The following is a 71,208-nucleotide window of genomic DNA, read 5'->3' as shown; positions in this document are numbered from 1 at the left end:
TGAAGTGAAACGTGGCTCAAGTTTTCCTTTCAGAATGAAGCTGGTTTGAGGGAAAACACGTCAAACAGCAATATTTCTTTTTTAAAAAACAAACACACCCTTACAAGACGGTGCTGCGTTGTGAATTATGCTACACGCAGGATGATTCAAAAGCCAGCAGTGGGAGCACACTGGTAATGTGTACTCACTCATGACATTTTCCTTTTGATCCAGCTGAATAGCAACTAAAGAGCAACTTTCAATGAATTTATTACAGTTGCCACAGTAGATATATTATAAGCCCTTCGAAAGTAAGTCCACAACGGCACAGGCCTGGGAGAAGGGTGTGATGAATATTTGATGAATTATTGTATTTTAATATTTTGCTGGAAGCCGCCCAGAGTGGCTGGGGAAACCCAGCCAGATGGGCGGGGTATAAATAATAAATTATTACCATTATTATTATAATTATCCACCTATTCCACAGAAGGTCTCAGTGCGGGTCACTTACAGCCCAATCCTATACATATCTAGTCAAAAAGAAGTCCCATTCATTAAACTGGGCTTACTCCCAGCTGTTTTATGTTTTAAAGCTGCAATCCTATACATAAAGTCTCTGTCACAGCATCCTGATAGGGAGAAAGGACAGGGGTTTCAAATTAAAGGCAAGGGTCTCCCCTGAAAATTCAACTCGCCGGTTAACAGAAATGCAACTGAATAGCCCCCAGCGTACACACATTTCCCATGCCTGAAAATGCTTTGTTTGTATAATACATTTGTAGAAGCAAATGCCCTTTCTAAAACGAAGCAGAAGGTTTGCCAATACAAGCACACACTCTTTGATGGAAACAGGATACCTACAACAGGCCTGAGGTGGCTTTTCTTCATTATACTAATAGCCTAATAAATAAGTAAGTGGGAGCTTTCGTGTTCACAGCAGCAAGCTAGCAAGAAAACCCAACCCCCCCCCCAATCCTCAAGACTGGAAGGGCTGAAGGGCCTAACAGTAAATGTTCCTGGCACGCCATAGATACAGGTTTCATTCTTTACTCAATGCGAATTCACAAGCGTTCAGCTCTTTGTCTTGCTCTGCGCGGGCAAATAAATCTCTAATGTACACTGCTTTTTTAAAGAAGAAGAACGAACGAACACAACACAGCCAAATAAACCCACAGAGGTATTTTACATTTCTGCATGTAAATCAGAAAAAATTGGCCACAGCAATTCCTGGTCAACACCCAGGAGAAGAGTGAGACACACACACAACCAGTTTTCTAAATGCAGCTCCTGCGCAGCTCCCGTTCCTTCCCACAGGGGCTCGCGCAAGTGATCTTCCCCGTTGGATTTTGAGCGGAGGAGGAGGAGGAGGAGGAGAAGGGATGCCATTCCCCTGCGGGCAAAACGGCGGTGAATGAACCGCCACGCGCCACCAGCGGCCGCTTCCTGGGATCTCTCCCGGAGAAGATGCTACTTTCACCCGCTCCTAGCAACAGATACAGGACGCGACAACCGCCTTGCTCTCTCTCCTCCTCCCCCCCCCCCCGCAAAACAATGCACGACGATCTTTAACCTCCAGCACCGCCGGCATCCGAAAGTCAAGGTCGCGCAGTCTATAAAAGGCAACCACCTTAAAGATGGACTCCCATCATCAGCCCAGTTCTTGGGGCGTTGGGGGGGGGGGGAATCAAGAAAACCCGTTTGCCACGGCGAAGATCCACCGGGTGGGGCTGCCATCACACCCGAATCTCCGCGCCGTGCGAACGGGGAGGGGGGCAATTCGACTTGTTCTTTTGCAAAACACACACATAGAGAGGGAACCAGGTTCTGCAACTCCCTAAAGAGGTCCCTAAATCCGCGCGGGGGAGGCGTTCTAATCAAGGCGTTCCAAGCAACCTCCGCGTTCCAAGCAGCCGTCTCTAACAGCCCAAGAGCCGGGCCTTTAAAGCAAGCAAAAGCGCGCGTGCGCGTGCACGCGCGCCCCCGCAAAGCCTCTCTCGGGATAAGCCGGATTCCCTCTTGGAAGAGTCCGAGGCGGCGACACCAGCAGCAGCAGCATCCCAGCCCAGTTCACACGTTCACGCAGACACGCAGGTTCTAAATCTCCCCCTGACGCGCGTTCCTTCCCTTTGCCCTCTTACCTCGCTCTTTCCCCGCTGCCGCTTTTGCAGGAGAAGCTCCTTCCGCGCAGCGCGCCGCAGCAATCCGCGCCGCTTCGCCTCGGGCGACAAGAAAAAGCCCTGACTTCACCGCCAGACGCGCGGCGGGCGGCCAATGGGAGGCGGCCCCGCCCACCTCATTAGCATGCCCCGCGGGGGCCGCGTCCGCACGCGCAGCGCGGCCCGAGCTCGCCTCGCCTTTCCCTGCTTCCCGCGCGCTCCCCCGCAATTAGAGGAGGCGTGCGGGCAGCCCGGCGCCTCCCCCGCCGACACGTGTCTGCTGCGTGGGGATGGAGTAGCAGGAGAGGATATATTAATGGCAATTTATCCCTCCGGGAGCCCACGCGTGGGGGTGGAACAGAGTTCTGAAATCCTACCCTTGGCAGCAAAGCAATGGCAAACCTAGACAGCATCTTAAAAAGCAGAGACATCATCTTGCCAACAAAGGTCCATATAGTTAAAGCTATGGTTTTCCCAGTACAGTGGTACCTCGGGTTACATACGCTTCAAGTTACAGACTCCACTAACCCAGAAATAGTACCTCAGGTTAAGAACTTTGCTACAGGATGAGAACAGAAATCAAGCTCCCGCGGCATGGCAGCAGCGGGAGGCCCCATTAGCTAAAGTGGTACCTCAGGTTAAGAACAGTTTCAGGTTAAGTACGGACCTCCGGAATGAATTAAGTACTTAACCTGAGGTACCACTGTACAATGGCGCTGTGGGTTAAACCACAGAGCCTAGGACTTGCCGATCAGAAGGTCGGCAGTTCAAATCCCCGCAATGACGGGGTGAGCTTCTGTTGTTCGGTCCCTGCTCCTGCCAACCTAGCAGTTCGAAAGCAAGTCAAAGTGCAAGTAGATAAATAGGCACCACTCTGGCAAGAAGGTAAACGGCGTTTCCGTGCACTGCTCTGGTTTGCCAGAAGCGACATAGTCATGCTGGCCACATGACCCGGAAGTTGTACGCTGGCTCCGTCGGCCAATAAAGCGAGATGAGCGCCGCAACCCCAGAGTCAGCCATGACTGGACCTAATGGTCAGGGGTCCCTTTACCTTTTCACCACTGTACAGTCATACCTCGAGTTGAATGCACTTCGGGTTCAGCGCGTTGGAGTTGCGCTCTGCAGCAACCGGAAGTAACGTGCTCCGTTACTTCCGGGTTTCGTCGCTCGCGCATGCGCAGACGCTCAAAATGACGTTGTGCACATGCGCGGTAGCGGCGAAACGTGACCAATGCACGCGCAGACGCCCCGTCGCGTCTTACGTTCCATTCGGGATGCGAACGGGGCTCTGCCACGGATCCCATTCGCATCCCAAGGTACCACTGTAGTGATGTATGGCAGTGAGAGCTGGACCATAAAGAAGGCTGATCGCCGAAGAATTGATGCTTTTGAATGATGGTGCTGGAGGAGACTCTTGAGAGTCCCAGCGACTGCAAGAAGATCAAACCTATCCATTCTGAAGAAAATCAGCCCCGAGTGCTCACTGGAAGGACAGATCCTGAAGCTGATGCTCCAATACTTTGGCCACCTCATGAGAAGAGAAGACCCTGATGTTGGGAAAGATGGAGGGCACAAGGAGAAGGGGACGACGGAGGACGAGATGGTTAGACAGTGTTCTCGAAGCTACCAGCATGAGTTTGACCAAACTGCGGGAGACAGTGGAAGACAGGAGTCCCTGGCGTGCTCTGGTCCATGGGGTCACGAAGAGTCGGACACGACTAAACGACTAAACAACAACAACCCTTGGGAGCAAAAATTGAAAGCATAGGGATTAGTGGCTCTCAAATTTCTTTTTCTTTCAGAATAAACATTTGCCACTTTTTAAAAATAAGAAATGCAGTGGAGAACGAAAAGAAATAACTCAAAGTTGCGATTGATCAATGACACTAGCAGTGGTTCCTGGCCATGCCCCACCTAAGCATCTCTAAAATCCTGATCCCACACCCCGCATATAATTCTTATTATTCAAAAAGTGAACTCCTATTCACATGGAGGACGCGGGTGGCGCTGTGGGCCTAGGACTTGCCGATCAGAAGGTTGGAGGTTCGAATCCCTGTGACGGGGTGAGCTCCTGTTGCTCGGTCCCTGCTCCTGCCCACCTAGCAGTTTGAAATCACGTCAAAATGCAAGTAGATAAATAGGTACCGCTCCAGCGAGAAGGTAAACGGTGTTTCCGTGTGCTGCTCTGGTTCGCCAGAAGCGGCTTAGTCATGCTGGCCACATGACCCGGAAGCTGTACGACGGCTCCCTCAGCCAATAAAGCGAGATGACCGCCGCAACCCCAGAGTCGGCCATGACTGGACCTAATGGTCAGGGGTCCCTTTACCTTTACCTATTCACATGGAGGAAGCCTAAAAGGCCATTAACTTGGTCTAAGTCATTCTCGAATTGCCCCCCTTAAAAAACAAATTGCCCTCCCCCTTGTGGGGCGTGTGCCCCACGTTGGGAACCACGGACATAGAACAGAAATATGACCATGGGACAATCGTGTGTCCTCCCTTTAATGCAGTTTAAAGGATTACAACTGCCGCTAGAATTTTGTTAGCTAAGAATTGGAAATCACAAGAAGTCCCATCAGTGGAGGGATGGCAGATGAAGATGATGGGCTTTTCGGAGCTAGCCGACCTGACTGAAGGAGTCCGCGACCAGAAGGAGGAGGAGTACCAGGAGGAACGGATGAAATTCAAAGACTATTTAGTTAAATATGCTAAGATAATTTAAATAGAAAAACTCGCAAATACCAGATAGGCTTAGGATTTAAATATGTGATGTTAGAGAATAATATGTTTAAAGTTAAAATGAAAAGAAAGAAATATGTTAAGTGATTAAGTCAATTTTATGAGAAAATTGATTGTGGAAAACTGTTACAATGATATACACTGAAACTCAGTCAGGGGGATGCAAGGAAGTCACTTAACAATGTTACTAAGATTGGATTAAGTACAGTTAAGATTTATGTTTGTTTAGAAATTTTGGAAAATCATTTTTAAAAATTCGGAAAAAAATTTAAAGGATTACAAAAATAGGGTTGCCATATTTTAGAAAGTGAAGATCCAGACAGAAAAGTTGTTGAGCTTTTTAAGGCAAAGTTGTTGAACTTTTCCCATATATATTTCCCATATATATTACATTTTGACAGCGTGTTTTTATATCTGTGTCAGGATCTACTGGGGCTACAGACCCTGATGTTGACCTTTCCCCCCACGCTTGTTCATTATGTAGCTCTTTCTTCCCCCGTGGGGAGGGGACTGGGCACCATTTTGGGGTTGGCCTCAGGTGTCCAAACGTCTTGGGTTGGTCCCTGGCCCTTTGTTAACCCAATGTCCTCCAGGGACGGAAGTGGATCTTGTGGAAACTGCTGCGAGGGAGCTCTGTGTGGTGCCATTTCCCCCAAGGAGCAGGTAGAACTTCTTCCTTCTACCTCTTTCCTTTTGTTCAGCATTGAATGCAGCCCCCCCTCATAATCATGGAGACCCAGGCGCATTCACAGAAGAGCATCGAAATCCCTTGCAAATTTCCCAGAACTTTGCTTTGCCCAACTGCTCCTGAAGAGAGATGCAAGGCACTCCCTTATCTTCCCCCCGTTCCACCAACCCTTCAGGTTTGATTGATTGATTTTTACTCCTTTTTAATTACCATTACAATATCAATACGTGATTTACAAGTTCAGCGTAATACCAAGTTAGATATGTATGAACAATACAGTGGTACCTTGGTTCTCAAACTTAATCCGTTCCAAAACCAAAGCGTTCCAAAGCCAAGGTGTGCTTTCCCATAGAAGGTAATGCAAAATGGATTAATCCATTCCAGACTTTTAAAAACAACCCCTAAAACAGCAATTTAACATGAATTTTACTATCTAACAAGACCATTGGTCCATAAAATGAAAGCAATAAACAACGTACTGTACTTTAAAATAAGTAAGAGGGTATTGTAGATGATAAAAATTAAAAAATAATTTTTTTTCTTACCCGCACTGATGATGGTCATTGTTTGGATGGGGGGCTTTTATCCATTTTCGCAGTCATGCAATCAATCAATCAATCAATCAATCAATCAGTAGCTGAACTGGGTTCTACACAGTCACAAAAACAAATTAACTGAAAAAGCCTCAAAAACAAAAGCGCAAAATAAATAGCAAAAACAAAAGCGCAGAAGTCCATTTGACTTCTGAAATGTTTGAAAAACCAAGGCACAGCTTCTGATTGGTGCAGGCGCCCTGGAAACAATAGATGACAACCGCATGGGATGTCCGGCTTTCGAAAAACGTTCAAAAACCAGAATACTTTCTTCTGGGTTTTTGGTATTTGGGAACTAAGGCGTTTGAGTACCAAGGTACCACTGTATATACAACAAAAGGTCTGCCCCATTTGGTTCTAGACACAATTAAACACTAAATTAGTTTAAAACATTCTTTTTAAACTAATTTAGTTTAAAAAAAAAACATTCTTAAGGCTGTATTTTATTGTTCCCATATATACTCCATTTCCTGATAAACATTATACACCTTTCCCCTCTCAAAGTTCTGCTGCATTAATTTCATCATATATGCCATATCCCAACTTCTCAATTGACATTGACATGATGGGTCTATCATTTTTCCATCAAAAACTATTGTTAACATCCCTGCAATAATGTTTTCAAATCTTCTTCCGCGGCTTATTAAATAGCCAAAAATAAAATAAAATGTCACTATTGGGTTTGATGGTAATATATGAGCCATCATATTTTGAATATGAAGGTATGGAACAATCTTTGGACTGTTCAGTGAAAAGTGAAGCAGATTCTCCACTTCCTTCATTTATTTACTCCAAGGGAAGCAAATATGATTTAACAGGCATTATTGAAACCTGGTGGGATGAAATTCATTAATGAAATGTAGGGCATAATTTATTCCAAAGGAACAAACAGGAAGAGTGGAGATTATGTGTAGATATGCAAGGAACTCCCTAAATCTGAAGATGGAAGTTTGGTTGAGAGCAGCTGATTACCAATAATATCAAAAGGAACTAATAATTACATCATTGTAGGAGACTGCTAGGGATGCGGGTGGCGCTGTGGGTTAAACCACAGAGCCTAGGGCTTGCTGATCAGAAGGTCGGCGGTTCAATTCCCCGTGACGGGGTGAGCTCCCATTGCTCGGTCCCTGCTCCTGCCAACCTAGCAGTTCGAAAGCACGTCAAAGTGCAAGTAGATAAATAGGTACCACTCCGGCGGGAAGGTAAACAGCGTTTCCGTGCGCTGCTCTGGTTCGCCAGAAGCGGCTTAGTCATGCTGGCCACATGACCCGGAAGCTGTACGCCGGCTCCCTCGGCCAATAAAAGCGAGATGAGCGCCGCAACCCTAGAGTCGGTCACGATTGGACCTAATGGTCGGGGTCCCTTTACCTTTACCTAGGAGACTGCTAGGGATGTGGGTGGTGCTGTGGGTTAAACCACAGAGCCTAGGACTTGATAATCAGAAGGTCGTTTCTGTGCACTGCTCTGGTTCGCCAGAAGTGGCTTAGTCATGCTGGCCACATGACCTGGAAGCTGTACGCCAGCTCCCTCGGCCAATAAATCGAGATGAGCGCTGCAACCCCAGAGTCGGTCACGACTGGACCTAATGGTCAGGGGTCCCTTTACTTTTACTAGGAGACTGCTACATGACCAAACCCGGAAAAAGACATAGATGTTGCCTTCCTAGATCGTATTTCCACATTTTCAGATAAGAGAGATATAGTAGCGTGGGAAACCAAGTACCCTGATATATGCTGGAAGCCAAGAATGAAATTCTACTGATTAATTGCTGACTTACCTTGCTATCAATTTCATTTTCCAAAAGGTGGAAGACGAGAAGAGATCAGGTATGCTAGTCCTGACACACAATAACAGGCAAAAACAGGTCGATGGGTGAAAATAGTGGGGTCAGTGGGTGACTGCATCATGTTGTGGAGTTGGAAATGATTCAGAAAAGGGCAAGCAAAAGGGGAAATTTTCCTGCCAAGAAAGGTGACAACATTTGGAGGTTTTTGGCTTGGAAGAAAAAGTCAGAGGAGCCACAACAGAGGTGTGTGAAATTATGTACGGCATAGAGCAGACATGGCCAAACTTGGCCCTCCAGATGTTTTGGGACTACAACTCCCATCATCCCTAGCTAACAGGACCAGTGGTCAGGGATGATGGGAATGGTAGTCCCAAGACATCTGGAGGGCTAAGTTTGGCCATACCTGGCATAGAGAAATTGGATCGGGAAATGTTTCTGTCTCTCTCTTATAATATTAGGGGTTGCTGTTTGGTAGTACCTAATTGGTTAGCCGTCAGATTCTAGAGCTCCCTATTGGTGGCTCTTAGGTAATTCCAAAAATACAGAGTCCATTAATAAAACACAGTGTTCATTCATAAAGCAGTAACATAAACCTCCATTGCTACATATTGGGTGTGTATTTCAGCGGTTGAACGTACAGCTTTATGGCCTTGCTGTAGTGTAGTGCTTATGCGACTGTGAATAAAAGGTGGCTGGGCTCATTGTCCTGGGGTTTGGGGGGGGGGAGGTGACAAAACTGATTTCCAAGAATTTGGGGTGACCCAGTGCAAAAATCCTGAAGATCCATGTGCTTTTACCTCCCCCCTCCCAGGCAGCCTCCTTTATCTCTAGAGTCCCTTATCTCCCTCCCGATCCCTTTCCGATCAGCTGCTCAGCGGCTTTGTTTCAACACCCCTTTCCCTCTTGTTTGCCTTAATGTCTTTTCCTTAGCTGGGGCAGTTTTTTGCTCCTCCTTTTCTTCTAATTTCTCTCCTCATTGCTTTAATTTTCTTGTCTCCTCTCCTTGCAAGTTTGCTGTCTTTACCACCCCCCTCCCAGGCAGCCTCCTTTATCACTAGAGTCCCTTATCTCCCCTCCCAATCGCTTAATGATCAGCTGCCCAGTGTAGAATCAGCTGCAATGTGTAGAAAGAAAAAGGCCAAAAAATCCTGGTTTTTTTATTATAAAAAAAGACAGCTGCCTCCCCCAGCGCTTCTAATATTGGATAGCTTGAGCATACCCAGGAATCAAAAGTTTTGTGTCTCTTTTGTAGGAAATGTATACTTTTTTTGTGCAATCTCCCAAAGCCAGCGGCTTTGTTTCAACACCCCCTTCCCTCTTTCTAAAAAAAAGAGCATGATCTGCTTTTTGCCCCTGGGCAATTCGGCTCCAGGGACCACGCATTCGCTGCATAAGACGCGCAGATATTTCTGCTTACTTTTTTGGGGGGGGGGGAGTGCGTCTTATGGAGCAAAAAATTCTTCCCGGAAGGATTCACTTCCACAAGAAGCAGTGATGGTCACCAATTTGGATGATTTAACAGAGGATCAGGCAAATTCATGGATCATAAGGCTGCTAGCCACATTGGTTAGGTTCTACTCTACTGTCACAGGCAGAATGAGTCTTGAACCCATTGCTGAGAATTGCAGGTGAGGAGAGTTCGGTTGCTTGCAGGCTTCTTCCCTGCTGTCCCCGCCCCCTTTTATTTCTCCCTTCTCTGTTATCTTACTCACTAGCTATGCTTTAAGCACATTGGAGTAAAAACGCTCTGCTTTGTTTGCAAGCTGTGCAAGTATGTACTGTATGTTGCTGCTGCTGCTATATAAGTCTATCTATCTCAGTACAAACCCGTTCCTCGCATTCCATCACACAAGCAGACCTCAGCTGCCACTGCAGTCCCTGGAACAGAGCAAATGAGCTGAACTCCGAGGCATAGCTGTAGGAAATGGCAAACCTTGATTCTCGCTCAAAACACTCTTAATCTGATGACAGGCATTTTGCTAGCAAGCAGGCCTGGCAACTGTATTACACAGATTCTATTCTGACTCTGCAAAGGCCTCAAGTAAATATCCACAGAATTTTTCACGCTCAACATTGATTGATTTAGTTATTAAAAAAAAATTATTGTCTGTTCTTTACTGTTGAAGGAATCCCAAAGCCGGTTTAATAATAATAATAGTAATAATAATAATAATAATAATAATAATTTATTATTTCTACCCCTGGTTTCCCCAGCCACTCTGGGCAGCTTCCAGCAAAAGATTAGAAATATGTAAAATTTTAAATATCTATTAAAATATCATAAATATATAGTCTCACTCTCAGCAACCGGGACATTTAAATAACAATAACTGAAACAGGCACCAGCAATTGCCTGATTGAAAAGTGGGTATTCATCAAGGGCCTAAAACTAAGCAAGAGTCAATGCAGGCCTTATCTGAGAAGGAGTTCCATCACTTGAGGGGCCACCATTGAGAAGGCCCTGCTTGGGTTGTTCTATAGTGTATCTCTGATGTCTGCAGCACTACCAGGAAGGCCTCCCTCATAGATCTAGACAATCTATTTCCTCCAAGAGCACTTGGAATGGAATGGCCAACTTCTTCTTCCCCAAAAGGGGACATTTGCAACTGGGCAGCTCTGGGCCCATTGCTGTTTTTGAGGAACAGATGCACCACTGCTTCTGTAATGGTGGTAGCTGCCATTCCCATCACACAACGATACATTTACAACACTCCAGACCGACAACAGTCCTGGGGTTTTCCAACAACACCACCCCCAAGACCATTTCCCTCAGTTTGGGTTAAGGTAAAGGTAAAGGGACCCCTGACCATTAGGTCCAGTTGTGGCCGACTCTGGGGTTGCGGCACACATCTCGCTTTACTGGCTAAGGGAGCTGGTGTACAGCTTCCGGGTCATGTGGCTAGCATGACTAAGCCGCTTCTGGAGAACCAGAGCAGCGCACGGAAACGCCGTTTACCTTCCCGCTGGAGCGGTACCTATTTATCTACTTGCACTTTGACGTGCTTTCAAACTGCTAGGTTGGCAGGAACAGGGACCGAGCAACGGGAGCTCATCCCGTCACGGGGATTCAAACCGCCGACCTTCTGATCAGCAAGCCCTAGGCTCTGTGGTTTAACCCACAGCGCCACCCAAATCAGTACAAAGATTAAGTTTTAATGGAAACCCAAGTATTGGCACACTGTACTTCCCAGCCGAGGATCCAACTGCCTACAAATGTTAAGCAGATCTGAAATTTGTGGGGTTGGAAGTTGAAACCTCCTGAAGCATATCAAACACTCCTCTAATCCACAGGCCATTGAAAGCAGGGACCATGCCACCCCAGCTATTGTGTCTCTGCATGTTGCCGGGGGCCCATAATCCCTCCAGATCTCTGACATGACGCACTCGGTCTACAATGGCTCATTTGAATAAATTACGACCTCCATTTTATGCCTGGGTACATGGTGGAACTGCTGAGTTTGGTTCTCATTGTAGGCAATTGGGAGAAAATAATCATTCCTGGCGCTGTGCCCTTTGTCATCAGTTATTATATCCTCGCTATTCAGAGAGTGGGTGGTTGTGCACACATTCCTGGCTTAAAATGCAGCTAGGTCATTTCCCAGTTCTGTGTTTCAAATCACATTTGTACATTGCCGTACACATCAGCAGGGCTGTATGTGTTTGCGAGCTGCCCGCTGTCAGTGGGTGGAGAAGGGGCATGGATGTCTTCATACAGCTGACATTTTCAGATTGGGTTGTAGCTAGTTGGGCGGATAAGGGAAGCAGCCTTTCTCAAGAAACTACAGAGTAGATGTGGATTGAGAGGAACGCCATGTGCTTTACAAACCAGTGGTGGGAGCACACTGGATGCAGAGCAAATGAGAGCATGCACACAGCAAGAGACTGCCCATGGACTCACAGCTGTCCGGACTCACAGCTGTCCATGGAGGTGCAGGTCAATTTTGTGTCCAGGGCAGCTGTCTACCAGCTCCATCTGGTACCCTACCTGTCCACAGACTGTCTCCCCAGAGTGGTGCACGCTCTAGTTATCTCCCGCTTGGACTACTGCAATGCACTCTATGTGGGGCTATCTTTGGAGGTGACCCGGAAACTACAACTAATCCAGAATGCGGCAGCCAGACTGGTGATTGGGAGCGGCCGCCGAGACCACATAACACCGGTCCTGAAAGACCTACATTGGCTCCCAGTACGTTTCCGAGCACAATTCAAAGTGTTGGTACTGACCTGTAAAGCCCTAAACGGCCTCGGCCCAGTATACCTGAAGGAGCATCTCCACTCCCATTGTTCAGCCAGGACACTGAGGTCCAGCTCCGAGGGCCTTCTGGCAGTTCCCTCATTGCGAGAAGTGAAGTTACAGGGAACCAGGCAGAGGGCCTTCTCGATGGGAGGGCAAATCAGATGTCAAGGAAATAAACAACTATCTGACTTTTAGAAGACATCTGAAGGCAGCCCTGTATAGGGAAGCTTTTAACATTTGATGTTTTATTGTGTTTTTAATATTCTGTTGAGAGCTGCCCAGAGAGGCTGGAGAAACCTAGGCAGATGGGGTGTGTGGCAAATATTTATTTATTTATTTATTTATCTATTTATTTATTTTTATTTTTATTAAAAATAAACCAGCCCTTGGAATCATAGAATTGGAGAGTTGGAAGGGACCCGAGGGTCATCTAGTCCAGGCTTCCTCAACCTCGGCCCTCCAGATGTTTTTGGCCTACAACTCCCATGATCCCTAGCTAGCAGGACCAGTGGTCAGGGATGATGGGAATGGTAGTCTCAAAACATCTGGAGGGCTGAGGTTGAGGAAGCCTGATCTAGTCCAATCTCCTGTTCCTGCAATGCATAAATCTACATCATCCATGACAGACAGCCATCCAATCTCTGTTTAAAAACCTCCAGGGAATAAGAGTCCACCAGCTTTCAAGGGAGTCCATTTCACTTTTGACCAGCTCCTTTTTTGCTGCGGTCTGATGCATGCTAGTTGTGGGTAAGGGCCACTGAATATAGGAAGACTTGCTTCTGAGTACAAAAGCATGGGCAGCATGTTTATGACGTTTCCCGTTGTTTCACTCAACTAGCAGTTTGCACCAATATAGCAAAACCTACTGTTACTGAGATTTTACTTTCTTGGGCTCCATGATCACTGCAGATGGTGACAGCAGCCACGAAATTAAAAGACGCCTGCTTCTTGGGAGGAAAGCAATGACAAACCTAGACAGCATTTTAAAAAGCAGAGACATCACCTTGCCAACAAAGGTCCATCTAGTTAAAGCTATGGTTTTCCCAGTAGTGATGTATGGAAGTGAGAGCCGGACCATCAAGAAGGCTGATCGCCGAAGAATTGATGCTTTTGAATTCTGGTGCTGGAGGAGACTCTTGAGAGTCCCATGGACTGCAAAAAGACCAGACCTATCCATTCTGAAGGAAATCAGCCCTGAGTGCTCACTGGAAGGACAGATCCTGAAGCTGAGGCTCCACTACTTTGGCCACCTCATGAGAAGAGAAGACTCCCTGGAAAAGACCCTGATGTTGGGAAAGATGGAGGGCACAAGGAGAAGGGGACAATAGAGGATGAGATGGTTGGACAGTGTTCTCGAAGCTACCAGCATGAGTTTGACCAAACTGCGGGAGGCAGTGGAAGACAGGAGTGCCTGGCATGCTCTGGTCCATGGGGTCACGAAGAGTCGGACACGACTAAAGGACTAAACAACAACAACTGTTACTCCTCTCTCCTCCTTTTTCGCTCAAAATGAACCGTGCATAGGCAGATCAGTAGTTTGTGGACTGAAAATAAAAATCTGGTGCATCGATTGTGGATACAGAAAATGTAGCTGTTATACTAAATAATATTCAGAGATAGTCCCATGACATTTTGGTGCCTGAGGCAGAAAATCCAGATGATGTCCCTTGTGGTGGAAAACATAATTAAAGATAATTTTGCTGCCCCAAATCAGCCACGTGGATAGTTGGCCCCACAAAATGGGTCCTGCCAATCTCATGTCACTTTCATTTTATCAGGGGAGTATATGGATTAAAAAAACGTGTTTGCAAATAATATAGCAGCTATCTGCCCAGGAAAAATGCACACTGGCAATTTCCCACCTAGCATTCAATGACTTCTGCACAGAAGTACCGGTGGAAGGCAATAAGAGTTCTGCAGTAGGGGCGCAACCTGTAGTAGTTATTGTGTTTGGGAAACCTGCAGTAAATTGCTGTTTGCAAACAGACACTCACAGTTAATAATAATAATAAAATAATAAAATTTTATTTATATCCCACCCTCCCCAGCCGAAGCCGGGCTCAGAGCAGCTAACAACAGTAAAATGATAAAACATTCTAAAATCATTTCATTATAAAATTAATTCAAAACAGATTAATGGCAAGCATTGGGCTAGAGTTCTGTGAGGATTGCCAAAGGAGGGAGTCAGGCTGTGCCTTGGCCAAAGGCCTGGTGGAACAGCTCTGTCTTGCAGGCCCTACGGACGGATGTCAAGTCCCGCAGGGCCCTAATCTCTTGTGGCAGATCGGAGCCACAGCCGAAAAATCCCTGGCTCTGGTTGAGGCCAGCCTAACCTCCCTGTGGCCTGGGACCTCCAAGATGTTTTTGTTTGAAGACCGTAAGTTCCTCTGTGGGGCATACCAGGAGAGGCGGTCCCGTAGGTACCTCAGTTCAATTGCATCTTGTGCTCCTGCTTCACCTTAGCCAAAATTCACTCTCAGTATCTTTCCCTGCTCCCACTCTTTAGGATGGAAAGCTGGTAGATGTTTAGAGACTTATGCAATGCCACATCACATCAAACAACTAAATTCTGGCAAAAATAATAAATGCATCTTGAGAAGGCAGTTGAAAACAAGGGTGGGGCATAGAATATAGGATGAACAGGCCAAGAAATTTCGCAACTCTGCTTTTATTCCAATTCCATTCCAACGCCAAACCTTTGCACCCAGCAGAAGACATTCCAAGTGGATCGGATGCTAAAACCATTTGTTTGAATGTTGTCCTGAGTGAAGGTTGGGGAGGTTGTGAGAAATGGGCTGGCCAAGAGCAACAATGGTTAAAAGCAAAAATCCTTAGAGGCCAGTCTATTGTTCGTGCACAATAAGGAAGAAGGAAAATACCTCCCACTTTGAAAATGCACCCACCCCAAACAACAACAAACATCTGTGATCTTATGAGGGGGAAAAACACAATGTACTTTTCACCTCTACAATGTACTTTTCACCTGTTCTTCAAGACTTATTCTCCTCTCCTGCCCGCAAGCCTGGGCCAACAATAAAATCTGTGATTCACCTTCCTTGGCAAATTTAATGGGAATTATTTTGCTACCCCAAGGCAAATTCCAATTTATTGGGGTAGAATTTCCCCAAAGAAAACCATGAATTTTGTCTCAGAAGATGGACACTTATCCAGGAGTCAGCAAACTTTTTCATCAAGGGGCCGGTCCACTGTCCCTCCGACCTTGTGGGGGGCCGGACTACATTTTGAAAATAAAAAGATGAACGAATTCCTATGCTCCACAAATAACCCAGAGATGCATTTTATATAAAAGCATACATTCTACTCATGTAAAAACACCAGCAGGCCCCACAAATAACCCAGAGATGCATTTTAAATAAAAGGGCATATTCTAATCATGTAAAAACACACAGATTCCCAGACTGTCTGTGGGCCGGATTTAGAAGGCGATTGGGCTGGATCCGGCCCCCGGGCCTTAGTTTGCCAACCCATGCACTTATCCAACCCCCTGGACTCTTTTTTTATCCAACTAGGAAGACTCACTAGATGCTCTTTTTATTGAATTGTGCACATGGTGTTATAATAATCCCATTTCAATAAGGTTTGCAGCTGTAAAAGTTTTGGGGCAGTCACCCTTCTTTACTTCCAATCAGTGTCTATCTCATAACTTCCTGCTGAAATCCTGTGACTTCTTGTCCCACAAATGTTTAAGTTTCTTCTTCTGCTGCTTTTTGTTTTGCTACAGCAATAATGTGGTAGCTTTGGGGAAGCATCGCAGAACAGACTAAATCTGAATAAACCCAATACGTTAATGCGTTAATAACATGTTGCCAAAGACGCCCACACTAAAACACCAGTTTGGAGGGGACATTTGTTAACAGTGGCTGAGACAAAACATGCAACAGCAAAAACAAACAAACTGATCAATAGATTTTGCAGGATATTGTTTACCCAGGTACTGTTTGTTTGCCGAAAGGAAACTGCAAATGTGAAGCAGCTAATATTTGGGGACATTGTTACACTAACCTAGAAAGACTACATTGTAGGTCTACTTCTATGTACATTTTGCAATTAAAAATGCACCTAGAGTGGATTTCAGTCCTGTCTGTTAACAGACTTATTGTTATAATTAGCCTTGGGCAATTGAAAACAACCACCACCAACTCTGGGTCAGTTTTGCCTGCCATCTTGTAGTTTCTGCCAAGGTCTAACCCAGGGTTTCTGAAATATACTCGGAGTCGAGAGTAGATTTCATGCTCTTTATTCAGCTCATAGTGGTGAGGAGGAATGAAAGTTCCCCACAAATATCTGCTTGATATGCATTATTTACACAATGGGCCGCACGTGATTGGCTAATTCCGAGATTCTCCTGTAGGCCAATCAGGTTGTGGATTCACTTCCACCTGGAGCTGGATTGGGTGGCTCCTGTGGACCAATCAGACTGCTGCATTTTGGATCCTATTGTTCTAGGACTAATCAGACTGCTGCATTTTGGATCCTATTCAACTCAGTACAAAACAGTTTCCCAAACTTGGGTCTCTCTCCATTTTTGGACTACAATTCTCATCACCCATGATCCCTAGCTAGCAAGAACAGTGGTCAGGGATGATGGGAATTGTAGTCTCAAAACATCTGGAGGGCCGAGTTTGAGGAAGCCTGGTCTAAGCAGTCTTTTCCAAACTTGGGTCTCCAGCTGATTTTGGACTACAGCTCCCACCATCCCTGACCACTGGTCCTGCTAGCTAGGGATGGTGGGAGTTGTAGTCCAAAAACACCTGGCGACCCAAGTTTGAAAAACACTGGTCTGACCTATTGCTCCAATGCAATTTACTGTATAGGTGACTTCAGGCATTTGTCTGAACATGCAAACTCAGTGGGTGGGATGTAGGGGTGCAGACAAAGATTTACCCCTACATTCCCATGTGCTTAAAGGTAAAAAGGTAAAGGTAAATGACCCCTGGATGGTTAAGTCCAGTCAAAGGTGACTATGGTGTTGCGGTGCTCATCTTGCTTTCAGGCCAAGGGAGCCTGCGTTTGTCCACAGACAGCTCTCCAGGTCATGTGATCAACATGATTAAACCACTTCTGGCATGATGGGACACTGTGATGGAAACCAGAGCACACGGAAATGCTGTTTACCTTCCTGCCACAGTGGTACCTATGTATCTACTTGTACTAGTGTGCTTTCAAACTGCTAGGTGGGCAGGAGCTAGGACAGAGCAATGGGAGCTCACCCTGTCATGCGGATTCGAACCGCCAACCTTCTGATCGGCAAGTCCAAGAGGCTCAGTGGTTTAGACCACAGCCCCACCACTTAGTCCCCAACTGTCACCATGCTGAACAGGGATGATTGGGGACAGGGGAGGGGGGACACAATATATATGGACACTGGGGGTGGGGCTTCCACCCATGCCGTGCCTCTGACCACATTTGAGTGCCTTATGCATGTTCACCTGGTTTCTGTTAGTCATCCTTCCTTCTCGCCCACTTCCTCAAGTTAATCCTAGAATTTCTGGTCCTTTTTAAAGTATAGTCAATATTTTCTTTTTGCAACCACTGACATATTATTCACTTTTTATTTTGTTCTTTCCTTCTAAGCCTCGGTTTCTTGCCTTCTTGCCAATTCCCCCTGGTATAAATGAAATGACATGTTGCTCTCCATCGCCCTAGGCAACCCTGGGGTGTGTGCTTTGAGTGAGAAATTAAGGCTTTTTTACTCTCGTGGAGAGAGGAAATGAAAGGGGATTGTGTTTATTGCACGCACACAACAGAAAAAGAAAACCCTTCGTCAACTGAGCAAGGTGAGGAATCCCCTTTCCCTCCCCGGCAGAAACAACGCAAACAAAAGCAAACTTTCCATTTCTTCTCTGTGGAAAAGGATTTTCTGCATGCTAATGGACTCCAAAACAAATCTTGCCTTAAGACTGAGCCTCTCTGCATGTAAGTTGTTGTTTAGTCATTTAGTCGTGTCTGACTCTTCGTGCCCCCCTGGAGCAGAGCACGCCAGGCACTCCTGTCTTCCACTGCCTCCCGCAGTTTGGTCAAACTCATGCTGGTAGCTTCGAGAACACTGTCCAACCATCTCGTCCTCAGTTGTCCCCTTCTCCTTGTGCCCTCCATCTTTCCCAACATCAGGGTCTTTTCCAGGGAGTCTTCTCTTCTCATGAGGTGGCCAAAGTATTGGAGCCTCAGCTTCAGGATCTGTCCTTCCAGTGAGCACTCAGGGCTGATTTCCTTCAGAATGGAGAGGTTTGATCTTCTTGCAGTCCATGGGACTCTCAAGAGTCTCCTCCAGCACCAGAATTCAAAAGCATCAATTCTTTGGCGATCAACCTTCTTCTGCATGAATACTCAAATGTAAATTCTACTGTTTTAAATTGTACTCGTGCTCTGGTGAATTTTAACTGGATTGCAACCTCGCTCACCTTTTTCTAAAGCAGAGTCTCTGCTCAGCAAGTAAAAAATGTCTAAAGCAGAGATAGCCCAACGTGGAGCCCTCTAGAGATTGCTGGAATACAATTCCTATCATCCATAACTATCAGCGTTGCTGGCTGGAGCTGATGGGAATTGGAGTTCAAAAAACCTCTGGAAGGTATCATATTGGCTACCCCTGTTCTAAAGTATTTCCTCCTTGTGTCTCTTTCTTCTTCAAAGTGCCTGGCAAGTTTCTCTCGAGTCCTCATCCGAACCCAGACTTCTTCATCTCTTCTCCAAATGCCTGGGTGAATGAATATTAGCTTTACAACCGACAGGTTATGTTGCAGTTTCCCTTGAAGCCTTTTTTGGTTGGAATAATGACTCGCCTGCAAGAGAATGCCCAGAGCTGCAATTCACATTTGATTACATTTTGCAAAACTGGAGTCAACGTGGCTTCAGTCTGAGGCGGCAGAAGGGGGGGGCAGTGGGCGGCGACATGAAATTTCTGTCAAGTATTTACAATGCTCCTGTTTTTCGTTTGCAGGCTTCCAAATTGCCAAACGGAGGCCTTTGGCACCTTATCAGTTATTATGGCAACCTACACATTGTGTAGGGGCTTGCCGATCAGAAGGTCGGCGGTTCGAATCCCCGCGACGGGGTGACCTCCTGTTGTTCGGTCCCAGCTCCTGCCAACCTAGCAGTTCGAAAGCACGTCAAAGGGCAAGTAGATAAATAGATACCGCTGCAGCGGGAAGGTAAACGGCGTTTCCGTGCGCTGCTCTGGTTCGCCAGAAGCGGCTTAGTCCTGCTGGCCACATGACCCGGAAGCTGTACGCCGGCTCCCTCGGCCAGTAAAGCGAGATGAGCGCCGCAACCCCACAGTCGTCCGCGACTGGACCTAATGGTCAGGGGTCCCTTTAACTTTTTACACATTGTGCAAAGCCGAAAACATTCCTGGCAGTTTCTGCCACTGCAGAAACTTGGAAGTGCTGAGAGTACCATGAGGAGAAACATCGCTGCTTTGTACAGACATCCAGAGTACTTGAACATGATGAGGACGGGAGCACCATTAAAGGTCATAGGACCGATACTTTTCCTTTAAAGGCATTGAGAATGGTGAGTACAGATGCTCCAGTGTTTTTCTTCGCCGGTCGTGTGCCTGCTACTGCTCAACAAGTTGGCGTGTCAATAAGCCAGGGAGAGTTTTGCATCCAAATTTACTAAGCAGGGATGAGTAATTCGCCGAAAGGTTAAATTGCCACAAACGTCACATGCAAAATGGCACTTTCCCCTTTGCTAACACCCCAGACAATCCTTTGCCGACTTCTTCTTTTGTAGAATGTTTTCAAAAATTAGACTTCGTCCTTGTTTGGCAGGAGAAAAAGAAGAGAAAACAAACTATCCCAATCTGAAGCCACCAGGGTGCAAAACACTAAGTTCTCCCGAAAAGGTCATGTTTGGAGACAGTGAATGACGTTTATTAGCTGCATTCCTTTATAGACAGTCTCTCATTTACAACATAGTAGAGTAACTGTTTTCTCACCTTTTAATCTTTTATCTTCATTGTGATCCTCTCAGGGCACCAGGCTCCTAGCTAAAGAATGAAGGGCCCCTGCCTCAATGCTCTTCCTGTCCAAATTGTTTTCTAACAACCCACATTTTCAAATAAGCCTTTTATTTATCAGCCACACTCTGTTTTACCATATATATTTTCTGGAGGGCTGTCTCACTGTTGCTTCAGCAATGCTGGATCTTCACCCTGAATAAATCTAGATTATTAGTTTTAAAAAATGAATAAATTTATTATCAATAAACTTATTATCAAATATCTCCCCTCCAAGAAACTTAAACATTAATCTAAATATCTCATCAAAGGAAAAAGAGAGGAGAAGAAGAGTAATAAAGGAAAAAAGGAAAAGGCTAGAGAGAAAAGAAAATAATAGTAAATAGAAAAAGCAAAAGAAGGCAGTGGGGGATATAGCTATCAATGATAAATTAACATATGCCGTTAAGGTAAGACGGGGAATACGCAAGATAAATGATTTTGAGAAGATATAGAAAATGTTTGTAGAATTTGTACCGTTAAAACGGAAAGGGGTCAAACCATCGCAAGAGGTGTTGAAATTTTGAGAGGTTGGATAGTTACAATGGAATGGTCTGGGTGGTGGGGTGCACATTTTTATTCTTATTTATTTACGATTATTACTTTGTCAAAATAAAAAAAGAAAAAAGAAAAAAGAAGGCACTTCCACTTCTCTATCTGCCAATTATATATAAAATAATTATGGAGGGAAAAATCAACACCTGCACTCCATTTCTAGCTATAAAAAAACTCTTCTGTAGGATGACATGGTAAATCTAGATTAAAAGGGGGAATGTGGGAATGGCATTTTGGAGGACACCTTAATGTTGATACTGTGAACAACCTCCATGCCTGAGTCGCACCAAGTTCCCTGTGACTTCCATGTGGAAGTGCATAAAGAGGTTAAATGCTATCCCATAGCTTGTTTTATTTTTGTTACTGCAACACAACACGTTCATTAGCTAAGCAATGCCAGCATGCCTGTGTTATATCGCTAGCAGCTGCTTTCATTATCACTCTCTGTACTTTCTGCATTCCATTCCCCTCTGACCTCACTGTACACAACACAAACCCTCCAGCCACACACACACTTTTTTATATTCTTAAAGGTGCCGCAAGACTCTTGGTTGCTTTTCCCTCTGAATATATATGCTGGGGTGTGTGTGTATACACACACACACAAGCGCGCGCGCACACACACACACACACACATATATATATACACACACACACATGCGGGTGGTGCTGTGGATTAAACCACAGAGCCTAGGACTTGCCGATCAGAAGGTCGGCGGTTCGAATCCCCGCGACGGGGTGAGCTCCCGTTGCTCGGTCCCAGCTCCTGCCAACCTAGCAGTTTGAAAGCACGTCAAAGTGCAAGTAGATAAATAGGTACCGCTCCGGCGGGAAGGTAAACGGCGTTTCCGTGCGCTGCTCTGGTTTTCCAGAAGCGGCTTAGTCATGCTGGCCACATGATCCTGAAGCTGTACCCGGCTCCCTCGGCCAATAAAGCGAGATGAGCGCCGCAACCCCAGAGTCGGCCATGACTGGACCTAATGCTCAGGGGTCCCTTTACCTTTTCACACAGACACACAAACACACAATATATACACAGAGTTCTGTTTTTGAGCACTGACCTCGGCAGAGGTGAGGCGAGCCTGGACAGCTCCACGCTGGATTCGGAAGTTGCCTCTGCTGCAATCATTCCTGGACTGAACCTCAGACAGGTGCTGCAGCTGCCTTGTAGCTAATTCTGTCTTTGACGAGAAGAACCTGTTAATTAAAAGGAGCCCAGCCTACCTGAGCAGGTGTTGAACCTGACACAGCAAGGGAGACTGCAGTTGCACCAGGACTTCTGACCTGGCATCCTCTTGAGTAAGGAAGGCAAGTATTGTTGGTTCAATGATAAATAAATAAAAGGAAGGATTCCTGGATGCCAAGGTCCAAGCTTGGGGCAAGTACTCTTTGTATAGAGTACTCTTTGTACTCTTTGTAGAGCCAGTGTGGTGTAGTGGTTAAGAGCAGTAGTCTCGTAATCTGGGGAACCGGGTTCGTGTCTCCGCTCCTCCACATGCAGCTGCTGGGTGACCTTGGGCTAGTCACACTTCTCTGAAGTCTCTCAGCCCCACTCACCTCACAGAGTGTTTGTTGTGGGGGATGAAGGGAAAGGAGAATGTTAGCCGCATTGAGACTCCTTCCGGTAGTGATAAAGTGGGATATCAAATCCAAACTCTTCTTCTTCTTCTTCTTCTTCTTCTTTGGTGAGAGAATGCCACCAGAGATTTAAAATCACAAGACAGGCAGCAGGGAAAAGATAGGCTGAAGAAGCTTTAAGATATGCCCTTAGTGCCCTTTTTCTCCAGGTTAAATTTAGTCTCTTTTCCATAATGTGGGAGAAAATTAAATCTTTCCATACAGCAAGGAAGTCCAAGTCTTTTGTCTATCCACTTAATTACTTTCATTTGATGTGTCGGTTTTTCCACCTGACGTAATATTTCCTACCACTTATCTCTCATCAAACCATCCACATATTTTGAGCATGGAGCAACAGATCGTCTCACAGCAGCCTATTGTATAAAGATAATAAGAGTTTTAGACTTTACCTTATTTTCCCACCAGTTAAGCAGAGCTAAGCCGGGCTGCATCATTACTCCATATTTCAGTCGTGGCATCCATCTCATTAAATACTAATTTTCAGAAATCCATTATTTCTGTACAATTCCGCCACATGTGCGTAAACATTCTGCCTCGTCTGCATTCCCTCAACCATACTGATGAAATTCATATTGCTTTGCGTACTGAAGATGCCTTGGAGAAACACCATTTATGTATCAGTTTTAAGGCCTCATCCCTATACAGTGGTACCTCGGGTTAAGTACTTAATTCGTTCTGGAGGTCCGTTCTTAACCTGAAACTGTTCTTAACCTGAAGCACCACTTTAGCTAATGGGGCCTTCCATTTCTGTTCTCATCCTGAGGTAAAGTTCTTAACCCGAGGTACTACTTCCGGGTTAGTGGAGTCTGTAACCTGAAGCATCTGTAACAGAGGTACCACTGTATGTACAGAAATAGGTTTTCTCCACTTCCCAAAGACTGCTATTTGTGTGTGGGCTTCTATTCCCTTGTGTGTAACAATGTACAGTGGTACCTCGGGTTAAGTACTTAATTCGTTCCGGAGGTCTGTTCTTAACCTGAAACTGTTCTTAACCTGAAGCACCACTTTAGCTAATGGGGCCTCCTGCTGCCGCTGCGCCGCCTGAGCAAGATTTCTGTTCTCATCCTGAAGCAAAGTTCTTAACCTGAAGCACTATTTCTGGGTTAGCGGAATGTGTAACCTGAAGTGTATGTAACCTGAAGCGTATGTAACCCGGGGTACCACTGTATAAGGTGCTCAAGGATTATTTGCCCTTCCCTTGAATATGAATGCTGGTGAAGACTTCCTGACCTGGAATAACAGAACTGTTGAATAACAGAGTTGAAAGGGACCCCTAGAGTCATTTAGCCCAACCCTTGCAATCCCATTATTTGACATGCATGATTCAGGATGGCACAGCAAGTGCCACCACTTCTGTGGATGGAAACATAGTTCCTTCCCCCTCTCTCCCCGTCCCTCATATTTACAGCCCACCATTTCCCCCCTAAGAGTTCATTGTTCCCTTCCTCCTCATTTAATCCCCACAACCCTGTGAGGTAAGTTAGGCCGACAAGGTCACCCAGTGAGCTTCATGGCCAAGTGAGAATTTGAACCCTGGTCTCCCAGGTCTTAGTCCGACACCCTAACCACTACACCACCCTGGCTCTTCCTACAAGACTTTGAAATGGATCCCTGTCCGGCTTCCCCTCCAGCCATGCCCTGAGATTGCCAGGCCCCACCCCATCCTATTGCCTATCGAAAGAGCTTTCCATGCAACCAGTATTAACCTAGAATCCAATGCCTTTTTGATTTCCGGTGACAGCCTGCCACCTACTGGTGATTCCTCTTCTTTGCCCAAGAAAACAGAGGCGCAGACCGCTTGTTAGTACACTGGTACCTCAAACCGATCCATTCTGAAGGAAATCAGCCCTGAGTGCTCACTGGAAGGACAGATCCTGAAGCTGAGGCTCCAATACTTTGGCCACCTCATGAGAAGAGAAGACTCCCTGGAAAAGACCCTGATGTTGGGAAAGATAGAGGGCACAAGGAGAAGGGGACGACAGAGGACGAGATGGTTGGACAGTGTTCTCGAATGAGTTTGACCAAACTGCGGGAGGCAGTGGAAGACAGGAGTGCCTGGCGTGCTCTGGTCCAGGGGGTCATGAAGAGTCGGACACGACTAAATGACTAAACAACAACAACCTCAGGTTAAGAACTTAATTCGTACTGGAGGTCCGTTCTTAACCTGAAACTGTTCTTAACCTGAGGTATCACTTTAGCTAATGGGGCCTTGCACTGCCGACGCCGCACGATTTCTGGTCTCATCCTGAAGTAAAGTTCTTAACCCAAGGTACTATTTCTGGGTTAGCGGAGTCTGTAACCTGAAGTGTCCGTAACCCGAGGTACCACTGTACTGTATGTTGGTCTCAACTGCAGTGAGGCCCTTTGTCCTTACCTCTCCAGCTGGAAGAGTAGTATGATGTTTATGTCTCACTCCGGTCTTAAGTTGAGAGTCCTGAGGAAGTGCGTTTAGGGGAGGAGGTGGCCTGCCCCCCCACCTTTTTAGGGATTTATAGGTCATAACTAAGGGACGCGGGTGGCGCTGTGGATTAAACCACAGCCTAGGGTGTGCCAATCAGAAGGCCGGCAGTTCGAATCCTCGCAACGGGGTGAGCTCCTGTTGCTCGGTCCCTGCTCCTGCCAACCTAGCAGTTCGAAAGCACATCAAAGTGCGAGTAGATAAATAGGTACCGCTCCAGCGGGAAGATAAACGGTGTTTCCATGTGCTGCTCTGGTTCTCCAGAAGCGGCTTAGTCATGCTGGCCACATGACCCGGAAGCTGTACGCCGGCTCCCTCGGCCAATAAAGCGAGATGAGCGCCGCAACCCCAGAGTCGGTCACGACTGGACCTAATGGTCAGGGGTCCCTTTACCTTTACTTAGGTCATAACTAGCACCTTGAATTGTTTCAAATGCTCCCTATAACAACGGAGGTCCCAAATATCTGAAAGACCACCTCCTTCCCCACAGACCATTTTGGGTGTTAAGATTGGCAGAGGTTCTTGATAGTTCTGCTGCACTCAGGAGTTTGGAGAGACAGAGCCTAGGAGAGGGAGCTCCCTAAATTGTGCACCTACTTCCACACGCAGTTGCATTTGGTTTTACTTGTGAACATGTTTTAAATTTAAGCAGGGCAGCCTGGAGATTGAGTTGGCAAGATCTGAAAATGAAAGGGACAGGTTTGGATTACAGTGGTACCTTGGTTCTCGAATTTAATCCATTCTGGGAGTCCGTTCAACTCCCAAAATGGTTAGAAAACCAAGGCGTGGTTTCTGATTGGCTACAGGAGCTTCCTGCACTCAATCAGAAGCCATGGAAGCCGAATCGGACGTTCAGCTTCCAAAAAACATTTGTAAACCAGAACACTCACTTCTGGGTTTGCGGCGTTTGGGAGCCGATTTGTTCGGGAACCAAGCCGTTTGACAACCAGGGTACTGCTTTTTGGCACTGTTTGGTTTTTACAGCGGGACCTCTACAGAGTAGGGTTGCTTGAATGTTTCGCCATAACTTGTACTCTGTAATCACCAGAGTAGATAAGCTGCCCAAATACTACTTGCTGAAAGGGTCCACTTACCCTGCTTTGCCTGAAACTTCTGTAGGCCATGGACCTCTCTGTGCGGCGACTGCAAAAGTCAAAATAAGATAACGGCCTGCCGAAATTGAGATGTGAATCTGTCAGGAATCTGTATCGAGGGTGTATTCCATTATGTGAACGCCAAGGAGGCACTTGGTTTGTCTGCAGAACAAACCTCTCACAAATGTTCAGGTAGGTAGCCGTGTTGGTCTGACGCAGTAGAAACATATAAAAATAATTAAAAAAATGTCCAGTAGCACCTTACGAGACCAACTAAGTTTGTTCTTGGTATGAGATTCTGTGTGCATGCACACTTCTTCAGATACACTGAAGCAGAAGTCACCAGACCTTTTTGAAAAGGTTCAATTTCCCCTCCAAATTTTTTTATTGGTTTTCACCATATAATAAACAAACAAACACACACACAAGACAAACAAACATAAACATAAATCATAGCCTTATTGAAAATTACAGTTATTAACTTTGTTAAGCGACTTCCTCGCTTCCCCTTGGTTGAATTTCATTGCATGTCCTTTTAACGGTTTTCCAAATCCCAATTTTTATGAAATTTAACTTAAACATTAACATCCTTAAATCTTCACCTTATAGAATTAAACATATTAATTCATCAGTTAACATAAATAAAGTCCTAAGCCCATTAAGTACAGTGGTGCCCCGCAAGACGAATGCCTCACAAGACGAAAAACTCGCTAGACGAAAGGGTTTTGCGGTTTTTGAGCTGCTTCGCAAGACGAATTTCCCTATGGGCTTGCGTTTTTTGCAAGTTTGTTTCCTTTTTCTTAACACCGTTAATACAGTTGCAACTTGACTTCGAGGAGCAACTCATAGAACGCGGTGTGGTAGCCTTTTTTGAGGTTTTTGGTGATTTTTGAAGCTTTTCCAAAACTTTTCCGACACTGTGCTTCGCAAGACGAAAAATTCGCTAGACGGAAAAACTCGCGGAACGAATTAATTTCGTCTTGCGAGGCACCACTGTATCTGCAAGCTATTTCCAGTTAGTTTAACTTAACAAATTTAACTAAATAATCATTAAATTTATTTCATTCTTCAATATTCCTCCTCCTTCTGGTCGCGGACTCTTCCGGTTAGGTTGGCTAGCTCCGAAAAATCTATCATCTTCATCTGCCATTCTTCTATTGTTGGTAATTTTTGAAAAGGTTTAAACCTAAAGTTCTAAACCTTTTAGACCTAAAAGGTCCAAACCTTTTTGAAACCTTTTAGGTCTGGTTAGTGACTTCTGTTTTTTTATATATATATTTCTCTCACAAATATGTACAACTTAGGTTTACTTCACAGTAGTGGGTCCAATTTAATGAGCTCTGGGACAATGGAGTGTGCCTTCCGGGGTGAAGCCAAACCACTGGAGATTACAGCGCGGACTGTGGCTGCAGAGAACTACTACCTTCTATGATGTTTTTGCTTCATTAGCAGCGCGGAAGTGACTTCTCCAGGGCACTGTGTATGGAGGTCTGGACTGCTCAGACCACAAGATTTCCTTCTTGGCCTGAGGTGGTCCAAAGGAAAGCAGACATGGGCGGAGCCAGGATTTATTTTAGGAGGGCAGGCTTGGGGGGCGCACAACTGAGTTATCTGTGATGCAATTGGTCAGTTAAGAATTTCTACTTCATTTGATTTGGGGTGGGGGGCAGCTGTCCCGCTGGCTACGCCCATAAAAGCAGAACAATACCGTTTGGCACCAGCTGGGCTGCAGGCGTTGCAGTCACTTCCCTCTGCTGCACGTGTCCCTCATGAGCTGATGAACATGCTCAGAAGCACCCTTGTGCCGCAACCCCATGATTGCTAGTGCCAAAATTCCCAGCTCCCAGCACCCCGTTTGGCTGCGTGGCCACAGGTTGTCTCCAACACTGCTTGCGCGTAATTGCGCGCAATTGCTTCCACGTGCGTTCCTGGAACCAACCGCCCGCATCCAAACGATCCGGGTGCGGGGAAAAGTTGCTTGCCGGCTGGAAAGGGCGCGGCTTTCGGATCGGACTCCTTTGTTCCTTTGGCGAGGTGGCATCAGGTAAGGTGACGCCGGGCACGCGCAAAAAAGAACCCTTGTCTGCTCTCCTCCCCGCGGCGCGTCCCGGGGCGGAGTCAGTCAGTCCAGGCCGGGCAGGGAGTAGCTCCTTCCCCGCTCGGCGCCTGCTCAGGGCCCGCCCGAGTCTCCGCCCCGGGGTGGGGCGGAGCAGCCTAGCCCCGCCGCGCCGGCTGGATCGCACAGCCTGCGGCGAAGCACCATGAGCAAGACCCACCGCATAGTCCTCCAGGGGCCGGCGCCCTGGGGTTTCCGCCTGGTGGGGGGCAAAGACTTCGAGCAGCCGCTCACCATCTCCAGGGTAAGCAGGGAGCCCCGAAACTTCCGGGAGAAACCTGGATTGGGATTGGAGCGGGAGGAAGAGAGCGCCTCTGAACATGTGCAGAACGCCCTGCGTCGCCAACTGCAACTCCCGCGCCTCGAGCCGGATCCTTTGGGTCCCCATCCCCTCGCTTTTTAGGGAAGGACGTTCCAGTTCTGAGACGGGCTTGAATCTGAGCTCTTCTGAATCTTCAGCAGGGGTCTCTCGGGTTGGGGGACCCAAGGAGAGAAATCCGGGATCGGGGCCAGGATCCGCCGGCCAAGGGGAGCTGGGAAGCCGGCCGGCAGCAGCCCTTCCCCGGCCCTTTTTCCTTGGCAGCTGGTGCTCAGAGGCGCGCGGTGGTGCCCGTGAGTCTGGAGGTGTCGATTAGCTACCCGTTGATAAAATCGCGAGGAATGCTCCCAGCTCCTTGGAATTTCCTGGGATTTTGTCTAATCCCCTTTCAAATCCATTGCAGATATCGGGCTGATGATCCGAGGCGTGTTAGCACTTGGAAGGGTGAAAGCAAATGCCAAAAGTAAAAGCTAGGAGGTGATGGGCCACATGGGTGGTTAAAAAAACCCAACATCCTGTATTTTCCCAAATTTTTGCAGCCTGCATGTTACAGATCACAATGGTATTTGAAATAAACTGACAGTTTTCTGCCCTTAAATGGGGACTGAACTTTTTGTTGTTGCGGTGGCTGCTTCCTTCAGCTTCGACGGAGTGCTGTTTCTACTTGCCTGATAGATTGCCAAAGTTGGAGGAAGGAGGAAAGCTCTGGGAGGTGCCGCACCTACTTGAGACCTGGGGAGTGGCTGGTGCTGCAGTAACAGCTGCTTGGTTGTGCCCAGGTGGGGGCTAATCTCTGTCCCTAGGGTTGAAAGAACACCCCCCCCCCAAGGTATCAACTAGCACTGTTGACAAAGTATTTGTCATTGTCTGAATATTCCTGCCTTCACATTTTCGTTAGGGTAATGACCAGGAATCCTACCGAATGCACTCGCTGTAAATACTTCATCCATCCTTCTAGTAGGAAAAATGTATATTTCTGACTGTTCTTAGTACTCCCTCTGCCACCTTTATTGACTGATAATAAAAGCAATTAGCTTTTTCAAAAACTCCAATCCCTTGGTACTCACAGATTTAGGGTGGCCTAAGATAATGAATTCTAGCATTTAATTTTTTGCATGACAGTCATACTCCAGGAAGACCCACTGGAATTGGTGGATTTAAGCTACTTAATTCCATTGATTTCATTATTCTGCTCTGAGTATGATGTAACACTGGATATCACCATCTGAAAATGATTTTTTGGGAAAAATTACAATTAAAAGACACGTCTTGTGGCACCTTAAAGAAACTTACAATGATGTATTGTGCCAGAAGTGTCCATGGAGTGACTTGCAAAAGCTTATGCTGCAGTGAATCTCCTAATTTTCTCTGGTTTCTCCCCAGCCCACATTGAATGTAGTTGTCTCATAATGCCTTCAACTGAGCAGTGCTTTTGGCGCTGTGGGTTAAACCACAGAGCCTAGGACTTGCTGATCAGAAGGTTGGCGGTTCGAATCCCCTCGATGGGGTGAGTTCCCGTTGTTCGGTCCCTGCTCCTGCCAACTTAGCAGTTCGAAAGCACTTCAAAGTGCAAGTAAATAAATAGGTACCGCTCCGGTGGGAAGATAAACGGCGTTTCTGTGCGCTGCTTTGGTTCGCCCAGAAGTGGTTTAATCATGCTGGCCACATGACCCCGGAAGCTGTCTGCGGACAAACACTGGCTCCCTCGGCCTATAGAGCGAGATGAGCGCCGCAACCCCAGAGTCGGTCATGACTGGACCTATTGGTCAGGGGTCCCTTTACCTTTTTAACCCAAGGAGATACATCAGACAGGGATGTCTTATCCATAGGGGTGCAGGGCGCCAATGCGTCAAGTTCTGGAGGGCGCCAGGGAAGAGGCGGAGGCTGGATGCGGCGCCTCCTGGCATCAGCTCGCTGCCCTTGCCCGCCTCCACGATGCCGCGCCGAAGCAGCGCCACATTCGGAGCCTCTGCCTGCCGCGGCCACAGCGGCACAAAGCGTCCAGTCTCTGCCTCTTGCCCGCCAAAGGAGCCGCCCTCCAGCTGCTGGCAGGGGGAGCACCGGAGTGAGCTTTGCACCACGGCGCCAGATATCCTTAAGACAGCTCTGACACCAGACATCGGGAAGCTTATTCTCAGAAAACGGTGCCTGCTTTTAGGAATATATCACCATGATTCCGAGTGAGCAGCAGTGCTGTGAGATCTTCCACCAGTTTAAAAGCAGGGTTATTTAAGACTCAGGAAGGGTGAATAGGAGCTCACCTTTCCCTTCTTTCTCTTTCCCAGCCTCAAATAGCCAGAGGCGAAAAGGTTAGTTTCTGCTGCTGGAATTCCAGGCTGCTAGTAGGTTATGGAGCTCTGGGTACGATGTTCAAATAAGGCTATGGGCTCCTGATTCAGATCTCATTCTCCGGAGCAGCCCAGCTCTCTGTCAAAGTCCTTTCAGCAAAACAGGGGTTTTGATTACGGAAAACAAATCCATATTTTTTTGTTAAGCGCCTAACCACATACTTTCCAAAATGGGATCTGCCGTGGAGTAATTTGCAGGCTCCCTCCAGCAGTTTGGTTTCGAAACCATTTTTCTTAGCAAAGGGAACAATAAAAAAGGGTGAACATTTGCTGAGGGAGTTGTTTTTTGTGTATGTGACACAATCTACCAATTTCTCTCTGCTAAGATAGAACCCTTATGCTGCTTTTGTGTCTGCTCCCCAGAAATCTACAGGGTTTGTTTTTGTTTATTACTTGAGAATCTGCGTAAACAAGGCTTCTTGTGTTTTGCGTATGTTTTCATAAAATAGGTGGACTATTTTGGTGGGTCGCCACACAAAACCTTCCAAATGGGTAGCTGAACGAGTACACAGTTTTTGCCTGGTAAATCTTGGTGCATAGTCCAATTCAGTTGTACCTTGGGCTCAGTTCCTCGTCCGAAGAATGGGAATAGGGAGCTGCTATTCTTCCTAGGTGAAAAAAAATAAAATGACATTGTGGCACAGGAAGGGATGGGGAACCTCCAGCCCATGGGCCAAACTTGGCCCGTGAAGTCATTTTTTGGAAGCCACAACCACCCTTATACCTGACATCATACCTGACATCAGGTGTGTGGCAGGTAAGGGCAGGGCTTCAAAGGAGTGAGCAGGAGCTTAAAGTAAGCTGACATTTGTTTCTTTGCTGGGCTCAAAATGCACACCTTTCTCCTGCTCATGTAGGGCAGCCCCCTTGCTACATCAATTGAGGCTCTAATAATAATAACAATTTATTATTTATACCCCACCCATCTGGCTGGGTTTCCCCAGCCACTCTGGGCAGCTCCCAACAGAATATTAAAAACACGATAAAGCATCAAACATTAAAAACTTCCCTAAACAGGGCTGCCTTCAGATGTCTTCTCAAAGTCAGATACTGTAGTTATTTCCTTGACATCTGATGGGAGGGCATTCCACAGGGCGGGTGCTGCCACCGAGAAGGCCCTCTGCCTGGTTCCCTGTAACCTCACTTCTTGCAGGGAGGGAACCGCCAAAAGGCCCTTGGAGCTGGACCTCATTGTCTGGGCTGAACGATGGGGGTTGGAGACACTCCTTCACTGCCTTCCTCCATTGCTTCCTGTTCCCCTTTCCTTTTCCTAAATCAAAAATATAATAAAACCCTTATATGGAAGAAAGGGAAAGGAGTCGCAGGTGGTTCAGAATTCCGCTGGACACAGAAGAGGTTCCATAGGGCATCTTAGGCTCAAGTGATGCACAACTTATTGATGGTGATCATAGCTTAAAACCCTGTGAGCCTGGCAGGGAATTATGGGTGAGAGAACCTCCCTCTTCCTCAAACCCATGTCTCTGAATTGGGTTAACAGAATAGCAAGGAATATTTATTTAAAAGAATATCCATTTTGCCCAAGAATAAATATGAATGCCGTCCGTACAAAAGTAAGAGACGCAAGAGCGACAGAGATGCTGAGCTACTTCCTCTAAAATTAACACTGCCCAATGTTTCTTCAGTCGTCATCTTTGGCGATCACTCATAGCCGAGTAAGATTGTCTTCCATGAACACGGTCTTAACAGTGAGTCCATAAGTGATTGTGGAGGCCAATTCTGGATCTACGCGTCCTTCTACAGTGGGGACATAGGTTTCTGGGTGGGAGTTGATCATACTGAGGTTTACACATTTAGCACGTTTCTCCCTATCGTCCTGAGTTTGAGCATCTTCAAAACCCATGACACCTTTGGTCAAGGCTGTTCTCCAACTGGAGCTCTCACAGGCCAGTGTTTCCCAGTTGTCAGTGTTTATACCATATTTTTTTAGACTTGCCTCGAGACAGTCTTTAAACCTCTTTTGTTGATCACCAGCATCACATTTTCCATTTTTAAGTTCAAAATAGAGTACAGTGGTACCTCGGGTTAAGAACTTAATTCGTTCCGGAGGTCTGTTCCTAACCTGAAACTGTTCTTAAGCTGAAGCACCACTTTAGCTAATGGGGCCTCCTGCTCCGCTGTGCCGCCGGAGCACAATTTCTGTTCTCATCCTGAAGCAAAGTTCTTAACCCGAGGTAATATTTCTGGGATAGCAGAGTCTGTAACCTGAAGCGTATGTAACCTGAAGCATATGTAACCCGAGGTACCACTGTAGTTGCTTTGGAAGACGATAATCAGGCATCCGCATGACATGACCAGTCCAACAAAGTTGATGTTGAAGAATCGTTGCAAGCAGCTGTGTAATAAGAGGCACGATTGGTGAAACTCGTGTATTTGTAGAACTGTAGGTTGGGAAGTGACCCAAAAGCCCATCTGTTTCAACCCCCCTGCCCCCAGGGGCATAGGAAGGGGGGCGGTGAAGGTGGACCTCCCCAGGTGCCCTCACTGAGGGGGTGACATTTGGCTCGCTACCCACCTGTGACTCCCAAGCCTACCTTGAGCCATCGGGTCGGGTTAAGGGGGGGAGCTGCGCCTCTTTGCCAGCGACATTCTTCCCTTCCCCTTTGACAGCTGGGGGAGGCTTGGGAGTCACGGGCAGGCAAATGTCCACCATGGGCGGCTCGCTCCGCTCCCGTGAGTGGCTCTCTCCGTCCCAGGCTGCAGGGTGTGTGCGCCCAAGAGGCTATCCTGCAGCTGGCAGGGCACCCTCTGCGCCATGCCCCCCTCGGGAGCACAGGCATATGTTTTGCCGCTACCTGCCCCACCTTCCTCAGAAGGACTGCCCCACTCATGGATGGTTTTTTAAGCCACCCTGATTTTGTTATCACTTGAATGTGTAATTTTTATTGTTTCCGAGCACAATTCAAAGTGTTGGTGCTGACCTTTAAAGCCCTAAATGGCCTCTGTCCAGTACAGTGGTACCTCGGGTTAAGTACTTAATTTGTTTCGGAGGTCCGTACTTAACCTGAAACTGTTCTTAACCTGAAGCACCACTTTAGCTAATGGGGCTTCCTGCTGCCGCCGCGCTGCCGGAGCCCGATTTCCGTTCTCATCCTGAAGCAAAGTTCTTAACCTGAAGCACTATTTCTGGGTTAGCGGAGTCTGTAACCTGAAGCGTATGTAACCCGAGGTACCATTGTATATCTGAAGGAGCGTCTCCACCCCTCCACCCCCATCGTTCTACCCCGACACTGAGGTCCAGCGTCGAGGGCCTTCTGGCGGTTCCCTCACTGCGAGAAGCCAAGTTACAGGGAACCAGGCAGAGGGCCTTCTCGGTAGTGGCGCCCGCCCTGTGGAACACCCTCCCACCAGATGTCAAAGAGAACAACAGCTACCAGACTTTTGGAAGACATCTGAAGGCAGCCCTGTTTAGGGAAGCTTTTAATGTTTGATGCATTACTGTATTTTAATATTTTTTTGGAAGCCGCCCGGAGTGGCTGGGGAAGCCCGGCCAGATGGTCAGGGTATAAATAATAAATTATTATTATTTCAGCCCAGCTAATTCCAGATCATAGGGAGTTGTTTCTTTCTAGGCATTTAAATCAGGCATAGGCAAACTCGGCCCTCCAGATGTTTTGAGACTACAGTTCTCATCATCCTTGACCTGTTAGCTAGGGATGATGGGAGTTGTAGTCCCAAAACACCTGGAGGCTGAGTCTGGGGGTGCCTGATTTAAATGGATACAGTATGCAAACCAATAATGGCTATTTTTGACCTCTGGCAAACCCTGAAGATGGTAACTGGCTCTATAGAGCAAGTTAGCTGCTTCTATAGCAAATACCCCAAGAGCTCTTTGCCCAGGGTGTTCTCCTGTGTGCTGGGATGGCAGGACACTTTTATTTCATTTATTTATTGTTCAGGAGAAAAAAGCCATGCTTGCAGACAGCTCTACTACAGCATTTTAAAAGAGCTGGAGGTTAGAATCAGGAAAGCTATTTTCACATGGAGAGTTACTGGAACGGTTTCCAGCCTGCCAAAGGAAACAGTGGGTGCGGCTTGTTAAATAATGGGGAGATGATTTAGTCAAATACTATTCCAGCTTCTGGCACTGACTGCTATTATTGTTTAATTTAGATGTAAAAACAAAATAGTCCTGCCACCTTATCTTGTGCTTGTTATAGTTCAGTATACAATACTTGGGGGATAAGACCAGTTTTCACTCTCATTATTCTGTATGCTGGTGCTAACAGTCCTTTTAACCTCATTATAAGGGATTTTTGAAGGTATCGTTCATCTGAATTTTAAACTACAGTCGTACCTTGGTTCTCAAACAGAATGTGTTCCGGGAGTCCGTCCAACTCCTGGAAGTGTTCCAAAACCAAGATGTGGCTTCCGATTGGCTGCAGGAGCATCCTGCAGCCAACCAGAAGCCACGCCGGACATTTAGCTTCCGAAAATCGTTCAAAAACTGGAACACTCACTTCCAGGTTTCGATCATTCGGGAGCAGATTTATTCAGGAGCCCAAGGCATTTGAGATCTAAGGCACGACTGTACAGTGGTACCTCAGGTTAAGTACTTAATTCGTTCCGGAGGTCCGTTCTTAACCTGAAACTGTTCTTAACCTGAAGCTCCACTTTAGCTAATGGGGCCTCCTGCTGCCGCCGCGCCGCTGGAGCACGATTTCTGTTCTCATCCTGAAGCAAAGTTCTTAACCTGAAGCACTATTTCTGAGTTAGCGGAGTCTGTAACCTGAAGCGTATGTAACCTGCGGTACGACTGTATTTATTATGGTATGCTTGTTTTGGGGAAATCAGTGACCAGTCTAGCTGCCGCGTTCTGGATTAGTTGTAGTTTCCGGGTCACCTTCAAAGATAGCCCCATGTAGAGCACATTGCAGTAGTCCAAGCCTAAGATAACCAGAGCATGCACCACTCTGGTGAGACAGTCCGCAGGCAGATAGGGTCTCAGCCTAGGTACCTGATGGGGCTGGTAAACAGCTGCCCTGGACACAGATTTGACCTGTGCCTCCATGGACAGCTGTGAGTCCAAAATGACTCCCAGGCTGCGCACCTGGTCCTTCAGGGGCACAGTTACCCCCTTCAGGACCAGGGAATCCTCCACACCTGCCCGCCTCCTGTCCCCCCAAAACAGTACTTCTGTCTTGTCAGGATTCAACCTCAGTCTGTTAGCCGCCATCCATTCTCCGACCGACAATCCTCCAATCTCATCTCCACTAGTTCAGGAATCTTTCAGTTGCACATGGAGTCAACAAGAGAAAATGATGGCCAGGCAATTAAAGAAGGGATCAGATGTTATTTTGGTAAAAGGGGGAGGTGAATTAATTCCACTTCTGGTGGGTCATCTCTGTGGAACACTGCATTGGGGTAGTAAGGGATCTGCAAAGAACCATTCAAAGCCAGCATCTGAGGATAACAGTCTATGCCATCCAATCACAGTGCTTTGCAGGGTGAATAAAAATAAATGGTTTTTTAAAAAGTTTTTTTTTAATGGATTTTTTTTTATTTAAACCAGATTTTTAAAATAAGATCCTTTTGGAGGAAATATCTCTTCTATTTAAGTTACATTATAGTCCAAAGGCTATTCATCAGGAAATAAGGATTTGTTTTAAGTTTTTCATGTGTGCTAAAACTCAGGCTAAGTTAAAAAAACAAAAACACAAAAGTTTAACCACATCAGTTAACAAACATGGATACATATGCTATAATGTTATTGCTTTAGTTAAATAAATTGTTCAAATTGTTATTAAGGAAATGATTATTTTCTCCTTCCAATAAAGTACAGCAGAAAAGTTATCCAAATATAAACAGTTCACTTGTTAAACATCACAATAATTTCATAATTATCGGTCTATGTACTATTTCTAATAGTATAACCAAATCAGTAATTTTTGGTAGAACTGTGAAAACTACTCTGAAAATTTATTATTCCAAAAATGAAACCTTCCACTGGTTGTAAATATTAAGATTATACCAGCAAGAATAAGTCTTTCTGTAAAAAAAGATTTAAATCAAGTCTTACTGACTAATGATTTAAATCAATATGATTTAAATCAAATCACCCTACTCCCCATAAAGCACATCTCATCTTCACCAGTTCAGGAACCTTTCAAGTGCACATGGAGTCAACTAGAGAAAACGTTGGCCAGACAATTAAAGAAGTGATCAGGTGTTATTTCGGTAAAAGAAGAAGGTGAATTAATTCTAGTGGGTCATCTCTATGGAACACTGCTTTGGGGTAATGGATCTGCATCTGAGGATGACAGTTTATGCCACCCAATGACGTTGCTTTGAATGAAATAATGGGCATCTTGTCAGTGATAACAATAAATCTGTATGTCATGTTGGAAACTGGAGTGTGGCAAAGTTTTATGGCTCCTAGAACCCCTCTGGGACGCGGGTGGCGCCGTGGGTTAAACCACAGAGCCTAGGACTTGCACATCAGAAGGTCGGCTGTTCAAATCCCTGCGACGGAGTGAGCTCCCGTTGCTCAGTCCTTGCTCCTGCCAACCTAGCAGTTTGAAAGCACCTTAAAGTTCAAGTAGATAAATAGGTACCGCTCCGGCGAGAAGGTAAGCGGCGTTTCCGTGCGCTGCTCTGGTTCGCCAGAAGCGGCTTAGTCATGCTGGCCACATGACCCAGAAGCTGTTCACCGGCTCCCTCGGCCAAAAAAGCGAGATGAGCGCCGCAACCCCAGAGTTGGTCACGACTGGACCTAATGGTCAGGGGTCCCTTTACCTTTACTTTTAGAACCCCTCTGGTTTCAGCAGACACAGCTCAGAAACGTGAACCCCCTTCACACTACATTTAAATACTACTTTTCTTTTTAAGTTTCTACCCTCGTGAAAAGTACTGAAGGCCAAGATGGCCAGAATTCACAGGAGCCAGAAACACTCAACATTTCTGTGCCATGTTTTGTGTTCTAAATGTTTGGATCTCTTTTGTTAGGAATGGCAAACTGGTATGCAATAGTTCAGAGATGGCTCATTGCGAATGAATGTGCTTTTCTTAACCGCGGACTCCCACTCATTCTATCATTCCATTGTGAAAGCCAAAGCTAGGGGAAACTAAAAAGCGAGCTGGTTGATTGATGGGTTTTCGTTTTTCCTTTAGTCCAGTTTTATGTTGCTGTTTGTTTTCCCCCACTGGTGAGTGTTTGTTAATATGCACAAAGTCACCGTTTTTGTAGAATGGTGTGTGAAACAAGACAGTATCTCATTGATCCTTTACAATAACCCCATAAGGCAGACCAGTAAAATTAGCACTGTACTACAGAGGCCTAAGAGTGATTCATTTACAGTTTTTATGTTTGTGCCTTTCAATAAAATATTCAAAGGCATTCTGCTAGTTTCTTTGTAGCCAACTCCCGGTTCCTCTTGTCAAACAAGCCAGGACCAGTATACAAAGAACAGCCTGGGGCCTTGAGTTTTGCTTTGGTGACAATTTCTGTTTATCTTTTTTCTTCTTCTTCTTGCAGGTAACCCCTGGCAGCAAAGCTGCAGCTGCCAATTTATGCATTGGAGATGTTATCATGTCCATTGATGGGGAAGATACAGAAAGCATGACTCACCTAGAAGCACAGAACAAAATCAAGGGCTGCATAGACGAAATAATTCTGACCGTGGGCAGGTAAAGTAGCATTTGGATTGGAGGAATGAAATCTGCCTGGCTCAAGTATCCAATGAGCACATATCACAGCTATGGTTGGTTTACTGTAGGAGGAAAAATATGAATCCCTGTGACCCAGGGCTAAACTCACTCTCCAGCAGGAAAGAGCTCCCAGTAGCAGAGTTTAAACTCACAAAGGTGTTAGGAATGTAAGTTGTTAGACCCTTTTATCCCATTTAGTTGTATACAGCACTCCTCTCTTTCTGCCCCTCTTGCAATGAACAAAGCACACACTGTTAAGTAAGTTTAAAATGCTTTACTTACAAAACATTCCAAAGGTCAGATTCATGCATTTATCCAAGCAGCGGCAAGGAGAGCACAGGTAGAAAATACAGCAAGATAGCTTCAAACACATGCTCTAAGCTTGGAGTTTGCTTAGGCATGTCTTCCTTTGGTCAGTTACATGGCGCGGAGAGAGTGAGAACAGGAAGAGAAGACTTCACTTCATCTCTCATCAGAGAAGAGAGATCATGGCCAAGCTGAGTCTAGGAAACTAGCTCTTTTGTTTTAACCCTTTCATGCACTAACTAGCACTCGCACATAGTTCTGTTTGACTGCAATTTCCCACATTTACGAGCTTCAGCTATTCCCTGACAGTGACAGCTTGGAAACAATAATTCATGCTTAGATTATCTCCTGTTGGGTTACTGTGATGTGCTCTACGTAGGGCTGTTTTTGAGGATGACGCAACATTGCAGTGCATGTGGAATGAAGCTGTTTGGCTGGACAGCCAGTTGCAGCCACATTTTACTGGTTCTTAAATAATTTTACTGGCTGCCAGTACATTTCTGGTCTGAATGCAATGGTTCGCTGATGACTTACAAAGCCCTGGAAGACTCAAATACCTAAATACTTTCCCTGTATAGGCCTCCCAATCTGCTAAGGAAACCCTTTTAAGCACCCCACTACTTGCTACACAATGCTGTGACATGTGAGAGGGCCTTTTCAGTGGTGGCACTCTGGCTATGAAATTTGAAACCCTCTGAAATTTGGCTAATGCCTACTCTGGTCTCCTGTTGGAATGGGATGTTTTATTATGGTTTCAGGATGTGCTGATAGGAGGCGTTCCATCTGCCTGCCTATTTTATTGCTATGCCTCATATTCTAATAGAGATTTGATTATTCCCTGCCACAGATTCTTTGCATAGAGGGTGATCTAGAACGTTTTGAACAAATAAAGTACATGGCAAGGTGTACATTTCCCTAGCTCTGCTCCTGCTTCCTGCACAACATAGGAAGGTCTGAAAGGGGTCTGTAATCATGTTTGGCTGAATGTGCTTATACAGTGGCACCTCGGGTTAAGTACTTAATTCTTTCCGGAGGTCCGTTCTTAACCTGAAACTGTTCTTAACCTGAAGCACCACTTTAGCTAATGGGGCCTCCTGCTGCTGCCGTGCCACCAGAGCACGATTTCTGTTCTCGTCCTGAAGCAAAGTTCTTAACCTGAGGTACTATTTCTAGGTTAGCGGAGTCTGTAACCTGAAGCGTATGTAACCTGAAGCGTATGTATCCCAAGGTACCACTGCAAAACTCTTTCGGAATTTCTTGTTCGATGCAAGAAGGCTGGGGTTGGTGGGGAGGGAGAGAGTTCATTTCCTCACACCCTTAAAGGTAAAGATAAAGGACCCCTGGATGGTTAAGTCCAGTCAAAGGTGACTATGGGGTTGGGGGGCTCATCTCGCTTTCAGGCTGAGGGAGCCGGCATTTGTCCACAGACAGCTTTCCGGGTCATGTGGCCAGCATGACTAAACTGCTTCTGGCGCAACAGAACACCGTGATGTAAGCCAGAGCGCACAGAAATGCTGTGTATCTTCCCGTTGCAATGGTACCTATTTATCTACTTGCACTGGTGTGCTTTCGAACTGCTAGGCTGGCAGGAGCTGGGAAAGAGCAATGGGAGCTCACTCCGTCACAGGGATTCAAACTGCCGACCTTCTGATCGGCAAGCCCAAGAGGCTCAGTGGTTTAGACCACAGTGCCACTCATGCCATGCACTGCATGAATTACACATAGTGCCTGGCTGGGCACAGAGGGCGAATAAAACCCGCCAGCGGAGAGCCGGCGTGGTGTAGTGGTTAAGAGTGGTGGACTTGTAATCTGGTGAACCGGGTTCGTTTCCCCACTCCTCCATATGCAGCTGCTGGGTGACCTTGGGCTAGTCACACTTCTCTGAAGTTTCTCAGCCCCACTCACCTCACAGAGTGTTTGTTGTGGGGGAGGAAGGGAAAGGAGATTGTTAGCTGCTTTGAGACTCCTTAAGGGGAGTGAAAGGCGGGATATCAAGTCCAAACTCCTCCTCCGCCATGCCAGCCAAACCCTTGCTGCCGCTGCCACCGGGCAGGTGTGGGACACAGAAGGTTCACAGGGCCCAGCCAGCTAACGCGAGCCTTGGCGGCCATTCAGCGGCAAGGCTGGGGCCTGGAGGTCCCCAGCGTCAGGGAGGGCAGGGATCCCAAATCATCCGGCCCCCCAGCCCTCCCCATCTTATGCCCCTGGTGTGGGCTGAAATTTGTAATGGACTTTTGTGGTTGCGGCAAAAGCAGCAAGTGTCTGCTGTATCTTCTCATGTCAGGGCTAGGAGTTTCTCAGCAGTTCCTTCTCTCCAGGGGGGAGAGCACTTCCGGTTGGTTCATCATGGACTCTCCTCTTCCTTCCTTCCAAAGCCCCTCTCCTCTTCTCCGGCTTCTGTGCCAGCTCCTGCCTGCTTTTTGGCTATCTATTCCTTTCCTGGTGGGAGATTTATGTGAAGGTTTCATATTCTGCCAGATCAGCTCATAAGAGTTGGGTTCATGGTCCAAGAACGTCTTTCTCCCTCCCCTCCTCTCCTTTTTTTTCTTTGGAATGGAGATGAGCAATTATTGTGCAAGATTATGCAACTCTTGAGCTAATATATAACCACGAGTAATCAGAAAAACTATTGTGGGATGGGAGGAACTGCAGATACTTTTTTTTGCGCGAACTCTTTTAATGTCGTTGTAAATAGTTGCACAATGCTTCTCTTGTTCCTGTCTTCCCTCCCAAAGCTTTGGAACAAACACCCTGAATTTCTGTGTCAAAGTTAGTTTTACTGTTGCAGAATCACTTCCAAGAAGTGGAGCTGGCAGCATATCCTCTTCATTCAATCGCCAGCGGCACAGAAAAGCCGAATTTAAGTCACAAAACTTGTCCAAGAAGTGAAGCAACCACCCAGACAGCTCTTGAGAGAGAAGTATTTTAATCAGGGACCAAAATGTGCTACATTAACAAAAGCCTGTGACTAAGGGTCTGTTGAATTAGCTCAGAGAGGGAGAGCAAAACAAGGAACTCGACTCAAAAAAATAGAGGGAGGTGGATGTACTCCAGGAATGCCACAAATTCTCTTGACTCACTCCAGCCCTGTCATTTTCCTGAGAATTCCCTCGACCCTGAGAAACGTCTGTGTCGTTCAACCTAGTCTGGCACGCTGCGTATGCATGTCTGTCTATATATGGACATTAAAACGGACGGGCTGCTTCTCAAAGGTTTAATTATTATTGATGGCTATTGGCAAAGTGCATTTGCACTGGAATGTTGTGTATGGGATATTTCAGAGAGCTGGCTTCTTCAGAAGAACGGATGCTAAACTTTAGAGAGTGCCTTTCCCGCAAAATCCAGCCTTTCTCAACCTTGGGTCTCCAGGTGTTGCTAGACTACAACTCCCATCATCCCTGACGGCTAGCCCTTCTCACTAGGGATGATGGGAGTTGTAGTGCAGCAACATCTAGGGAACCCAAGGCTGAGAAAGCTTGCCCAGCGATCAAAGCCTTGACATGCTCTCCCCTTCTAAAAACGGTCCATTTTAGAGCCAGTTACCTGTCGAATCTCCAGTCGGCCTCACTGAGATTTGCTTTTACTGAGCAGCGTTTTCAAGCTATGCCCTCCGCCGTCCTGGATGGGTGAGACAACAGGGTGCCGTATAAAGGCAGACTCTGTATATGTGGGCTCCCTTAACTGCTCAGCTGAGGTAAGGAAATCTAGCAGACGCCACTAGCAGAGGGACTCAGGAGTGGTGGTGGTTTCACCAGCGATATACCTCTGTGTGAAGCCGACATCATGGTCTGCTCCTCCTCCTAATAATCATAATCATAATCATAATCATTTGTACCCCACCCATCTGACTGGGTTGTCCCAGCCACTGGGTGGCTTCCAATAAATAAAAAAGCATAATGTGGAAGTATAGCAGCAAAGGTCATTTAGTTAGTAACCTAAAGGTTAATTTTATTGTCAGACAGCCAACCAAGAGGGTGGTGGTGATTGAAGTGTTGCCTAGCAACCAGTCAGAGGGGTATGATCCTTCTCAGGTTAACACATGCTTTGATTGGCTATGTAGCTGTCAGGAGTTTTCCTCTGCATGTTTAGTTGAATGTCTCCTTGCTATAGACAAGGCCTGTCCTAAAAAAGGCAAAAACTCTCTTGTTTGCTTCTCCTCAAATTATACACCGTATATCGTTCAATTTCCGCATTGTAGTGTTAACCAGACTTTTCTCTCAGAACTCCATCTGTATACTGGTCCTGGGCGATATATTGATATATTGCCCAGACCTATACATTGGACCCAAGGGGCGATTTCTCACCCTACTGCCCATACAGGAAAGATGTCTCTCCCCGGCAGAGTAGCTCCTATGACTTCTTAGCAATGTAAGCATTCCAGTGACTCGCAAAGTTGCCTTTTTTGCTCTGGCGGCCAAAAAGATGAGAAAGAAGCCCCTGGACAATATAGCATTGAACTGGGAGACGCAGAGATCTAGAGACTATGATTTGTGGCGCGGCAAAATCTCTTTGTTGTTGTTTAGTCGTTTAGTCGTGTCCGACTCCTCGTGACCCCCTGGACCAGAGCACACCAGGCACTCCTGTCTTCCACTGCCTCCCACAGTTTGGTCAAACTCATGCTGGTAGCTTTGAGAACACTGTCCAACCATCTCGTCCTCTGTTGTCCCCTTCTCCTTGTGCCCTCCATCGTTCCCAGCATCAGGGTCTTTTCCAGGGAGTCTTCTCTTCTCATGAGGTGGCCAAAGTATTGGAGCCTCAGCTTCAGGATCTGTCCTTCCAGTGAGCACTCAGGGCTGATTTCCTTAAGAATGGATAAAATCTCTTTACGTGTATTTATTTTTTATTCAGATTTGTCATGGCCAATGGCTAGTACAATAAAGTTATTGGGATTGAGAAAACCTGCCTGAACCTGACAGGAGAAAGCAGGGAGAAATACCTTGAGGCAGTTGAGCAACATTCCCCATTCTGTCGCGGACCATGTCCAAAAACCGGTTGAAACTCAGCCCCTACCTTTCCCAAATCAACATTCACAATGTGGACCAAAAGCATCACCCAGCTCACTGACAGGGTGAAACCAGCATGTTACTTTGGAACCTTGTATTGCATCAGTGGTGGTGGGGATAGTTGGTGCCATGATCCTGGGCGCAAAATGCTGAGGGGGCACAACCGTGCAGGTTCCAGCTTCTACAGGGATCCCTGCCCCACCAAAGGTGGCAGAGCGACCCGTTGGGGGGGGCTGCCACCCTGGTGGTAAAAAGGTAAAAGACCCCTGGACGGTTAAATCCAGTCAAAGGCGGCGATAGGGTTGTGGTGCTCATCTCGCTTTCAGGCCGAGGGAGCCGGCGTTTGTCCACAGACAGCTTTCCGGGTCATGTGGCCAGCATGACTAAGCCGCTTCTGGCGCAACACGACACCATGACGTAAGCCAGAGCGCACGGAAACACTGTTTATCTTCCCACTGCAGTGGTACCTATTTATCTACTTGCACTGGCGTGCTTTCGAACTGCGAGGTTGGCAGGAGCTGGGACAGAGCAATGGGGACTCACCCCGTCGCAGGGATTCGAACCGCCAACCTTCCGATCGGCAAGCCCAAGAGGCTCAGTGGTTTAGACCACAGCGCCACCCTGGTGGACCCCCTCTCCAGCTCCCACCCTTCCCTGCCTGCCTGATGACTTATCTACACTTCTTTAACTCGGAACCCCCAAACCTTCGTTCCCCTCCCCCCCAAACGCCTTCCGTGGTAACTGTATTAAAAGAGGGAAGCCTACTCTCTTGTCATAGAGGACTTTTTGTTTGGAGCAAGCGAAGCATTTTGCCCCAGCTGCTCGCAGGGGACAAAGGGAGCTTATCCTTGCAGCCGTAAGAGTGCAAACATCAGACATTTTGCTTCCTTGTTTGGATAACTTCTAGTACAGATGGAAAGCGGAGCCAAGGGCGATGTTGTCCTTTCCATTTTTATCCCCTGAGCAAGTCTGCATGGATGCCAGCCTCTGTAAAAAAAAACACCAACACAACCCATCAACTCTGCATCTGTTATTGTGTTCCTTAAATATAAAAGCTGACTTGATTCGAATGCCACAGGCTTTCTCATTCAGAGAAAAATAGCTTTGTAACCACCAAGGAAGCCGGATGTGTCTCTTTATTAGGTTGATCAAATGCAAAGGATGACGGTGAACTTAAGCAACTGTGTGGAAGAGGGAATTTTGGCTAGTGAGCGCTGCATCAACTGAAATTCCCTCTTCTCATAGTGAATTAGAAATATGACACACCTGTTGTTCCTTGCTTTATCTGATATTCTAAGTTAGTTGCACCACACCTGGCTCTTAGAATTGGTCTAGCCTCTTAGTTCTTCAGATTAAGAAATTGCTGAGACTCCAAGCCTCCGCGTCTAATTTTCAAGAGCCAATTATTTTTTTGGAACCGTCACCAGGAAGAAATGAAGAACAGCAAACTTGATCTTCTCAGGTGGGCAAAAAGGTCACAATAATTTTGTCTCGGCAGGTTATAGTTTTGATGGCAAACTTGCAGGATTCTTGGCCAGGTTCAAATTTATACGGCAATTAGCTGAAGCTGGAATACTTTCCCCTCTTCAAACTTTGACTTTCAGTGCCACTGAAAGCATCTCCCAAAACCTTTTCCTTCTGTGCAGCCATCATGAGAAGTAGGAAAATTACTTTATGAGATAAAGTAGAGGTTCTCGAGGGATTTATTGTTGTTATTATTTACTCGAAACATGTCTGACACCAGTGACCCTGCCGAGAAAACAGATTTTTAATGTGGGGTGGTTAGAGCTATTGCTCTAGACTGTCTGCTAAAACATTCCTCTGGCATTTAAGTTTGTTTGCATGCCAGCCACCTGACTTTCGCAGGCATTGGGTGCTCACGAACGCCAGCGAAGTAACTGGGAACTGCAGCTGTTTTGTTCTTTTTTTTTTTTGGAAAGGCAGCTGTTTTATATTTTAGGGAGCTAAGTTTAGCCTGCAAATTTGGAATGCTGGTCTTTAAATGGAAGGTGAGAGCTCGCTTCATTCCTTGCTCATTCCATCGCCGTGATCGAGAGCCTGGGAATCTCCCGCTCAGTGGAATGCCCCGCTTTGTAATGTTTGTGCACGCCAAAAATGTTTTCGTTTGCCGTGAGTTGAGGCAAGTGACCCAGCTCCCCGAAAAGACATTGGTGGGCTGGCGCTGATGCAACTTCTCAGCCTCTAAATCATCTTGCTCATTTAATAATAATAATAATATTATTTATACCCTGCCCATCTGGCTGAGTTTCCCCAGCCACTCTGGGCGGCTCCCAATCAAATGTTAAAAACAGTACAGCATTAAATATTAAAAACTTCCCTGAACAGGGCTGCCTTCAGATGTCTTTTAAAGATGGGATAGCTGCTTATTTCCTTCACATCTGAAGGGAGGGTATTCCACAGGGTGGGCGCCACTACCGAGAAGGCCCTCTGCCTGGTTCCCTGTAACCTCACTTCTCGCAATGAGGGAACCACCACAAGGCCCTCGGCGCTGGATCTCAGTGTCCGGGCTGAACGATGGGGGTGGAGACGCTCCTTCAGGTATACAGGACCGAGGCGTGTATACCTCTTCTCCCCTTCCTTCCCTGGTCAGGGTTAACCAGGGCACAGCATGGAGAAAGGGGTCAATATCTCTGACTTGCATGAATTTCAGCCTCAAAGGAAGCTCTGCAGTTAAGATTATGCCCCTCGGCGTTTATGTGGCATGTGCTCTTATTCCGTAGGAGGTCAAAAGAACATTTCTAATTACTGATAATAGGGTTGCAAAGCTCATTGTGGTCAGCAGGCCGCTCCCTTTTTAAAAATAAATTTCTGACAAGTCCAGGCGAGGACTATTTATGTTTTCCCGAATAAGGGAATGCGTAGCATGCCACTTTGTGCATTCTTCTTGCCAGAAACTGCTCCAAAGTATCTTAACTGAAGTGGTTCATTCCTGCATTGCAGGGGGTTGGAATAGATGACCCATAGGGTCCCGTCCAACTCCACAATTTTATGATTCTTTGGTTTATGTCTCTGTGAATTTAAAGTTGCAGTGGAGGGATTAATGTCCCTTAAGGAAGGAATTCTGCTGTTAACAGTGGATAAGATTAGTCAGTGTGGTGTAGTGGCCACAGTGGTCCATGCGACGGTCACCTCCAGGCTTGATTATTGTAACTCACTCTACGCGGGGCTGCCCTTGAAGCTGACCCAGAAACTCCAGCGGGTGCAGAATGCCGTGGCGAGGCTCCTTATGGGGTCCTTGCCGCGGGATCACATTCATCCGGTGCTTTACCAGCTGCACTGGTTCCTGGTGGAGTACAGGGTCAGGTTTAAGGTGCTGGTTTTGACCTTTAAAGCCCAACGCGGCCTAGGACCCACGTACCTACGGGACCGCCTTTCCTGGTATGCCCCACAGAGGACCTTAAGGTCCACAAATGACAACACCTTGGAGGTCCCAAGTCGCAAGGTGGTTAGATTGGTCTCAACTAGGGCCAGGGCCTTTTCAGTACTGGCCCCGACTTGGTGGAACGCTCTGTCACCAGAGACTGGGGCCCTGCGGGACTTGACATCTTTCCGCAGGGCCTGCAAGACAGAGCTGTTCCGCCTGGCCTTTGGTTTGGACTCGGTCTGACCTTTATGTTTCCCTCCCCTTATGGTTTTGATCTATGGGCTACTATTAAAATGAGGCTGCATTTTAAATTGTATTTTAACCTGTATTTTAAATTGGTTTTTAAAAATATATATATATTGTAATTTTACTGGTGTTAGCCACCCTGAGCCCAGCTCTGGCCGGGGAGGGCGGGATATAAATAAAAAATTATTATTATTATTATTTATTATTATTATTATTTATTTGGGGTTAGAGAGCTTCACTAGGACCTCCGGAGACCAGGGTTTGGATCTCTGCTCAGCCATGAAGCTCACTGGGCAACCTTGGGGCAGTCGCTGCCCTCAGCCAAACCCACCTCATAGGGTTGTAGTGGGGATTAAATGAGGAGGAGGAGAACTACCGTATGTACACCTGAGGTTTTCAGCCTTTTTGGGTCCATGGCTCCCTTGACTAACTACAGTGGTACCTCGGGTTACACATGCTTCAGGTTACATGATGCTTCAGGTTACAGAGTCCGCTAACCCAGAAATAGTACCTTTGGTTAAGAACTTTGCTTCAGGATGAGAACAGAAATCGCACAGCGGCGGTAGCAGGAGGCTCCATTAGCTAAAGTGGTACCTCAGGTTAAGAACAGTTTCAGGTTAAGAACGGACCTCTGGAATGAATTAAGTTCTTAACCCGAGGTACCACTATACATTATTTCTGTGGCACCCCTGTGGGGTTCAGGAACCCAGTTATGCTACCCCTTTCCTGCAGAGCTGGCAGCCCCTCACCCCTTTTCGAATGCCCTCCCTTGTGGAGGGTTCCCTCAGCCTCCTCTCCCCCAGCCTCCTCTCCCCTCTCCTTGGGGTCCTCTGGGCAGCTGCAGCTGCCCCCCCCTGCCCCAAAGAGAGCTGCCTCCTCACACTGCCCCTCAAGAGCCTGGGAAGCACCCCGTGGCCAGCCCCAGAGGCACCATTCGCCTGGGGAGCTTGTAGCCAGGGCTGCTGCAACAAACAGCCCTGCAAGCCTTTGGGAGGCAGAGATGCAAGAGGGCATCTGAGGAGGGAAGGGAAGGGAAGAGGGACAGAGGCCAGTGTTGCCCACGGCACCCCTGACCACCATTCAAGGCACCCAAGGGTGCCAGGGCAAACTGGTTATAAACCACTGACATATACCACTTGGAGCTCCGTGGAGGGAAGATGGAATGGAAACGTAATAAACAAACAAGCAAAAAGGCCCTCTTCAGAGTTATTTGTAGAGAAACAAAAAACATATTTGCATACAGTGGTACCTCGGGTTACATACGCTTCAGGTTACATACGCTTCAGGTTACAGACTCCGCTAACCCAGAAATAGTACCTCGGGTTAAGAACTTTGCTTCAGGATGAGAACAGAAATTGTGCTCCGGCGGCGTGGCAGCAGCAGGAGGCCCCATTAGCTAAAGTGGTGCTTCAGGTGTTTCAGGTTAAGAACAGACCTCCGGAACGAATTAAGTACTTAACCCGAGGTACCACTGTACTTGGATCTGCGATGGAATGAGCAATATTGGAAAGATTCACATCCATGATCCTCAAATGGACCAGTGACTGCCTCTTCCCTTAATTTACCTTGCAAGGTTGTTATTAAAGGAATAATGCACACAGCCCACAGTTCCTTGAGGAAACCTGGCATATAAATAAATAGATTGCACAAAACTGCTGGTGCAAGTCTTGCTAAGTTAAATTTCCCATTCTTAAAGTGAGCCTTGGAGATGGTGGACTAAAGCGCTTCAATAGGAATCTTATTTCTGGAGACTTCAACATTTCCCAGACACACGGAATGTCTGCTGTGACTTTGCCTAAGTACAGCATGCTGTGCCTACTCCTGAAAAAAGTTCGGAAGGAAAAGAAACACCCCCAAAACCCTGGATTTGAGGGAATTCCAAATTTATTTATTTTTTATAATTTTTTAAATTAATTTTAACATATAAATTATAAAATGTACCACAAAACTTATCACTTATACAATCTTTTTGGACTTCCATCAGCACCTCTGATGATCCACCGTTTTAACCACTTCTTATGCATTTCTTAACTTTATATTGCCTTTACATCTCTTAACAAATCATCCTCCCCCTTGTCAATTTTTACAATACTTCTAATAATACTCCTCACAAAACTTCTTGCAACCCTACAAATGTCATCTGTTCTTCACAATTCCTTTTCAAATAGTCCGTAAATTTACTCCAGTCTTCCGTGAATTTCTGGTCTCACTGGTTTCGAATCCTTCCTGTTAGTTTATCTAATTCTGCATAGTCCATTAACTTCATCCTCCATTCTTCAATTGACGGTAACTCTTCTTGCTTCCATTTTTGGGCCAATAATAATCTTGCTGCTGTGGGGGAATTCCAAATTATGGAATTGTGTGGAGCACGATAAATGTCTTGAAACTACAAAATACTGTAACAAATGTGGAGAATTCTAGTGTTAACCACCAGACGCTTTACTTTGCAGAACTGAATCAAAAATATGGTCGCCGCTGGTTACTGAGGAAGGGAAAACCAATCCATACAAGATGAACCTGGCATCCCAGCCACAGGTGAGTAACATGAAGGAGGCTCTGTTTCTTTTCCGCCAGACTGTGCCCGCTGCAGGTATGGATTGAACCGTGTTGACACAGCATAAATGACACTCTCATAGTTGCTGCTTGTGTTTTATTCTAAAGGCACAGGCGCACTGTGTGTCACATGTCTGGCATAACACATGCATGCCCAGTATAGGCTGAGGAGAAAAGTCAGTTGTGGAGGGTGGAGGAAAGAGTATCGTGAATCCATATACAGTCGTACATTAAATCTCAAACACCTTGGCTCCCCCAAAATATTGGCTCCCGAACAATCAAAACCCGGAAGTGAGTGTTCCAGTTTTTGAACGATTTTCAGAAGCTGAATGTCCCCCGCAGCTTCCGATTGGCTGCAGGAGCTTCCAGCAGCCAATCAGAAGCCATGCTTTGGTCTCTGAACGTTTTGGAAGTCGAGCGTATTTCTGGAACGGATTCCGTTCGACTTCCAAGGTACAGCTGTAGATGTTTTTTGATTCAGCCATCAAGAATTGCCTTTGGGCGGGAATGCCTTTAATGTATGGGGAAATCCCATATCAGAAGTGGTGTTTTTGGCAATTTCAGGGGGGGAGAAAAAGCTATAAAACCTCATTTTTTGTGATTTGCACAACAACATTGCCCCCCTTCCCTCCCAAGAAAGCTCAACAAGTTTGCCTTAAAAAGCTCAATAACATTTCTGTCCAGGTTTTCACTCTATGAAATATGGAAAGCGTAGTCAAAACAGTAGGCCCTTCCAGATGGGGCCACACTCCGTAATTTAGCCTCTAGAAAAGTGGTTGGCAGGACATACAGCACTAGGAAGTAATCCATCACACAATACATAATTAAGTTGAGGTTTCTTTCCACTAGATTTTATCGATGACCAGTAGTGTAATATATCGGGCAGCAGGAGATTGTGGGGAGGATGAAGTTCTGCATCTGAGCAGTGCAGAATTGTGGAATTTAGATTCACGTGAGAATACATGATTGCCTGCGAATTTGGGTGTTTGGGTGGCTTCTCTCAATGTCAGCCACAACTACTTCCTTTTGGCCTCATCCGCTACTGGCATGCAGTAATTGGAACAAAGCCCTTGGGTTCACAAAGGTTCTCTGGCCCAACCCCCTGGGCTGCAATCGGAGAAGGGGGTGGGAGCCAGTGTGGTGTAGTGGTTAAGAGCGGTAGTCTCGTAATCTGGGGAACTGGGTTCGCGTCTCCGCTCCTCCACATGCAGCTGCTGGGTGACCTTGGGCCAGTCACACTTCTTTGAAGTCTCTCAGCCCCACTCACCTCACAGAGTGTTTGTTGTGGGGGAGGAAGGGAAAGGAGAATGTTAGCCGCTTTGAGACTCCTTAAAGGGAATGAAAGGCGGGATATCAAATCCAAACTCTTCTTCTCTTCTTCTTCTGGGATGCCTTCACCCAGGGCACATGACCTCTGCAACACCCCCACCAGGAACTCGTAGGCACGAAGCTGTCTTCTGCACATAAGCGCGACACCCGCCTCGAACGGCCACACCATTCTTAAGTAGTAGTAGTAATAATAATAATAATAATTTATTATTTATACCCCGCTCATCTGGCTGGGTTTCCCCAGCCACTCTGGGCGGCTTCCAACAAAATATTAAAACACAATAGTGATCGAAAATGGAAGACAATATTTCATGATTCATTTCATAATAATTGCTTACCAAGTTTCATTTACCAGTTATGTGAATACCGTATTTTTCGCTCTATAAGACGCACCAGACCACAAGACGCACCTAGTTTTTGGAGGAGGAAAACAAGAAAAAATTATTCTGAATCTCAGAAGCCAGAACAGCAAGAGGGATCGCTGCGCAGTGAAAGCAGCAATCCCTCTTGCTGTTCTGGCTTCTGGGATAGCTGCGCAGCCTGCATTCGCTCCATAAGACGCACACACATTTCCCCTTACTTTTTAGGAGGGAAAAAGTGAGTCTTATAGAGCAAAAAATACGGTACATTTTTCGTTAATCTGTGATGATTTGCCTGTACCAAAGGGCTGCGGTGCAAACTCAAACACATGTGAGAAAGCTAAAAGAATCTAACGTCATTTAGTAACTGCAATTGTTTCAGCAGCAATATGAAAGGCCGAGTATATTTAGTTAAGAGTCAGACTGAATTTCTAAACACAGCAAAATTTTAAGAAAAGCTGTACAAATAATTATTTAATGTATTATGCTTTGAACGCACTTTGAACTTAAGTACAAAGTTAAGTGCAGAGTTTTCTGGTCAGATTGAAGCTGGCCTGAGGGTGGTGGAAAAACACATTGAACTGCAGGATTTGTGTGGACAGGCGGAGTCCCCAGATCCCGAGCGGTCCCCCCCGTCATGTGGAATAATGACTCAAGACAACGTGCTATGGGATTAAATTGGCCACAACTTTATTAAATTTCAAATGTGGGTAGACCTTGGCTCAGGCGTTGGGCGTTATCCCTCCCCAGTCCCCAGCCGGGGACCTAGGGAGCAACAGGGTTGTCCAGTGGGGGGGGGGATGGGCCGGCTCTGGAGAACATATGTTCAAGCAGAGATAGCTCCCCCCGTTACGCTGCCGTCGCAGGGGAGGGCAATGACGACCTTTCGGCGTACGGTCAAAGCCTCCCTTCAGAAACCCCTTTAACGGGGAACCCTGGTATTGCCGCCGCAAAGAGGAAGATGGACTAAAGGATTCCGCCCAAGGCCTGATACCGCCAAAGTTGTGACGTTTTGCTACGGGAAAGGCGAAACCTGCCAATGCAGGGGAATTCCTTTCCGGCCCTTTAACAGCGACCTTATCGTAGCAGTGCCCGCATACCTGTGAAGAAAAGTTAACCTGCAAAACCTATGAAGAAAAGTCAACCTGCAAAGGAAGACATTAACTGCGGGTGGGTAGGGTGGGAGAAGCTCTGGAGCCAAGTGAGGATTCCCAGGTAAGATCCTCCCTCTATTGTGTGGGCAGGTAATCCCTCCCCCTCCCTGGCCTGGTCTCCTTGGCAACGCTTCCCCCAGGTGGGATTGGGCAACTGACTGAGGTATGCGGGGACCTCCAGGTATCCCACCTGAGGGAAGGCAAAGCCAAGCCTATGCTGATGGGGCTGCTTCAGATCCAGGGCTGCGCGCGTCCACGCAAAGGGCGCCCCCCGTTTTAAGCGGGGAGCGGTCATTGTCAACGAAACTGCGAGATAGTTGTGGGTGGCGGCTAATGCTGTGTGAATGCGCCTTCAATGCGCTGGATGGTGGAGTAAGTGGTCGTGTGTGTTAAGTTGTGGGCGAACATATCAGACAACACAGCGATTCTTCAAACAGTTCTTGTTTATTCAGAGGCCAGAACAGAACTGAACTGAAGGGTTCAGTCAGCCTGCTTATATAGAGCTCCAGTACAACGTAACTGTAACAATTTTCTAAAACTATCAATCACTGAATGTCACTTTCGATCCCTTATTTGCACAACTATCTACAGTATTCCCCTGCTGGCCCAGGGTGAGAACTTCAGTACATAACAGCGTGAACATTTTTTGCTCTATAAGACTCACTTTTTCCCTCCTAAAAAGTAAGGGGAAATGTGTGTGCGTCTTATGGAGCAAATGCAGGCTGCACATCTATCCCAGAAGCCAGAACAGCAAGAGAGATCGCTGCTTTCGCTGCGCAGCGATCCCTCTTGTTGTTCTGGCTTCTGAGATTCAGAATATTTTTTTTCTTGTTTTCCTCCTCCAAAAACAAGGCGCGTCTTATGGTCTGGTGCGTCTTATAGAGCGAAAAATACGGTACCCCTTTTTGTATGTGTGTGCCCTGCATCTTAATGAAAGGAAATCCAGAAAAGAGAATTGAGCTGCTTGCCCCAGGGTAAATCGGCGAGTCCCTTTCCATACCTCTGCCCCGCCCCAGAGCCATACATTCCTTTGCCAGACTGATGTCATGGCTGCGTTAAAACAGGCCACCGATTGTCCTGAGGCTTTTTCCTTTCAAGCGCTCCCTGTCACATCCTCTGGGGATGAGGTCATTGCGGCTGTTTTGTTTAGCTATTCCCATAGAAACCGGGGAATGGAAGGCTGTAGAAACTGGGTGTGTGCTTTGACATTTGATAAGACCGCAGTAGACCTCGTGCCAAGACCTCTGAGTCAAGAGGTGAACGGCATAGCAGTTTCCTGTCTGAAATGCCCGGTGGCCTCATCTGGCTTCATATTCGTCATTGTTCCTGAATCGTTTTGTCTTTTGCATTGTTGTAAACTCTTGGTAAACACAGAAAGGGAAGCTGGAAATCTAATCAGGCAGGTCTTCCCTCCCCACCCAAGAAGAAGTTGGGTTTAACCTTTCCCTTTTTCACTCAGATTTCAGAGCATTTAAAATTTCCCAACCAGATGCCGTTTGGAAGACAAAATTAAGACACTGCCGTGGCCTCCTTTAATTTTCCTCTTTTTTTTTCAATCTCTTATCTCTGCGTCTCCTTTAAAAAAAAAAAATGAGCTGCGAATATTTGGGACTATGAGGCGGTTGGACCAATTGCTACAGGTGTTGGGAAAACCAGATTTGTGCTTGGGTACAGCAACAGATAGGGACGTGGGTGGCATTGTGGGTTAAACCACTGAGCCTAGGACTTGCCGATCAGAAGGTCGGTGGTTCGAATCCCGGCGACGGGGTGAGCTCCTGTTGCTCAGTCCCTGCTCCTGCCAACCTAGCAGTTTGAAAGCACGTCAAAGTGCAAGTAGATAAATAGGTACCACTCCGGAGGGAAGGTAAACGGCGTTTCCGTGCGCTGCTCTGGTTCGCCAGAAGCGGCTTAGTCATGCTGGCCACATGACCTGGAGCTGGCTCCCTCGGCCAATAAAGCGAGATGAGCGTGCAACCCCAGAGTCGGCCATGACTGGACCTAATGGTCAGGGGTCCCTTTGCCTTTACAACAACAGATTCATGCAGATCATATCGATTTGCTCATAATTCATTTCTGTGCTCAGCGCAGCTTCTAAATCTTCGAAGCATTTCATTCCATTTTGTTGAAATCCTCACAGCAACTCTGCAGGGTTGTAGAACGTGGTTGTCCCGTATCGCAGAGGAGGGAGTGGAGGTTTGAGGTTAAGAAAATGCAGCTCGTCTGAGATCTTTTAGTGAGCTTCAAGTCAGATGCAAGATTTCAAATCGGGGCCTTGCTGATTTCTCGCTCCCTCATTCTGTTGCTAACTGTACCGTTTAATTTAATTTTCACTTCACTTTTAACTTGTATTCCGCCTTTCTGTATTGCTATGCCCAAGGGGATTTACAGGCAGAAGAAACGGCAAAATTAGACCCCAAAGATCACACGCATAGTAACAATCTGATCCAATACAAAAAAAAAGTCACAAAGCTTTAAAATAAACAACCTGCATCAAATAAAGCAATATTCAATAGTGCATTAGAATATAATGGTAAACAGTAAAATTTAACATCGGAACATAATAATTAAACAGTTTACACTTATACATTACAGTAAAGAATTACTGAACTATAATAAATAAAAATAATGGCAAGTCACAATGCATAAAATATTTACAAAACATTCAAAGCCATGTAAAAGGATCAAATCGAGAAACAAGGAAACAGTTTGTAAAAGTATTTTTTTAAATACCAGATATCACCAAGGTACACACATGAAAACCGTAGTTTATTTCATTGTGGAAACTTTAATAAATCCATTCTTGGAAGTTTGTAAACAGAGGTTGGATAGCTATTTTGTCATGGATGCTTTAGCTGAGATGGGTTGGACGGGATGATTCTTGGGGTCTATTCCAGTTCTACGATTCTATGATTATGAATATTATCCCAGGTAAAATGGCATCTTCTGACACCCCATTATAAGTCCCACCATCGGAAGAAGTTGTGGCATAAGTCACACCACAGTTATAAACTGCCTTCCTGGCGGAGCTTAGACTTTTCCCCACATATCTGTCATTCTGCTTGCCTTTAATGGCTTTAAATTTGAAACTAGGTATTTTAAAGCTGCTTGACTTGGCTTTTTATTGTTTATTTTTGGTTTTGGTTTCTCCTCGCGAAGGCCGAAAGGTGTGCTGTAACAAAACGCCTTTTGCCTTTTTTTTTTTTTTTAAAATGAGGTCACAGCTTTGCAATATTGAATGAGAGTATAATATTAAATCATTCCGAAAGCAATATTTGCGTTGGGTAGTTTGTTCAGCGGAATAGCATCGTATCTGGATCTTGATTGAGGTATTTGACTTTTTTTTAAAAAAAATGGTAGATGATTAGCAAGAGTTTTCAAGCAACGTGAGGGAAATTGCACAATTAGAACTCTTTGCCCACGCATCCTGTTCTGCTCTGCATGCGAACATAATTGAGCAAAGCCCAACCAAGTGCGAGGCAAGCGTTTTTTGTGGAAGGCCAACAATAATTTGGTGCTGGTGTAGTGATCGGGGCTGAAGATGCCATGGGGCAGCAGTGGGGCTGGCTAGGGAATCCAACAGTCCCTGGGCAGACTCAGCCTCTCCCCCCTGCCAGAATGACCCATCTCGAGAGTTTTTGGCTATCTGTCAGCTGCACGAAACCCACTGGCAGAGGCTGACAGGGATGTGGGGGATTCCTTTGCCCGATCTAAACCTCCCTCCACTGCCCCTTAGCCCAGGGCAAAGGGGACTTGGACCCCTCTACCATCTTCTAAAGATGATTCATCAACAGGAGTTTCCACACGAGACCTTTGCGTTTCCTGCATGACTACCTAGCCCAGGGTTTCCCAAACTTGGGTCTCCTGCTGTTTTTGGACTACAACTCCCATCATCCCTGACCACTGGTCCTGCTAGGTAGGGATGATTGTAGTCCAAAAACAGCTGGAGACCCAAGTTTGGGAAACCCAGTCTTTGGCAAGGAAGGAGGTCCTTGAGATGTTTATCTCCGCAGCTTCCATCCAAGTGAAGGTACATGAGGCCTTCAGGCATCTGCTTCCCATGAATGACTTGACTGCCGAACTGGGAAATAAATTCCGCTAGAGCTGGAGGAAGCCAACAGGTTGCTCTTTCGTGTGGGAGCTTTCTGGATGCTGAAGGTGGGCCTGCCGAAGGCACCCAGCACTGTGGCCCACATTTACCCGTGTCTGAAGTTGGCTCAAGGTAAAGGTAAAGGGACCCCTGACCATTAGGCCCAGTCATGGCCGACTCTGGGGTTGTGGTGCTCATCTCGCATTATTGGCCGAGAGAGCCGGCGTACAGCTTCCGGGTCATGTGGCCAGCATGACTAAGCATGACTCTGGCAAACCAGAGCAGCACACGGAAACGCCGTTTACCTTCCCGCCGGAGCGGTACCTATTTATCTACTTGCACTTTGACGTGCTTTTGAACTGCTAGGTTGGCAGGAGCAGGGACCGAGCAACGGCAGCTCACCCCGTTGCAGGGATTCGAACCGCCAACCTTGTGATCGGCAAGCCCTAGGCTCAGTGGTTTAACCCACAGCGCCACCCGCATCCCATCTGGAGTTGGCTACCTGCTGCTTTTTCAGGCTTGTAAAAATGCGGGGAGAATTTTGTAGCAGCTTTATAGAGCAGGGGAGGGCTGTCATTGCGGCCCAGTGCAAGGGGAAAGAGAACAAGGGAGTGGTTTAAGAATTTCATTTTAAATTGAGATTGATGACAGAGAACTCCTGTTGGCCCTAAGGCCCAGTGTTTGAAATTAGCCAGGCACCAGGCGCGTTTTTCACCAGGCTGTCGGCCACTTTGTGACCAAGTGAAGATGCCTGGGCACCATTGCCTGACATCTCCACCATCTGGTCTCTTATTTTTCACACACTAATACCATATCCTGTAGAATTCTGCCAGTTATATTTTATCTGCACTACTGGAATGAACTTCAGGAGCCAAAATGCCCTTTTCTGTGCAGCCTGAGCAGGAGCCGCGAACAAGGTCATGCCTAATTGTTGTCACTTGTCTTCAGTTACCCCACCCTTCTGCCCTGCTCACAGTTGTGATGAATATTCTTAGGTTATGAAGGGACCGTGTCAACATTAAGAAAAAGAGGTAGGAATAGGAATATATGTGGACTGTGCCTGGATAAAGTGATTTCTCTTTTAAGTTCTCAAATTTCTTAACCTAGCTCAAGGTTGTCCTCTGAACTAGCCAGATGTTTAACTGAGAATCAATCACAGTCAGTCCATCATTTGAAAAATAAGACCTTAGAGCCTTCTTGCCCCCCAGTGGCAACCAGACATTCTGTTTTGGTGACTGTAAAGGTAAAGGTAAAGGGACTCCTGACCATTAGGTCCAGTCGTGACCGACTCTGGGTTTGCAGTGCTCATCTCGCTTTATTGGTACAGCTTCTGGGTCATGTGGCCAGCATGACTAAGCCACTTCTGGCGAACCAGAGCAGCGCACGGAAATGACGTTTACCTTCCCGCCGGAGCAGTACCTATTTATCTACTTGCACTTTGACATGCTTTTGAACTGCTAGGTTGGCAGGAGCAGGGACCGAGCAACGGGCGCTCACCCCGTCGCAGGGATTCGAACCACCGACCTTCTGATCGGCGAGTCCTAGGCTCTGTGGTTTAAGCCGCAACTTGGTTTAAGGATCCATTCAGTTCCTAGCTTATATATCTTGAGTTTCTAACACTGCCAGCACTACTCTGCGGCCTTCTCAAGCCTTTTTTTGCCGGGCAGAGACATGTCCTTGGTCTTTGACAATGCCTCTTGCTTCCCAAAATGAAGGATGGTGAGGTCAGTGAGTGACTGTAGACTCCTACAAAATTAAGAGCCACATCGTCGGATCTGCCAAATGGCCTCACCCTCTGTTCAAATGTAGCCCCTGGAAGCTCTGGCCGAGAAAGATTCTCCCCTCCAGACTTACATGGTTGCCCTCCTTCTTGTAGAAGAATTTTACAGCCATCTTGCCCCAAATCTAGACGTTCCGTTCTGGCAACTGCAACCTTGGTTTAAGGCAGCTAATGTCCATCCCGTCCCCAAATATATTCCGCCCCCCTTTGCAGACCGACCTTGTTTTTTGCCGATTCCTTGCACAGCCGATGGACTGCTGCTTATCACCCGCACGCCAGGCGCATCTGATTGTTCCCTCTGCTCCCTTGCATGCAGGATATAAGGCACATAGGAAGTGCACATAACCGAAGTGCTATGCCCTTCACTGCCGCCACCGCTGCTTCCAGCACTGCACCCAAGGTCATCACTGCCCAGTACAATAGCCCAGCGGGCCTGTACTCCTCGGAAAACATACAGACCTTCAACGACGCGGTGGGGTCCAAGTCTGCTCAGGGCGACCAGGAGCCCAGCAAAAAGTAAGTGGCTCCCCAGTTTTGCGCTCGATGGCACCACCACCACACAAGGGGAGCCCCGTTCTCTACCGTAGATGCACGGAGTGAGTGTATTTATGCTGTGACGCACCTCAAGACTTCTTTTCTTTCAGGTTGGCCACTGGGCTGGCGTGTGCCTGAGAACACCGGTTCTTCCGATGCGACAAAGAAAAACTAACGACCTTTCTGTTCTTTGATTCCCCAGCTGCCTGTGCCGTTTCAGCGCGCTTTCAGTATGACGTACGAGCCTTTAAAATTGCCTCCCCGCTCGCTCAGGTGCTCGTCGCTTCTATTATGAGAATAATTGTGGCTTTTTGTGATCTTCCCAGCGAAATGGGACGGTCTGGCAGAGGGAGCACAAGGAAAGATCTCTTTTCAACGGAAGGTTTTGTGGTCCTGAAAGTAACATCTTTGTTTTTGGGGAGGGGGTGAAGGGCTGAGAAACTTTTCTTAGATGTTTAAATCTTCAAGGTTCCCTAAAGGTATCAAACAGGTTGCTTCCTTTTCCAACCCCTGAGAGCTTTGCAGCAAACAGAAGTGTACCTTAGTAGGAGAAAACGCAAGTTAGAAGTGACATTTCTGCTGGAGGCATAAATGCTTCTGGGCACCAGTTGTGGTCCATAGGAGGCGAGAGATATCTTGTTGGCAACTGTGTGTCCTGGACTAGAATGAGCCTTTGGTCTGACCCAGCAGGCGCTTCTTATGCTTTGAATTGCTAAATATACCCTTCCACAGGAGAGGTTTTACGTCATTGTGGTTCCTGTACACTTCACCATTGCTGGCCCAAGATATTTTGCTTCCTGAAGTGGAACCAAAATGCCCCCTGTCTTGACTAAGACTAGGACTTCTTTTTTTTAAGTGCAGATATTTGCATTATTCTGGCAGCAATTCCTGCCTTCATCTACCCATCCCTCATGAAGCGGGTCCCTACATTTTAGTTACAGTGGTACCTCAGTTTTCGAACATCTCAGAAGTTGAACATTTTGGTTTTCAAACGCCGAAAACCCGGAAGTCACTACTTCGGTTTTTCAAACGCGTTTCGGAAGTCGGACGTGCCATGCCGCTTCCGTATTGAGCTTTCAGGAAGTAAATGCTTCGGTTTTTGAATGTCTTGGAAGTTGAATGGTCTTCTGGAATGGTGGTCCAGCGCCGAGGGCCTTCTGGCGGTTCCCTCGCTGCGAGAAGCCAAGTTACAGGGAACCAGGCAGAGGGCCTTCTTGATAGTGGCACCCGCCCTGTGGAACGCCCTCCCACCAGATGTCAAAGAGAAAAACAACTACCAGACTTTTAGAAGGCATCTGAAGGCAGCCCTGTTTAGGGAAGCCTTTAATGCTTAATAGGTTATTGTATTTTAATATTCTGTTGGAAGCCGCCCAGAGTGGCTGGGGAAACCCAGCCAGATGGGTGGGGTATAAATAATAAATTATTATTATGTTTGAAAACCGAGGTACCACTGTAATCCACCAGTAGAATATTGTGTCTGTTCCTGACCATTCCTTAAGGGCCTCACACCCTGACCTGGAAATTATTTTCCCCTAGTGTTTTATGAGATCCAAATAGCCCAAGTCTTATCAGTGTGGTAACTCATCCAGATGCTCTCAGAGAAGGAATCCCTGTGGAGCAAGTTGAAATCAGGTAGATCCCTGGTCCCTTCCTTACAACATGAATATATTCTGCTTTGCCGGCCATCTTGACTCCTCTTTGCCTCGCAAATTCCTAATGGATGAAGTGAGTGCTCCCTCCCTGTCTGTTAGCGCATACTTAACTGTCTGTAAGACTTAACATTGGTGCATCAGTCCACAGTCATTCAAATGAAGGGCTCACCCTGACTTCCATTTGTGCTGTGATTTCTACGGTAAAGGTTCAGGATAGGTTTTTGTTTTGTTCCGCCACTTTCCCCGGAATCGGAAAAAATGTCAGTCAGGTTTACGGCAGAATGTTTGTTCCAATTCAGTGCTAAACAGCGAGTTTTCCTGGGGAAAAGAAGCAGGACCAGAAAACATGCTCAGACCTTTGTTTAGAAATCGCGGCACAAACAGAAGTCTCGATGAGCCCCAAGTTGTTCTATGTTGATATTGTGCTGGCTCCTTGGCTGTGTGGAACTGTCTAAACCAGGCTTCCTCAAACTCAGCCCTCCAGATGTTTTTGGCCTACAACTCCCATGATCCCTAGCTAGCAAGACCAGTGGTCAAGCATGATGGGAATTGTAGTCTCAAAACATCTGGAGGGGCGAGTTTGAGGAAGCCTGGTCTAAGCCGTCTTTTCCAAACTTGGGTCTCCAGCTGATTTTGGACTACAATTCCCACCATCCCTGACCACTGGTCCTGCTAGCGAGGGATCATGGGAGTTGTAGTCCCAAGAGAGCTGGAGACCCAGGTTTGGGAAACCTTGGTCTAAATGAAGCTGGTTTAGGGTTGCGATTGGTGCTGTAATTAATTTATGTCCTTTCTTCCCCACCTCCGTGGCCAATTATCATCCCGAACGTACCCCATCCTTTTTAACGCCCTCCTTTCGTGACTAGTCCTTTGTCATCTGCTGGAGGGTTCAAGGCTCCTTTTGCATCGGTCTATAACCCACTTCAGGCCTCTTCCTCTTCCCCTTTGCGAAGAAGGCACAGTATCTCGTCCATCCCCAGCCAAATCCGAGTGGGGCCCGGACAGCTCAAGGAAGTTGCTCAGATCTGCCCCAGCAGCCCTGTGGAAGTGGACGTGCCGGGACTCAAAGTGCGGCACGTACAGTTTAACTCTCCTTTACAGCTCTATTCGCAGAAAAACATCCTGGATTCTTTGCAGGGGCAGATCTCCTACGTTAGCCCCACCTTCCCCAGGTAAATTTGCCTGCCTCACATGCCGTTGAATTATCGTCCCTGCGCACATTCACTTTCCTCATCCTTTTGTGTGCATCCATCGCTCACTCATCGCGGTCGATTGTTGAAAATAAAAATAAAAAATCTCTACATTCTTGTGATGGATGCATCTCCTCAAGCTGAGATTTGGGGTTGCTTCTGAAGTAACGTTTTGGAGATTCTAGTCAGTGGAAGGGGCTCACTGTGGTGTAAATATGCTGGATTTGGGCATGCTTCTCTAATATTCTTTTTTTGGGCGGTGTTGTGTTAATCCTTTACACACCTGTTTATCGAGGATCACCTTATCCCTCTGTTAAATAGTGGGTAGACATAGCAGACGACGCAGCGATTCTCCAAACAGCTCTTGTTTATTCACAGGTCAGAACAGAACTGAACTGAAGGGTTCAGTCAGCCTGCTTATATAGAGCTCCAGTACAACGTAACTGTAACAATTTTCTAAAACTATCCAATCACTGAACGTCGCTTTCGATCCCTTATTTGCATAACTATCTACAGTATCCCATTGCTGGCCCAGGGTGAGAACTTCAGTACATAACACCCTCCATCACAAGATAGTGGTATTTATTAAATTCATCCGAGGATCACAGGGTGGCGTACAATAGAAAAACACAAAAATACACAACATGGTAGCAAGCAAAAACAATACCACCATCAGTATGGAGAGCCTTTTATCATGCAAACGTGGTTTCTTGTGCCTGAACCTAAAGCATAATAGGATAAGAAAACGAGAGAGCAAGGTCTGGATCAGGGAGAAATTTGAGCGTGCAAATTACCTGTGTATGAGCCCGGGGGAAATACTTTGGTGAGGACGACAACGTTACCTTGGAATTGGCCTTTGATGCATGAAGCCTGTCTCAGTAGCTTTTCCCAATTGCTTGTTTTTCTTCTCCTGTCGTGCATGGTTCAGGTTGGTCAAACAGGCTTTATTCACACAAGCAGGAAGGATCTGTTCCATGGAATGTGTTGGATTTTGAACACCATCACTGGCAAGTTGTGACCACTCTAAATGCTTTTTGCGCATGCCCTGTGGCTGCCCATTAGCTACAAACAGGCCAGTTCCACTTGTTAGAAATAAGGCATTGTAAGAGACAACCGGGATGCGGGTGGCGCTGTGGGTTAAACCACAGAGCCTAGGACTTGCCGATTGGAAGGTCGGCAGTTCGAATCCCCGTGACGGGGTGAGCTCCCGTTGTTCGGTCCCTACTCCTGTCAACCTAGCAGTTCAAAAGCACATCAAAGTGCAAGTAGATAAATAGGTACCGCTCCGGCAGGAAGGTAAACGGTGTTTCCGTGCGCTGCTCTGGTTCGCCAGAAGCAGCTTAGTCATGCTGGCCACATGACCCGGAAGCTGTACGCCGGCTCCCTTGGCCAATAAAGCGAGATGAGCGCCGCAACCCCAGAGTCGGCCATGACCAGACCTAACGGTCAGGGGTCCCTTTAACCTTTACCTTTAAGAGACAACCTGGCCTTTAAAGAAGCAATAGTGGAATAGAGAGATGGTTGAAAAGCTTTAGATATTCCAAATGTAGAAACCTCATTTTCTAATGGACTAAGAAATTTCAGAAAACCTTCCATTTAAATGTGGAGCTCAACCAGCAGGAAACAGAATAGCCTTGACCTACAGTTTGTAGAATCAGGTGCCTTTCCTCAGCCCAGTTTGGAAGCAAGATGAGCTGGGAGAGAAATATTCCAACCTGTTGAGCATGAAGGTATTGTGGTGTGGGAGAGAAAGAAAGATGCTTTTCTCTGTCATGGATGCTTTAGGTGAGATTCTGCAATGCAGGGAGTCCCATGCAAGCTTGCAAGTCTATAATTCTTTCATATGCCTCTTGATGGTAAAAAATTCACTCTACAGCCCAAACATATGTCAAGTTTTGACCCGGAAAATTCTCTGAGGTTTAATTTCCATGCTTTTGCACATTGTTCATGTTGTTGTTATCTTCAATGACCGCAATTAGTTAGGGGTTGCTTTTAGAGACTGCAATTAGTGATTGCTAATGATAGTTCTGAGGGGAAGGAATTGGTGGTGTGTCATCATTGGAGCACTGGGTGAAGTTTTGAAGGTACACCATGCAAGTTGAAACAAAATGTGATTGAACCTCTTCAGATTTAACATATTGCGGTTTGTGTATCATGTTTTAAAGCAATAGCTTGTCTTTTCAGTGTTTTATCTTGAATGAAACGGTTATATTTTTAACTTAAACAGCACCTCCGCCTTAGGCCCACTTGATAGTTGTGAAATGTGCTGGAAATAATGTGCATTATTTCTGGCTCCTATGCCTAATGGTGAAAACTCATCTGAATAGGAAAATAAGGGATCTTTCTTTGTGCCTTCTGGAAGGAGATAGTCATCTTTGCAAGGCAAAATGGAATGTCTGAATTGCCTCATAGACCTGGTTCAAACGTAGTTCATCACTCGATGAACATGAAGCAAGTCATCGCAGGTCAAACCCTATTGCTCTCATATTGCCTGAAGCAGAGATGTTTCTACATGAAGCCTGTTACATGTTCAGCCACAGCCCAGTCAAGTGATATGCATGAATCGGCTCTTATTGTTCCTCTTGTCTGTGTCTCTCACAAACGGCGAGTCTCGTGGATCCAGTGTATGGGGCAGCCAGTTATGCACACTTATTCATGTTCATTATGTTGTGCTCATCTGCAGTTGTGCAGCTTAAGCCAGTCTTTTGTTTTGTGAATTGTCTGCTCGCCTGGGGTAAGTAGCAACAGCTGCCTGGGAAAATCTGATTGGCAAACGTCACCTGTCTTATGCAGTGTGTGTAGCTTTCTTCCATGCAGCCAAGAGGCGGAATTTAAGCCTATCGATAACCCTCTATGTCGGACGCGGGTGGCACTGTGGGTTAAACCACAGAGCCTAGGACTTGCCAATCAGAAGGTCGGCGGTTCGAATCCCCGCGACAGGGTGAGCTCCCGTTGCTCGGTCCCTGCTCCTGCCAACCTAGCAGTTCGAAAGCATGTCAAAAGTGCAAGTAGATAAATAGGCACCTCTCCGGCGGGAAGGTAAACGGCGTTTCAGTGCGCTGCTCTGGTTCGCCAGAAGCGACTTAGTCATGCTGGCCACATGACCTGGAAGCTGTACGCTGGCTCCCTCGGCCAATAAAGTGAGATGAGCGCCGCAACCCCAGAGTCGGTCACGACTGGACCTAATGGTCAGGGGCCCCTTTACCTTAACCCTCTTGTTAAAATAAAAGTAATAAAAATTCTGGAGATATTCTAATTCAGAGTCCATTAGTTTGGACCCAGAGAGACCAGTAAACCTGGACCCCACAAACCCAAGTGGTAGGCGTCACACATTATATTCTGGAAGCACCAATAATGGGGGGAAGTAACAAGATTGGTGTAAGTGTATACTTAAAAGTAGTTTTAAAAGGGGAAATACCAAGAAACTACTGTTAGGAGGCAATGACTGGCTTTTCCTGCATTCTGTTGTAGATTTAATCTCACTGCCGCTTGTTTGTGCAAAGACACTTTCCGTCTCTAGTTGTTTCACTCTGTGTCTCAAGTTTTCTCTTACCTTAAAACAACAACAAAAATGCTGTTAGCAGATCTCCCAACACTTCATTCATTAAAGGTGTTTCCTTTAATTTTTCCTCAGCTTGGACCAACTTAACCAGCCTGCCGGTAACTTAGTGATTGACAGAGACTCTGAGGTCTACAAGATGCTGCAGGAGAACCAAGATTCGGCAGAGCCGCCTCGACAATCCACCTCATTCTTGGTCCTCCAAGAAATTTTAGAATCTGAAGAGAAAGGTAAAGGGGTGTGTGTGTGTACACGTTGGTTTTTAAGAAACAAGGACTGTTAAGCTCAAAGACTTGGCTGGAAATACTGTATTTTTCGCTCCATAGGGTGCACCTAGTTTTTAGGGGGGGAAATAAAGAAAAAAAATTATTCCCCCCCCCCCAGCCGCGGGGCTGGGGCAGGGGAAGCCCGAGCTTCCCCAGCCCCCAGAACAGGTCCAGGAGCGGCGGCAAGATTGCGCGCAACCTCGTCGCCGCACCCAGAGCTTGCGGGGCTGGGGACGGGGGAAGCCCGAGAACAGGCTGCTATCCGCAAGCCTTCGGAGCCCGGCGGGAACTCCCACTGCGCTCAGAAGGCTTGCGGATAGCTGCCTGAAGCCTGGAGAGCGAGAGGGGTCAGTGCGCACCGACCCCCCTCACTCTCCTGGCTTCAGCGAAAGCCTGCATTCGCTCCATAGGACGCACACACATTTCCCCTTCATTTTTGGAGGGGAAAAAGTGTGTCCTATAGAGCGAAAAATACGGTAATAGAGGGAGAAGGAAGCAGCATTTGATCCTTATGACCCTTGCTCTGAACCAGCTCCCCTGTGGGACAGACATGTTGCAAAGTTACATTGATGTTCTTAAAAATAGCAGCTGCGAGGAGGGAAATCGGGGGCTAGAGGGCAGGGAGAGGGTTTAATCTTTCCACACGGTAGTCCCGGTGGAAATTGCCTTCCCCTCGACCCCCAAGAAACGACAATTTGGCTCAGGAGAGAAGCTCCTTTTTATCACGCTCATCAAACCACATTCCTTATAGGGATTATAAAGGAGTGCTTTAGACTTCTTATGGGAAACAGTTCTCAGCTAAGTCGTTCTGGGTACTTACTATGGAGGGAAGCTGTTGAATGTGGGATAGATGCAAGATTGTTTGGTTTGGTGGGGGAAGCCGAGCTGGGAACTGAGGGTCAAAACTGAGCAGTGAAAATTCACCGAAATCTGCACTTCTGACATGGGCTGCCATACGGCTGGATTTTCCCAGACATTTCAGCAATTTCCACTCGGACACTGTTTACAAGGGCCAAATACCGGCTACGTTCAGAAAATTCCAGACATATGGCAACCCAACACAAAACCAAAACACTCTTATCTGCAATAGTATTCCTGTTGTAACCTATGCAACATTTCAGTCCTTCAAAACCACTGCCAAAAGCCACAGGGGTGGACTTCAGACTTTCAAATTTCTGCCACACCTTGTGTGAGGCCAAAATTTCATTGGACATGCATTTATATATATATATATATATATATATATATATATATATATATATTTACTTCAACATGGTGGCAGGGAAATATCTCCAATGATGCTGTTTTATTTCCTCAGCAGAAACCATGGCCTATATTGTTGCCTTGATTTTATACTCAAGACAGTTCTCCTAATCTGTAATACTGGTTGCTTTAAAATACCTACAGATCCCAATAAGCCCTCCGGATTCCGAAGTGTAAAAGCACCAACAACCAAAGTCGCGGCATCGATTGGAAATTCTCAGAAGCTTCCTGTCTGTGATAAGTGTGGATCTGGCATCGTGTAAGTAGCAGAACGAGCAGTCATTGGAGACTGCGTTGTGGAGAGGCTGTAGTTCAAGCATAGGCAAACTTGGCCCTCCAGATGTTTTGGGACTACAGCTCCCATCATCCCTGACCACTAGTCCTGTTAGCTAGGGATCATGGGAGTTGTAGTCCCAAAACATCTGGAGGGCCAAGTTTGGCCATGCCTGCTACAGTTTGAGGAAAGACTTTTCAGCTTTGAGAAAATGGTTAAGGGAGGGTTGTGGTGGAAGTTTTAGTATCAAGTAGCATGTGAATGGGTAATCATGAACTAAACAACAGCCAAATATCGCAGCAACTGGGTCTTAAAGCAACATGAACTGGCCATTATTACTCATGAGTGAAGCCTATTCATGTGATCTATGGAAAGCAGGGTCAACTGGCGATGTGAGCTTTTTTGCATTTTGTACAGTGGTACCTTGGTTTACAAACTTAATCCGTTCCGGAAGTCCGTTCTTAAACCAAAGCGCTCTTAAACCAAGGCGTGCTTTCCCATAGCAGCGGGGGACTCAATTTACAAATGGAACACACTCGACAGGAAGCGGAACATGTTCTGCTTCTAAGGCAAAGTTCACAAACCAAAACACCTACTTCCGGGTTTGCAGCGTTCTTAATCCAAGTTGTTCATAAAGTAAGCTGTTCTTAAACCATGGTACCACTGTATAAGGTTATAAACTTCATTAGGTAAAAGGTAAAGGGACCCCTGACCATTAGGTCCAGTCGTGGCCGACTCTGGGGTTGCGGCGCTCATCTTGCTTTATTGGCCGAGGGAGCCGGCGTACAGCTTCCGGGTCATGTGGCCAGCATGACTAAGCCGCTTCTGGCGAACCAGAGCAGCGCACGGAAACGCCGTTTACCTTCCCGCCGGAGCAGTACCTATTTATCTACTTGCACTTTGACGTGCTTTCGAACTGCTAGGTTGGCAGGAGCAGGGACCGAGCATCAGGAGCTCACCCACTCACGGGGATTCAAACCGCCAACCTTCTGATCAGCAAGTCCTCGGCTCTGTGGTTTAACCCACAGTGCCACCCACGTCCCGTATGCCTATTTCATATGGTGTTCTTTCCTGGTCTCCCCAACTTGTATCACATTTACAGCCCTCCATGAGGGCAGAGGTCTGCAGTCGAGAGCTTCCTCTGCTCAAGGAGGCTGCCCTTCCCTCTGGCAGGTCTGTGGCAGATTTTAATATTTTTTAAAACACGCCCCTATTGCGTATTTGCCAGCACCTCTTCCAAAAGATCTGCATGGTAGCAAATGTGCCATGCAGCTGTGGCGGTGGCAGCAAAACATTGGGCAGGCAATTAAATTTCCCTGCCCTGTGCTTCAGGGCTGAGCTGATGTAATATTTACTGTATTAATTGTAATATTAATATTTGTGTTCTGCTTTTCCAACAACAAATGTTGGAATCTGCTAAATGGTTTTAAGCTTTTGCCAGAACAGCACCTCTTCCAGATACGATGAATCACATTACAGTGGTACCTTGCGTTACATACGCTTCAGGTTACAGACTCCACTAACCCAGAAATAGTACCTCAGGTTAAGAACTTTGCTTCAGGATGAGAACAGAAATCATACTCCGGCGGCGTGGCAGCAGCAGCAGGCCCCATTAGCTAAAGTGGTGCTTCAGGTGAAGAACAGTTTCAGGTTAAGAACAGACCTCCGGAACAAATTAAGTTCTTAACCCGAGGTACCACTGTACTTTTCTTTCTTGAGAAGTAGTTGCATGGGTCATGGTGACTGAGAGTAGCCGCAGGGCCCATATAACACTGTTCCTAAAGGATCTACACTGGCTCCCAGTATGTTTCTGAGCACAATTCAAAGTGTTGGTGCTGACCTTTAAAGCCCTAATGGCTTTTGCCCAGTATACCTGAAGGAGCATCTCCACCCCAATCCTCCAGCTCCAGCTCCGAGGGCCTTCTGACAGTTCCCTCACTTCGAGAAGTGAGGCTACAGGGAACCAGGCAGAGGGCCTTCTCGGTGGTGGCATCCTCCCTTCAGAAGTCAAGATGAGTAACTATATAACCTTTAGAAGATATGTGAAGGCAGCCCTGCATAGGGAAGCATTTTAATGTGTAATGCTTTATTGATAGTAATTTATTATTTGTACCCGACCCATCTGAGTTGCCCCAGCTACTCTGGGCGGCTGCCAACGTTATATATAAAAATGTATGTTTTTTTATATGTGTTCTAAGCCGCCCAGAGTGGCTGGGGCAACCCAGCCAAATGGGCAGCATATAATAAAATTATTATTATGGGTGCCCCCAAAGAATCCTGGTTATCTTAGTTCAAGAGTGATGAAAGTTATTAGCAGACCCCTTCCCCCCCCCACAGGTCCACAATTCCCAGAGCGGTTTAACAATGAACCCCTCTTCGCAGTAACCTTTAATCCAAGTTATAGGACCTTCCTAGGGACGTGGGTGGCACTGTGGGTTAAACCACAGAGTCCAGGATTTGCTGATCAGAAGGTCGGCGGTTTGAATCCCCGCGACGGGGTGAGCTCCCGTTGCTCGGTCCCTGCTCCTGCCAACCTAGCAGTTCAAAAGCACGTCAAAGTGCAAGTAGATAAATAGGTACTGTTCCAGCGGGAAGGTAAACGGCGTTTCCGTGCGCTGCTCTGGTTCGCCAGAAGCGGCTTAGTCATGCTGGCCACATGACCCGGAAGCTGTACGCCGGCTCCCTCGGCCAATAAAGCGAGATGAGCGCCGCAACCCCAGAGTCAGTCATGACCGGACCTAATGGTCAGGGGTCCCTTTACCTTTTTATATGACCTTCCTGAATTTTGAGTCTGGTACTGTTTTCTTCCCAGAGGTGTGTTTGTGAAGCTCCGGGAGAAGCACCTCCACCCAGAGTGCTACGTGTGCAGCGATTGCGGAACAAACCTGAAGCAAAAGGGGCACTTCTTTGTGGAGGATCGCATCTACTGTGAGAAGCACGCCCGGGAACGGGTTACCCCGCCTGAAGGATACGATGTGATCACTGTGTTTCCAAAATGAGTGTTTTTCCGGCACTCTACCAGGCACCACTGTCTTCTGCCTCTGAATTCTCCTCGCAGTCACGGAGGCTCAGCGAGGCTTTTGCCAGTGGACCTTTTTAGCAAGTGAACCACTTCCATTTTTATAAAGAAAATCCGCTCGGTCGGAGGGAATTGCCCCTCTTTTTGATAATGCAACTCTTCTTCCGCAACTAAAAATCGGATGCCAGAGGCCAAGCCACACCATTGTTCTTTTTCTACTCAATAAAAGGAGCTGACTCAAACCGCTGTCTGCATTGTGTTTGAGTTAGCATTGTGTGGACTAGATGCAGAGGAAACGGGAGTATACACCAAAAGTACTCCTGTCTCAAAGTTAGATTTTTAAAAATCCAGGTCAGCAAAAATATTGCCTCTCCCGCACCAGTGCGCTTTTCTGCTTCCCACTTTGATATCATTTACCCAAGTTTCTTGCCAGGGCTGGGGGTGTGTTGCATGATGTCTCAGAGTTCTGCAGTCTGTGGAAAGGGCTTGCTTACTTTAGTTTCCCATGGTGTGGTTTTATAAAAAGAACTGCCTGTTCCCCGTTTCCTTCTGCTTGCCTTTGTTTTTTGTTATTGCTGAAACTGAACTGTTTCTGAAGCAGTGCTTTTAAGTACTTACATTCATTCTTTTGGTGTGAAATACTATGATGCAACTCTTTTCTTCAGAATCGTGCCAAGGAAAACACACTTCTCACTGGGCATAGCAACTAATTCCGTCTTTGAGCAATAACACTAGGTACCTAGATAACAAAACATTCCACCCCCCTTCCCCCAGTGGTTTGATAGCAGATTGTTGTAGAATTGGCTTCTACCTAGAGCAGTAAGGGGAGCAACTTTGCAATTTACTTTCATCCCCGAGTGCC

At 46.6% G+C, this 71,208-nt stretch overlaps 2 protein-coding genes and 1 long non-coding RNA gene across 4 annotated transcripts in view; 2 read left to right on the top strand and 1 right to left on the bottom strand.

Moving 5' to 3' along the window:
* SORBS1 (sorbin and SH3 domain containing 1) overlaps positions 1-2,217 on the bottom strand; it is a 201,964-nt gene extending 199,747 nt beyond the window's left edge. Inside the window, exon 1 of the mRNA XM_081005395.1 lies at positions 2,118-2,217. The gene's annotated coding sequence lies outside the window, so the exon portion shown is untranslated. The remainder of the gene's footprint in view (positions 1-2,117) is intronic.
* Positions 2,218-28,142: 25,925 nt separating this feature from the next.
* On the top strand, positions 28,143-70,588 carry PDLIM1 (PDZ and LIM domain 1). Of its 2 annotated transcripts, XM_081005660.1 has the most exons (8): positions 28,143-28,299; positions 38,215-38,366; positions 49,778-49,862; positions 59,326-59,396; positions 61,642-61,947; positions 65,600-65,754; positions 67,198-67,312; positions 70,140-70,588. In XM_081005660.1, the coding sequence occupies exons 1-8, from the start codon at positions 28,201-28,203 to the stop codon at positions 70,324-70,326; spliced, it is 1,170 nt and encodes a 389-aa protein (XP_080861786.1). In that variant the 5' UTR covers positions 28,143-28,200; the 3' UTR covers positions 70,327-70,588. The 2 variants fall into 2 exon arrangements, with proteins under 2 accessions (XP_080861786.1, XP_080861787.1); XM_081005661.1 differs by lacking the exons at positions 59,326-59,396; positions 61,642-61,947 and adding an exon at positions 58,906-59,105.
* On the top strand, positions 52,768-55,919 carry LOC308477302. The gene is made up of 2 exons (XR_013986465.1): positions 52,768-53,101; positions 53,607-55,919. It is a non-coding gene; the product is annotated as an uncharacterized lncRNA (long non-coding RNA).
* Positions 70,589-71,208: the final 620 nt, after the last annotated feature.

Source organism: Podarcis pityusensis (assembly GCF_964106645.2).
Source record: "Podarcis pityusensis genome assembly, chromosome: 5".
Classification (NCBI taxonomy): domain Eukaryota; kingdom Metazoa; phylum Chordata; class Lepidosauria; order Squamata; family Lacertidae; genus Podarcis; species Podarcis pityusensis.
Note: the sequence above shows the minus strand (reverse complement) of the source record. Positions and strands in the feature narration are given on the sequence as shown.

Excerpts from the sequence above, each read along its gene's own strand:
- PDLIM1 (XM_081005660.1), top strand. The coding sequence starts at position 28,201 with ATGAGCAAGACCCACCGCATAGTCCTCCAGGGGCCGGCGCCCTGGGGT. Across the intron at positions 61,948-65,599 it reads GTTAGCCCCACCTTCCCCAG|CTTGGACCAACTTAACCAGC; the intron begins GTAAATTTGCCT and ends ATTTTTCCTCAG. Across the intron at positions 65,755-67,197 it reads TTTAGAATCTGAAGAGAAAG|ATCCCAATAAGCCCTCCGGA; the intron begins GTAAAGGGGTGT and ends AAATACCTACAG.